General features: G+C 37.4%; 4 protein-coding genes, 1 long non-coding RNA gene, 1 other non-coding gene and 1 pseudogene across 6 annotated transcripts; 3 read left to right on the forward strand and 4 right to left on the reverse strand.

Annotated features, from left to right (window-relative positions):
- Positions 1 to 13,374: 13,374 nt before the first annotated feature.
- On the reverse strand, positions 13,375 to 20,557 carry LOC131772412 (uncharacterized). The gene is made up of 6 exons (XM_066167469.1): positions 20,399 to 20,557; positions 18,637 to 18,699; positions 18,164 to 18,257; positions 16,746 to 16,779; positions 15,892 to 15,962; positions 13,375 to 15,054 (listed from the first exon to the last, which is right to left on the reverse strand). Exons 2-6 carry the CDS (start codon positions 18,694 to 18,696, stop codon positions 14,861 to 14,863), a joined length of 453 nt encoding a protein of 150 aa, XP_066023566.1. The 5' UTR covers positions 18,697 to 18,699; positions 20,399 to 20,557; the 3' UTR covers positions 13,375 to 14,860.
- Trnas-aga (transfer RNA serine (anticodon AGA)) lies at positions 16,521 to 16,593 on the forward strand. The gene has a single exon. It is a non-coding gene; the product is annotated as a tRNA-Ser (tRNA).
- Positions 20,558 to 20,612: 55 nt separating the features above from the next.
- On the forward strand, positions 20,613 to 26,613 carry LOC136280648 (diacylglycerol kinase theta-like). Its single transcript, XM_066166280.1, has 10 exons — positions 20,613 to 20,863; positions 21,584 to 21,620; positions 22,131 to 22,976; positions 23,498 to 23,646; positions 24,244 to 24,553; positions 24,877 to 24,967; positions 25,393 to 25,454; positions 25,865 to 25,907; positions 26,261 to 26,329; positions 26,554 to 26,613. The coding sequence occupies exons 3-10, from the start codon at positions 22,903 to 22,905 to the stop codon at positions 26,611 to 26,613; spliced, it is 858 nt and encodes a 285-aa protein (XP_066022377.1). The 5' UTR covers positions 20,613 to 20,863; positions 21,584 to 21,620; positions 22,131 to 22,902.
- Positions 26,614 to 26,930: 317 nt separating this feature from the next.
- Positions 26,931 to 28,427, forward strand: LOC136281334 (uncharacterized). Its single transcript, XR_010717686.1, has 2 exons — positions 26,931 to 27,023; positions 27,314 to 28,427. It is a non-coding gene; the product is annotated as an uncharacterized lncRNA (long non-coding RNA).
- Positions 28,428 to 32,509: 4,082 nt separating this feature from the next.
- Positions 32,510 to 33,270, reverse strand: LOC136280649 (uncharacterized; annotated as a pseudogene).
- A 317-nt stretch (positions 33,271 to 33,587) lies between these two features.
- LOC136280650 (G-protein coupled receptor GRL101-like) lies at positions 33,588 to 38,956 on the reverse strand. The gene is made up of 12 exons (XM_066166281.1): positions 38,904 to 38,956; positions 37,753 to 38,749; positions 37,416 to 37,497; positions 37,245 to 37,271; positions 36,701 to 36,763; positions 36,487 to 36,567; positions 35,911 to 35,955; positions 35,458 to 35,508; positions 34,636 to 34,683; positions 34,409 to 34,465; positions 34,137 to 34,199; positions 33,588 to 33,622 (listed from the first exon to the last, which is right to left on the reverse strand). The coding sequence occupies exons 1-12, from the start codon at positions 38,954 to 38,956 to the stop codon at positions 33,588 to 33,590; spliced, it is 1,602 nt and encodes a 533-aa protein (XP_066022378.1).
- A 59-nt stretch (positions 38,957 to 39,015) lies between these two features.
- On the reverse strand, positions 39,016 to 46,967 carry LOC136280651 (carboxypeptidase N subunit 2-like). The gene is made up of 9 exons (XM_066166282.1): positions 46,843 to 46,967; positions 45,413 to 45,484; positions 44,012 to 44,083; positions 42,127 to 42,198; positions 41,829 to 41,900; positions 40,658 to 40,729; positions 40,132 to 40,203; positions 39,888 to 39,959; positions 39,016 to 39,031 (listed from the first exon to the last, which is right to left on the reverse strand). The coding sequence occupies exons 1-9, from the start codon at positions 46,965 to 46,967 to the stop codon at positions 39,016 to 39,018; spliced, it is 645 nt and encodes a 214-aa protein (XP_066022379.1).
- Positions 46,968 to 71,622: the final 24,655 nt, after the last annotated feature.

A 71,622-nucleotide genomic window follows, 5' to 3' on the forward strand; every position in this document is an offset into this window, starting at 1 on the left:
CCAGGTAGAGTCATGATTTAAAATAAAAACTACGTTTAAAATAATTTGCTTCGGACTTCAAAAGAGATGATTAAAAGAAAACCGGCATGTTCGTCTCCTGATTAGGCTTCGTGAAGCAAAATTTGCATGCCTTACAGTCAGTGATATGTACTCTGTGGCTATGAACTCTTAAGCGGTAGATGGGTGGGGTTGGTGGTCTATAGTCAGCATAGTCCTGCAAGTAACTTGACGGCTTTGACAACCGTCCAGATCTAATGGTCTGGTCTCCATTGCTTGGAGCTTGTCAGGTGTTACAGATAGTGACTGGCCAGTTCTTGGTTTTGCCGCTGTGGCTTTGTCTAGTTGTTAGGTCATATTGTAGCGTCTGCTAACGGAGGTGCTTGAGGCTCGTCTAGAGTGGCTCGGATGGATGACTGCTGGAAGATCATCTTTTGTTTCAGGAAAGCCATCCAAGGTTGTGTTTTTTAGCCTCTGTAGAGTTGGCTCACAAATTTCTCTCTCTGACTTTCATTGAGTTGGTGATCTGGAACGGAAAGGAAATGGTTGGTATGAATGCGATCGACCACTTGTTCTGCGCGGGTAAGCTCCCAGTCCTTCAGGAAAGCTCTCGATAGATAGCCGGCCGGCAGCATCCTTTTCCTACGCTTGTAGCTTATCTCGTAGTCATACTGCTGAAGTGGTAACAAGGCACTCTAGCTTCTTGGGTGCTGATGCTAAGGGCTTCTGCATAATAAAGACCAGGGCTTTTTGATCAGTCCGCAGGATGACTTTCTTAACGAACACATATTGGTGGTTATGCTCCATGCCAAGGCCGTGAACAAAAATTACTTGTCGATCTTAGAGTACTTCCTCTTTGCCAACGGAAGTGTCACTGGTTCACCATGCCGCATTAGTAAAAAGTCAAGTCTATTCTTGGACGTATCTCCTTGGCCCTCTGTTGGGTCGCCCTTTCTGAAGTACTTGAGTTCTGCCGCTTTTTTTTAACAGCGTCTTTGATCTCTTCGAAGGCATCTCTCTGGTCATGAGTCCAGATCCACTTACATTCTTACATGTCAGTCCGCTCTACTAAGACTGAAATTTGTTTAGCGCTCGAAAATCGTGTTCGTCTTGCCAAACAGTAATTATTCCACATCTGGAAGACTGTATCGATCCTACCTTTCTCTTCCTTGGAGGTAAAGGTTAAACCAGAGTGTATATATCGAGGGCTTCTGACGCGATGTATGTGGTGGGAGACACTACTTGATAGATGTCCAGCTTCGAATGTAAATCGAGGGTAAATTCCATGTTTGACAGGTTTGATGGCCTACTAGCCTAAAAACACATGATTCTACAAGGTCATGATATTTTGCACCACAGTCCTATCATTACAAGACCCTCCTACAATTTGGGAGGAAAAACAACAAAACATGCATAATTTTATGCAAGTCGAGGTTCATACTCTACATTGGATGTTTTTCGGTTATAGCATATTATAAAAATCCTATTCGGATTTTCTTAACTGAGAAATTGAAACTTGCGACCGGTATCTACACTTGATTACAAGCAGATGTATTGAAAATGAAGAAGATGCGACTAATGGGTACATCCCTCGACAGCTTCGCATAATCAGCATTCCAGTATAAATAAAGTTTACCTTGTTTTATACAGATTGTCTTTTTATCGCAGAATTGAAACTTGCAACCCGCATTCAAAAGTGATGGTCACATCCTCTGGACCAAAATCAATGCACAATGAATAAGACTCTTAGAGAGCCTTAATGAGCGACTCGAATAAATGGTATCGTGCCTGAGTTTTCTTTTCATCCATCGAAATCAAGGACGATTGAACGACACAACGAGATGCACTTCCCTTTGGATAGTAAAAATAGGCCTCTAAGGGCTATTCCCCCACTTCCCCCTTTTCCCAACTTAACGCTCCAAAGGGAATAAGGCTGAGAAGTGCTTGAATGGATGACTGTATAAATTATTAACGATTAATTTGATTATATTGGGGTGAATAATCACCAAGTAATTAAAAACTACATCCTCCCTGCATGTAAGATGGATTCCGAGCTCAGCTTTTTATAGCGGGGGCTGACGGGTCTATCAAGACTAATGTATCAAGCAATAATACAAATCTGTCACTTTAGCGACACAGTCTAATTATTATAAAGCCTTGAATGCCACTAATTGTCCCTGAAATTATCTGTTTACGTCCTATTGTCTTCCTTTTAAAATGTCAACAGGATTAAAACTAAGAAGAATAGTCCTTGCTTTTTACTTTACATATATTTTAGTCTGATATTGGGGACGTATGAAACAGGTCTATAAAAAGTCAGAAGACAAACTATGTGCCTCCACTTATGAAAGTTAAGTGCAGGAACTGTGTATGCTAGAAATTTCTTATTTTTTAATGTTCTAATCCCCTAACAAAGTTATATTCTACAAGAACCGATGTCTTCTTTTCCGTTTTTTTACATATAGAAACCTAAGGTAGCACTACGAATTATAATATGGCTCAAAACTAATTGAAACTTGTTGGTTTTTAAATTTTTAAGCACTGAGAACAACTAAGTGCTTTACACATTTTGTTGTAAAGCTGGAAAAGTGAGATAACATCACTTCGCCACAAGGTTCAACTTGAATGTTAGAATAAATTTGTGACTTGCATACGTTAAATTCGACCTGACCAGTTGTCTTATTTTGTGTTGCTTCATTGATGGTCTATTGTTTATTTTTCTTTACCAAAGAAACGTATACTTTATAGTAGATTTAAAATCAAGCGCAACAAGAAGAAACTTTCTCCTCTAGAGGCATTCTCTACAAAAAGGAGAAAGAGTCCGAACTTACAGGTAGTACAGCTTGGTATTGTTACTGAATATGCTTGATGGTAATTCCTTCAACTGGTTGTTGCCTATATTCCTGCCAAAAATTGATAGAGGGTGGTGTTACGATATATTCAACAATTACGTTGAATTGAAGGGTGTATCCATTAATGCTGTATTTCCTTGCATGCTTTGATATGATATCTATCTTGCCCTGTGCGAGATGGATCTTAGGAATTCTTTACAAAAAGAAGAAAGGGTCCTAACTTACAGGGCGGACAGCTTGGTATTGTTACTGAATATGCCTGATGGTAATTCCTTCAACTGGTTGTTGCTAATATGCCTGCCAAGAATTGATAGAGGGTGGTGTTCATTACCATGTATTCGATAATTACATTAAGTCAAAGGGTGCATCCGGTAATGCTGTACTTTCGTGTGAGCTTTGATAGGGGGGCTCAAACAAATCTATGTAATCATTTCTTTTCTATCAGCCATGAATATAGCCTATTTTGTGCTTAACCAGAACTGTAAGTGAGCTCGTTCCATTTTCACGTTAAATATTTTTTCTTTATTTTTGGAGACTGTGCCTTAATTCTTAGATTTGGGAGCTCTATGTAAACCCAGAGCCTGAAGGAGGGGGAGGGGGCATTGGTTAAATATCCACTTACACTAAAAAAGCAGGGGTGGGGGGGGGGGGATTTCGCAATCTCTAGCGGGGAGCCTCCCCAAATTAAGAAGAATTTATCGGGTAATTATTATTGTCCGGGTGAAAGTGGTGCTTCGAAGGATTGTGTTCGGAACCAATTCCAACGTTTCGATAAGTCCAGTGGAGGTTATCCTAAGGGTCGAGTAAATAAATATTGTCAGTCGACAACAATCCTTCGCAGGAATACCCCCATCCGGACGATCAGGCCACAAGATCACACGTCAGTCCGTGTCACTGACACAGTGACTGAAGTAATGAGTTCAGGTACACATCAGGTGTTCATGTAAAGGTTGGGCGAAGCTAGTCATGATTTTTGGGAGCTAGAGAGACTCAACATTACAACCGCAGATTACTCGGTGAGGAGTCCTTTAGTTCACTGTTACTCAAATTCCTATCAAGAATCATTACAAATGTGTCTGGCACAAATAACAAATAGTCCTGGCTTACAGCCACTCCAGCTGGGTATAATTACTGAAGATTCCTCGGGGCAAGTCCTTCAGCTTGTTGTTGCTTAAGTGCCTATCAAGATAACGTTAGAACGTGTAAAGTACATGCTGAGTACAACAACAAGAATGACACCTGAACGTCTAATCTCTTCATCGTCAAAACTATAAGGAAATTTATAAAGAAAACAACTAATAAATGACTAATATCTTGTCTTGAATCATAGGTTACTCTTGTCAGCCTAATGATCCATCACCGCCTGATATTTTGTCACTTTCTGAAGAGTAGGGATATTGAAAGTGATGATACTCTATTTGAGTGGAACGATAGCCCATCGCCGGGAACTTCATCAATAGTTTTCGTAGTTTCTTAGTTTCACTGTATCTATTTTTGATCTCTGGCTAGAGAGAATGTCTTTCCCCAAAACAAAATACATTGATCTGGCCAGGGCTTAAATCCGAACCTGTCAATCTGGAGTCAAACACTCTCACCAGTTGGTCACTGAACCTTGCAATGTTAAGAGCAGTGTTAGCAATTGGCCCATGCGGTGCTTCTTATGATTGGCCTTCTTTTACTTCCTTTGGTATTAAGAAACTGTTTTATGGTTCAAATCTCATTGATCGAATAATTTATTCCTTATCTTTAGCCTTGGCATCAAGATAGTTACATTGATTTCTGTCTAGTTATTACACCAGTGAAAGTGAAAAAGTAGCACAAACTAAATTTGTCACAACGTCAACAGATAAACCAAACTGAGCTGATAAGTTTTTTTATTATAGAACGTTTACAGCTCTGCGTGCTGCAACCTTTGTTGAAATTGAGAGTTAAAACTTAAAATGAGTTTAGATTCTTCGTTAGCGTGGCTTGAGAACTAATTGCACTCTTTGATCAACCCGATAAAGGAAATCCTTCATTTCCCACTTTTTTATTAAACTACACGCTGAGTGTTAAATTCGCACGGTTCAGGACGTACGCGTTACTAGTTTTAAGAGAGGATCAAGTAAAGAGACTGAATCCCACATGTAAGCCTTATTCTTGAACTTATCTCTCTTAAATTATTTTAGGATCAAACCCTTCCTTGTAGATCCTAGGAGGATATAGCCAATCCAGCATAGAAAATTGTGCACATTAAGAATTTCCACGACTCGACTACCTGTTATGGTACATTTTACGTTGTCCTGGGGTTATCCTAATCGATTTGAGTCTTGCCATAATATGAAAGTAATTCCTTTGAGAATAAGGTCCAAGATAACATGAGAGGAATTCCTCTAAGAATAGGGCTTTTGGTGGAGAAGCAGTCCTCTGGGTCAACCTTTTCTTGGTGTTTATAACTGTTTAATTACACTCACAATTTTGACATGACAAGCGGAAATTTCCATGAAATTGAGTTAAAGCTTTTTCCATTACAATTCACACTAACAATAGTTTTGTGGAAGACGCCACATTCGCAAGGGTCTGGGCACTCTAAAATGAGGCAAGAAATGATTGGCCGTTAAAATTCGTTAACAAAGGCTTCAAATTTGAAAGAGTTAAGTCAGTTGTTCTGGCAACGAAGAATATTTCATTTTGTTAGAACATTACTGTAAAATCACAATTACCAAGATTACATGAACACTTCAGAGTTACGATGTAAATTAACTGATCATGAATCAAAGATGAAAACTGGATTGAAAACACGCACTTCAGGTACACTGTAGGCAGGCGCCAAAATCGACAAACTGTGGCATAGTAACTTCACTTGAAATAGAAACAAGTCTAAGCGTACAAATGTGAATTTCCTTTGGTTATCATCATATACGCCTTTCCCTTCACCAGATAACTATCATACCAATAATTAAAATTCAAACCTAAAAACAAGATACAAGTTAAATTAAAGGGATATAGAAAAATTAATTTTGAAAGGGTATATAAGATCCAACTACCAAAATTACTTTAAACGTTTTTTGGGTGGTTAGAATTTTAAGCAAATGAAAAAGTACAGGTTTAGATAATCCAATTATGTAAAGTACTGATATACTTCAACAAAACAATAATACCTCACCTTCAATTCTGAGGCTGATGTCTCTTCTTAATACCTCTCCATCTCTTCTTACCTCGCAGCTGTAATTCACGTTGTTTTCTGAAGTTACTTTAAGCTGAAATGTTATGCTGGTACTATTTTGAACAGCGACACCATCTTTTCTCCACACAATGTATGGAGCCGGCGCGCCTTTCACTGGGCACCACAGGTAAGAGGTTCTGTTCAAAAATACATACTGCGTCTTTGGAGCTTGATCCAACGTAGGATTGACTGTATTAGATTTCAAAGAAAAAAGGAAAGTAATTGTTGGAATTATTATGGTGCATGTATGCAGAAAATCTTAGAGACAGTTCGGGAGAATAACTCATTATACATGCACGTCAGAAAATATTCTGATTCTGACACAATTCAGTGTTCAGGCCAAAGTAACATACGGATTCTATTTGTATTCTTCCCCTTCCTCTGTCTCCGCCTGTCTGTTTGCGGATTTAAGGATATGATAGACCTTCGAGTGCCAACTTTTTATTTTGTTATGTTTTAAATTTTTTTTCATGTCAAACTAAGCATTATTGATTTCACTATAATTTCCAAGAACATTATGGTGAAATACTGGAATGCGGGCGAAAATCTCTGTTATCGGTCTGCGTTTAAAACTAGCATGTGAATGGAGAAAGATTAAAAAGGAAAAGAGTCCATAGGTGAAAGTAAAAAAGAAGCCTGGCTTCCAGCAAAAGACGTAAAGAAATTCGTTGCGAAATGGCGAAATAATCCACCAAAATGGATAAAGCCTTGTAGTTTTGGCAATTTTCGCTGCTCGCACTCGATCAGCAACCGTTCATTTTTGCTGCGGCGTGCTTAGGTCGCTTTTTGAGTTGAAAAAAAAAGAAAAAAATTAAATCAAAATTGCTGTTCAGCAGAATTGAACTTAAGGCCTGTAACGGGTTACTGTTAAGTAGTTACCGCAAATCCTGTTTTTGCTAGGAACCTCCTAAGGCTCTGCAGGACGTTTCTATGATTTTATAAGGGGTTGGCATTTTAAGTTTTTCCGAGTTTTGACATAACTTGACATGCGGTCATCCAATGGCGTGAATTGCTGTAAAAACCTGAGAAGCATAAATTAATCTACGTCGTTTGCACGTGAAGGTGCATTTTTTTGAAGAGTTAATAGGGTATTTAAACTTTACTCATTGCCTTGTAATTTATGAAGAGTCCCAAGATATCAACCTAAACGACCGTGTGTGGGAATTGCGTCTTTCAAAATGGATCTCCGCGATGGCCTCTGACGTAATGTAGATCGGTGAAGTTTTGATCGGTAAACTTGACAGTAATAGACCGCGGAGGTCTACCGTATCATTAACTTGGTAGTTATTAGGCGAGGTAACAATTGCTCAATACAATTTGATCCACAATTTGACCTACAAATAACGACCGTGTGTGGGAATTGCGTCTTTCAAAATGGATCTCCGCGATGGCCTCTGACGTAATGTAGATCGGTGAAGTTTTGATCGGTAAACTTGACAGTAATAGACCGCGGAGGTCTACCGTATCATTAACTTGGTAGTTATTAGGCGAGGTAACAATTGCTCAATACAATTTGATCCACAATTTGACCTACAAATATGACGCTATCGACGTTGTTCATCCTAGCAGTATGCAGGACGCGTGTCATATGAACTTTATAATAGACCTCGCTCACGGTAGAGTCTCTGTGGCTCAGTGGTAGAGCATCGAAGCCTAGGGTCTGAGGTTTGATTCCTCATGGAGACTCAGAGTTTTTTCTTCGTCCTACGCTCGAGACCAGACAAAAAACGTATTTTTCTACCTCTTTACCAAACTCAAAACTCACCAACTCTCTTACTCCATTAACGAAAAATCTAGTTGTTTCTGGAATTTACAATTAGTAATATATATATATATATATATATATAGGTATATATTGATTTATTGAAAGAAACATCATGCCTGTTTCATTGATGGATCTGGCAGTATAGAATACGTCGAAGTTATAGAGATCTGTCCGGATAAATTTCAACCACATGTATCGGCCACTGGATCGCACTACTCCAGTTCCGTAATCTCCACAGAATTCACCAAGAAGATTGGTTGACTGATTACTGCCATCACGAATTTCAAGATTAAATCCCCATATGCATAGTCCTGGAATCTTGCTGCGTATTGTAAAGTTTAGTTCCACATAATTTCCCCGTGGAACTGAGAGGAATTTTTTTCCGTCAAACTCGTGGACTCGTTGCCAATCTTGTGCTCGTGCTTGCTTATCATACTTAAACAAACCTGCAATAACTGTAACGAGTCAATTAGTCTGGTTGCAACAAAAACAATTGGTAGTTATTATGAAGAAATTGTAAATGGTACATTAAGACCAAGAAAAAGACAGTGGCTTGCAAAAAAACTGACCTCTGTCTTGCAAGCACAATTACTCTATATATTAGATTTTAAAACATTCAGCAAATCCTAAATAAAAATATACTTTTATACTCCGCACAGGAGAGAGTGAAGTAGTACCGAAAAGTCGACCTCTGCTCCAGCTGGGACAAAACGAATGACAATTTTAAACATTCGAGTTAAATTAAATCTTAAAAAATCCATATATTGCCCCGCAGAGGTTATCCTAGCTTGACAGAAACAAAAACTAAATGAAGAAATAAGCACAGACGTTCTGTGAAGTAACTAGCTCAATAACACAACATAAATTGCCGGTCGGGGCTAGGGCTCACCAAGTTTGAAAGTTTTTTTATAGCCACTGCACCAAAGAGTCTCCGATTCCAAATGGAAAACGTGCTGGCGATTTAGAATTAAGACTGTAAATCTAGTTTCCTTGTGAAAAAAAGTGTATCGAGGATAGAGAAAAGTTGGTTTATTACTGGTTTTGAAATACATTTCATTGCAATTATTTTATTGAATTTTAACATGAGTTAATTTTATCGAGCTTGAAGAAATTGAAATCTCATAAAAATTAGTGCACCAGCAGAATATGCAGGAAATCCTTATATCAACTTGAGATGGGACAATCTTGGATAGTTTGTAACAAAGAATGCGCCCCATTTCACGTGATTAGTTTTTAAACTTAAAATTTGCATGATATACTCATATTCAGGAGATAAGGATCTCTTGCTCATCTTTCACCAGATGCCATCTTCGTTCATCCTCTAACTCTTCAGTACCCTCCTTCGACGAATATCCCACTCATTACCTCTATTCCCTTCCCAGTGGCGCCCATCCCACCCATGGGGCCCCTCCCTCTAAATTAGAAAAAAAAAATTAAAAAGCTGAAAATTTTTAGATAATGGTTGTAAACAGCTAGGGCGCTTACAGAAAACAAGGATGAAACTCCACTTGGCCATTGAAGATACCATTACAATGTTGTGTGCTCTAGAAGTAAAGTTGATATGCTTAATTTTTCCTTATTCACTGAGTAAGCCAACATAGATTTAATAAAGTAAATGGTTTGAACCCAGGAGTATCAGTAGTTCGTATAGTGTGATCGTCCGGGTGAGTGTAACTACACTCACCCGAACGATCACACTATACGAACTACAACATAGATTTGTAAACAAAATCCATGTAGACGCAGTGAAATGCAATAATTGTTTTCAAATAGAAAATTATGTTTATGTATGCTGTTATCTTCGACGAAATTGATTGACGATTTTTTAAAAAACCATTATTTCACCTGAGTTTTGGAAATCATTTCTAGTTTGAGAACCAACTCTAGAAAAAAAGGTTACTGAAAAGAAGCCGAATCTCTCGTTCGGTTCATTACGTAGTTTGGGACCAAGATTGAAAACAACAGCTTATTCTGGATAGTCCATAAACGATGAATCTTGTTTTTCTCGACATCTGTTTTCTGAAAAAAATATGTTGATATGGTGAGAGAATTAACTCTTCTTTAAATCTGAAATTGGCATAATGTACTTTAGTTACCGAGGCCGATGTCATCTAGTATCAGCATAAAAATAAATATTAATTCTTGGAACCCTTATGGCTGATGGATGACTTTTTCTGCTTTCAGAATCTAAATAGAAATTGAATTCGAATCCTGTCTTTTATTAAGCTTTCAATATTTTATGGTAAAGGAGGAAAAAGCCACTGTCCATGGTCAGCAAAAGCCAACAAGAAAGATTAAAAAAGCGGTTCTAAAATATTTTGTTGGACTAAGAATTCAAAAATAGGAACACGAAATAAAAAGAAAAAATAATTGAAGGAGCAGCTTTGTGAATGTAATTTTTCGTCTCGTTTTAACATGTGGAGTAATATATGTACCAAAGGAAGCCATATGTGAATTAATTTAAGCGCTTTTATTCACCTTATAAGAAAGCAATTTTTATATTAACTTCATCTACACAGAGTCGGCAATTTTCGAATAAAAATCGTTCTTTACCTTTTATTTTGATCATAGACAGGTAGTAATAATAATTCTTTATTCACTGTAATTACTAAAAATATTTACAAATAAAATCCATAAAAATCAAAAACTACATTAAATGTCTTATAAAAATCTAAGGAATACTAACAGATACACGCTTCGTTTACGTTTACTTCTTGAACTTTAAAGAAGGAGAAGATAATTGGAAAAGAAGTAATAAAAGTAATGTGAAGAATATTAAAAGTTTTAATCCTAAAAAATCTTGGTAGTTCGCTACCGATTCCAAAGCCCCTACTAATCCTAAATGTGAGGAATAGTAAAAGGTAGTAAAAGCTAGTTCCACTTTGATTCCTTATCATAATTCTTGTCTTTTATTTTTTTAATAACCTTAAATACACGTGCGAAATTTTGTAGAGCGGATAATCATTCTTCTTTTCCTTCCTTAACCAAACTATCTCAGAAAAGAGGCCATTCAAAAAATCTCGATAAGTTCATATTATTAGGTTTAAATTACGCAGTCCATCAACATGCACCCAAAATGGATCAGTCTCTCAATTCTCGCTTACAGACCACTTAACAACCCAATCAAATAAGAAATAGGAACTCTAATGTGATCACTGAGCTTAGTTAGAATTCAGTTACGAGATGAATCATTGATAAACTTATTGCTAATTCATGGCGACCGATAAAAATATTCCATACTATATTTGGCGCTTTTCATCCTCTAAACAAGAAATAGGTGATTTTTATTCCTTTGGAAAAGCTGAACAAGATCCCGACCGTTGCGCAAAGTAAATATTATGTTCATGCATTTTTAATGTAAGGAAGAAAGAATGTACAAATTTTTTGGAATTTTCCTTCCTACAAAGAAAGTGCTTCTCTTTTCCCTTGTGGTGTTCTCCAACCTCTTCGGCAAGAATATTGATGACGCATTTAAAGTTTTGGAGGAAATAAATTGAAATCCTCGCGCTGTAAATAGTTATCCTTTTATCCGTCACTCAACTGATAATTTTACAAGCTTCCTGCTTCCTGTTTGTGCTCTGATGTCATTTGAATTTTTCATTTGATCGAGTTGATCGTTTTCCAAAATTCTCTACACTAATTTTCTTGACAATATAACGATGTTGGTAGAGGGAAATGAGATTTCGTTGAATTGAATAAAGTGTTATCATGAATTGATTAAAGTTTTACTCATTTTGTCGTGCACTGGTTTTGACAGGGCGTAAAATGCACATCTATAGCATAACTCACAGATACTATGGTTATAAACTGAAAGGAATCGAGTTGATTTTGGAATGGAAAAATAATTTAGACATATTAGAAACTATATTGTGGTAAAGTACGTAGCATATTCATCAACAGGATCGACATCTGTACTGACTGTGTACATGTAGTTATCTTGCAAATAAAAAAAGGAAGGCTCGCCACCTTTAGATAAAAAGAGCTCGTAATAGAATAACTAGGTTCTTCATTGTGTTAAAATTTATCTTGAATTCGAAAAACGTCATTATTCGTTCTTTTTGGCAAGAGAAAGGCTATTGCCCTTTAAACAACAGATGTTTCAATATCTATATAAATATACTAGTTATATTTTGCATAATTTATGGTGCGAACGTCGCGAGGAACTATTTAAAAGTGTTTTTTAATCATTGGATGAAGAAAAGCCGCAGAAATGTTGGGTTTGCGATTTTGTGGTTTAACCGGTCTCGTTCTTCTCAAAGTAAATCTGCTTAATATCATCATATATTGAAGATAGAAAGAGAAATTGCAGTTTGTCACTCTACTGCAATAATCGTTAGACAGCACATCATCAAAGAACTGACAGAAAAAAAGATCTGTATGCGTTGCGCGCTTTCCATATCACGTAAAAGAATAATTAATTCAGCAATTTTTCAATTTCTCATTAGGACATAGATTTTTGAACAAGGCTTCTGGAAAGACTCCACAAAATCGAAGAGTTGTAAACTTTTTTTTTCAAAGATTGTGTCCGTTACTCTGTGAATATAACTGTTTATCGTTCACAAACTGACTTTTTTTTGCCTTTTTTCTCAGGTGCTATTTGACTTTCAAATTAACGTTTGAACAACTTACAAGGAATATGATTCCCTTAAGTAAAATTCGCATCTCTATTGTAAAATACCATTACAAAACATACACTTTTGTTTATTATTTCGGGGATAATACTACTATTTGTGTTTCTTGAAGAATTTAGACTCTTTTCTATGTCGATCAATTGGTTGATTAATATGTTTAACTTTTTTCGTGTGCTTTGTTTCTCAAAAAAGGCGGAAAATACACCTAACGATAATATAAAAGTCACAACACAGTGAGGAAAAAAACTAAAATGATCGCATTACAGAACTTCAGAAGCTAGAATAGTTTAAGATAAATATTGTGGTAACAAACAGAACAAAAATGATTTCATCGAAAGGATCGCCATCTGTCAACATCTAGGAAGCTAATTTCCTATCAACAAAAAATTCTCTACTTTCAAATCTAACTTTTGTACCGTATAGTGAGCGAGAGAGATGAATTAAACTATTATGAAATAAGAACAGAAAGAAACAAAGCTCTTATGTTTAGTACCTGAATGTTGATTGTCCCTTTACTCTGTAAGAATCTGATCGCATTTGTCCGCATAAGCAGAAGACAATTAATTCACACAGGGGTAAAGGGTTTTACAGCTGTTTAACTGTTGTTTTTAATAAATTGAGAGTTTAAGATAGACAAAAATTTCCATCACGTAATTTCCTAAGTCCACGTCTACCTCAAAAGAGAACTGAAATAAGTTTTATTTCTTTTTGTTTTTTTTCTTTTCCCTTTTCTCTTTGAGCAGTTTTAATAACTAATTTATATAATGTTGCAATGAACTGAATAAACTGACTAAATTATATGACTAACGTGACTATTCTTCGGCAACCAACGCTTTTTTTTATTTCAGTCATAACAGTATTTGACTTTCAAATCCAAATTATGCCGAATTTTCTTTACCCTGAATACATTTTTTTTATCTTCCTGAACACTGACTTACTTTTTTGAGCCGAGAATCCAAAACTACGGATCTCACCTCAAAAGCATTATCATTTCCTTCTTTTATCAACTTCTCGAAAACGAAACTTATTTCCGCGGTGTAATGTCCCTGGATTGAAAATGGCCTGTCAGTGGAAAGATTAATACGTTATTTACCGACTGGCAGGTCCTTAGGGTTTTAATCTCCTCTCCTATAGAACTGAGCTAAAGCTGTCACGCCATCTGCCAAAGTGTATTATGTTCGACCTTTTCCGGGACTTCTTTTTAGCTTTTTTCCGATAATTGAAAATGAAATTTCGGAACAAGCGAGCCGGCAAGTAGCAACAGAAGAACCAAAGAAAGGTTTGTAAACATACCAGGCGCCGTAATTTACGTTATTAAAACGTAAGCAGATACGAAAATCCTCAAAGGAAAAAAGAAATAGACACTCCGATAAAGATTCTCACGCTCAGTTAGATTGCAAGCTTACGTAAGGAAATAAAAATCAAACACATCCAACACTCGTATATTATATAAAGTTCAGAGTTCAAAAACAAAACAGAAATGATGAAAAGTATAACCAAACTGGCATAACTGTTAAAATTCATACTAATCATGACGGTGTCTGAGTAAATATGATCATGCTGAAGTCCATCGCGGTTCGCTTATATCATGGCGATCTCCGATCATCACAGTAAAGCAAGAAGTGGGAAGAAACTCTCGACTACGTCTCGTGTTTCTCCCTACACTTCTTTCGTGCTCTAGCCGCTTCCTGCGTGCTTTATAACAGAACAGAGCACAGTCAAGGCTTCTCTATTTGTTAAATCGTTAATAGAGGCGGATAATACTTTCCGATAGATTATTTGACTGGTTCTTAAGAAAATATCGATGTAGAGTAATCTTTCGGTGTCTAAAGTAAGTGTGAAGTGTCAAAAGCAAGCCAAGTTCGTTTTGGGTTTGCTTTACTGCACTCTGTGATTGGTCCAGAAAACTCGCACCATCCTGTAAACCAATCAAATCTAAATTAAAAGCTAATCGCGACTTGGTCAGTCGCGTTTGCCCGCGCTTTAGGCAATTTTCTTTAACCCTTTAACTCCCTGAAGTGATTACCAATTAACTTCTCCCTGTAGTATCCATATATTATACAGCAAACACGTAATGAGAACGCTCAGACTCATCAGGTACAATTTATTTCCTTGATTGAACACCTAATTCTCGTAATCAATTAACAAGGAAATGTGTAGTAGCTAGAGGGGAGAATTCACAATCAGATCTTGGGAGTTAAAGGGTTAATTGTCACCTTTCTCAATCACTAACCGAGTTCTGGTTTCTACGCTGATTGCTCCAGAGTGGTCAACGAACTTCAAGCGTTGCGCATGGAAAGTTTCAAAAATTAGGGTACAAAATCGTGTCGTAGTCAACTGATGCCGAGTAAGAGGCATACTCTGATATCATTTACGAATAACCTCATAAATAAAAAGGTTCACAGTTTTATTACTTCCTTTTATTTTTCTTGCTCGACTTTGTTTCAGGCTTTCCAGATTTCTTAGATGCCTTTCTATACAGATAGTACAAAATCACTCCAGCCAGGAACGGCCAAAATCCTATTTGCAGCAGTAACTTTGGATCGAAAAGCGACTTCCTCTTAATGGACATGAGCTCGGTGGTAAAAATAAGTACAGAGTCGGCTATGTGTGAATAAAGCAAAAATAAGAAAATGTTAGGATTTGCTGCTTATTCAGTAACGTAGAATGATATTAATATCCCGATTAGCAGAAAGATTTCTTTATAGCCCCATACTATTGTAAAACAAATCAAAGTTGTAGTCCTAAAGGCAAAATATTGTTTCTGCCATTATTTTCTTTATCCATAAACTATCTGCATAATGAAGAATGGGGCTGTGCAGAAATCTTGCAAAGGGAGCGAAAAGGAAAGGCTTCTTGACCATTCCCATTCCCATTCCGTGTTATAACAAGAAATTTAAAAGGAATTTTTTCCCTATTTGGCTATTACCACATCCAACAGATATCTCATTCATGACTGGTCAATGACTCATGCTCAATAAAATAAGTTATAGATTGTAACACAGGATTTACGTATTGCATGTTTTCAGAATTAAAGACAAACAAGAAATGCTAAGTTCTAAATATTTCAAAAAACTTTAAACTTGGTTGAAATGTCATAATTATTTTATCAAATTGCCATTACAAAGAAAATATGAGCATTTTCCAACTTGCTGGAAATTTCTTATTTTAAGTAATGTGTGCTGAGGACAAACAAAGAGATTTGAAAAATGAATTTTTTGATAATATAGTAAGTCAGCAACTCATACAAACCAATTCTGCATTTAATATAATTATATTAATGAAATGTTTTGGTCATCCAAGTTCAATTAAGAAAACTTCCCAAATATCACCTGTGTCATAAATTAGGACTTGCACTTGCGTTCAGACCATTTTCTGTACTTATACATGTAGGCCCCCTTAGTTCCTCCATGGTCATTGTTACAATCAATATTTACTTACGAGGAATAACATTCTGAATTCCACGAGCTCCGTACCCTAGGTGAGGAGGGATGATCAATTTTCTTTTTTCACTGCAAAAGAGAAAAAGCAGAATCATAGACTATTGAAAAATATCAGCCTGAGCACCACTTCTGTAAACTTGTTTGAGGGAGCCACAAAAATGATCAACCAAAAGGGTTTTTAACATATTTGTAGAGAATAAACAATGCGAAAAGGGGGATGAGAAAGGCAGTTAAGACAGTAAGGGGCTTTGAAGTCCAGAGGGAGTTTTACTTTTAAGTAACTCTTAAAAGAGTTGCCATGCCAATGTTGTTGTCAGTTATGCTTGCAAATAGCTTATTTAAAATGAATAGAACTTGGAAAATAGTATCCATCCATGGGCACAATTTTTTGCACCCCAACTTGTCACTTAGAAGTAAAATTTTAAGCAGGTATTTTTTTTTTCAGTTGAGGAAATCCTGCTAAGCTAAGCCCCACTTTAGAAGAAGTACCCTCCTCGATAGCACTAATTGCTGATTACAAAAATCTGCTCATGATGAAAATATTTGACCTCGTTGTTGTTTTTTATCATATACTGTAGTATATATAGATGGTATATTTGGACCCAACATATTGACCAGCTCCCAGTTGGCTTGTTAGCTCAGTTGGTAGAGTGCTACACCAGAGTCGCAGAGGTCATGGGTTCAAATCCCATATGGGCCTGAAATTTTTTTCAGGTCCTATTTTTAACTACTCGTTTCAGTAGTGTTCTTAGCTGCGAGGATCTCTTACATTCGTTTCTTCACCACAGTGCAAATAAATGAATTTCACATATCTAAAATCATTATACATACTGTAGTATTTCTAAAACTTACCCTATGCACATTCCTTTTATACCCATCTCCCAACCTGTAAAAAAAAATTACAGAAATAAGTGAAAAAGTTAAGGTGGCTATTACTTGTAAAGTGGTGAACTTTCTGTCGCTGCAGTTCACATAAAATCACAATTCACAATTTGGGAAATCTTAACATCTCTAAAAGGGCTTTAACTGAGAGCTTTTAAAAAAAGTATTACCAACCAGGCAAAAGAAGAACTCATGTTGGAAGTCATTATTATTCATCACCTGGATGGTTTATTTGGACCCAACATATTGACCAGCTCCCAGTTGCCTTGTTAGCTCAGTTGGTAGAGCACTGCACTGGTATCACAGAGGTCATGGGTTCAAATCCCATACAGGCCTGAATTTTTCTCAGGTCCCATTTTCAACTACTAGTTCAGTAGTGTTCTTAGCTGCAAGAATCTCCTAAATTTGTTTCTTCATCGCAGTGCAAATATATCAATTTCATATATCTAAAATCACTATACAGTAATTATACTTTGGTTTTTATTTTCATTGATGCTCAATCTACATTAGATATCACAAAAGGTAACCTCATATAATCAAATTCACCAGAACACTTGACTGAGGACACAGTGGTTCCTTTCTAGTCTAGCTTTTAATGTTTCCTCCTTATAATTTTCATACGTCACTATGTATGTATACATGACCAACAAAATGTCACAAAGTTGTAAGCAAAACTATAGTACCTAAATAATTCCCAAATCATAAGTCAAGAGAATACTTCATTCACATGAAATGAAGAATTGGGATATCTTAGCATCTCTAAAATTGTTTTAACCCTTTAACTCCCAAGATTTCTTTAGCAATTCTCCTTACAGTCTGCCAAATGATTCTCATTATGCCAGTTTGGAGAATTTGGTATTGGATCAATTAGTAATCCCATAATTGATATTTTTCTTAATTCTCATCACTTGTATGGTACAGATATAGTAAGGAGAAATTCTGTCTTGGTCACTCATGGGAGTGAAAAGGTTAACTAGGAACTTTTAGAAAAGAGTCAGAAACCAGATAGTAAAAGAAGTCAAAATCTTGCAATTAGAACAATTTTTATTTGACTTTGTATAAGTATTGACAGTAACCATGTTTGATTTTATGGTTTAATACTTCATGTTTCTATGTGATTGGCCAAGAACACTTGCTCCATATTCTCAACATATCAGATTAAAAAATAAAACCAATTGCCAGTCAAGTGCTCACTTGAGTTTTCTCATGCTTTATGCAATTTAATTGTTGCCAAACTGTGTTCTCGTCAGCTCATGATTTTAAAATGTTTTACCTTTTTGGCTCTAGAGAGCAGTTGACTGATAACTTTGGCTTAATGGCTTTATGAATCCGAAAATAAATCATCCTGATAGTATAGCAAAATAATCAGAGGTCCTGATGCAAGTTACCTTTGATAACCTTCCCTTCGCCCAACTGGAACTCAAGTGGCTCCCTTCCTTTTGCCAGGGATGAGTCGAACATTTGTCCATTCACCAGTGTACCCTATAAGAGTTCATTGAAAAATTAAGGAAATTCAAACATTTGCAATAGCTACATTTTTAATAAGAATTGAGAACAGGTTTTTACTTTTTGTTGTTGTTTACTTTGTGCTATTGTTAGTTTTTTTTTATTTTTTATTTTGACGGTTTATTTTTGTCTTTTTGTTTAGGCAGTCTAATTTAAAATGATAACAGAAAGCTAAAGGGAGAGGATGCCAAATTCTATTTACTTATAACAGCTTGGCACCCAGGTGGTTAAAACAATTTTGGTTCAAATTTCTGGCTTGAAAAATGTAAGGATGTGAGCACATCCTTTCCTTAGGAATTCACTGTAATGCTTTCAAGTAAGAAGCAGACAACATGAAAGTCATATATGTACATACTGTATAGTGAACAGACACAATGTCGCCATTATCTGCTTTGTCCTCACAGGTAGCAGGCATGTACTGAAATAGAAAGATCATATGATTTTATATAGAATACTTCATGGAAAGTCTGTCCATATGGTAATTACACACAAGTCAGCAGTTAAAATATTCAAGGACTGAGATTTCTGATATAAAACCAACAAGTGCAGAAAGATAATGATAACATATTTACTAGCTCTACTAGAAGCTTCTAAACTAGAAAAAGAATTGAAAACTCAAAATTTCATCTGGACTAATAAGTCTTCATTTTTGCATTCTTTCCTGATTAGTGTGAAAATTTCTATAATTTAAGAAATTAAATAACTGCATTCTGTGCAAACCCTAGAGGGAATTTAAGTAATGTCTTTAATACCTTGGATGTGATTTTGCCCCCTCACTTAATTATATTTACAATACTCATCTAATTTAACACAATCTACTTGATTATGTCCATTGCCCTCCAGTTTCCAAATTTGGCAATAAAATAGTTCATTGAAAAGAACACCAAAAGCCATCAGAGATCAGAGGATATTCAGATTAGTGTGCAGACCATCTCTTCTAATGCTAAAATTATAGTGGCCCAAGTTTTTTTTTGTTTACAACTATTTTGAGAATATTCCTAACAAAATTGTTGTGCCACTCATATTCTACTGAGTTTCAACACCATACTTTTAATGAAAAATCTAGTGAATGTTTTTTAGTGAGACTGTAGGAACTTCCCCTCTCAACTCCATTTTGTTTGTCTTAATTCAACAATATATACACAGTCAGGTATTTGAACTACTCTTCAGAAATGCACAAATCATACTATTTCTCTGATACATATTACAATTAAAATCTTGTGCTTATTAGATTGGTATATGTATGAATACAATTCATTGTTACATTGTATGAGTTACGTTGTATGAATCACATGTGAACCATTGAGATCTATGCTTTTAAGTCCTTACAAATTATAATTCATGTAAACTAGAAGATCAAAGCCATGATATTAACCTAATCACTGCTGCCAGGAGACGAGATTTGTGATAAATTATTAATTTCTAGCATCACTTTAGACCACCTGTCGTGACACTCCTTCTCAAATAGCCCAGACTATTATGTAGTGTGCATGTATTTGAACAAAAAAAGCAAAAATGTTCTTAGTTATTTAATTTTCCACTTTTTCTCCATGTGGAGCGCTTGAAAAAATATTATTTTAAATATCGATGAAACAAATACCGCGATAAAAGGACAAAAAAAAATATCGCGTGATATTTTAGTATCTTTCGCCTGCGAAGGACTAATCCTCTCGTTCACATTTACCACAGAAGTGTTATCAACTGGCATACACAATACATATCAACAGTTTAATCGATATTTCAACAACAACCTTTAGCTTACCCACTTTTGGCTGACAAACGAATATCGATTTTTTTTCAGTATAACATATTTTGCCATAAAGTTCACCCAAACTCCTCCCGTACGTACCGTACGTATGCAAAATTAAAAACATAAGCTTCTAATTTTCTCGACTGCATAACAAAATCCGCGCGGGTAGGTTATCGCGACAAATTTCGTGAATTTTCCCTCAAATAATATCGATTTCACAGACTTAATAAATGCTCGCTTTTTTTTTCGAAGGAAGATAAAATCCAAATTCAAAATTGCAGAAATTAGCACCCGATCGATCACAAAGAAATACTATCAGTAATTTAAGCACAAGAAGCTTGTCTGAGATTTCAATCTCTTCACATACCTCAACATTAGTTTATAGATCCTTCTTCTTTTTAGCTCCAGTAGCATACCCACATGAAAAAAAAAAGTACCACAGAACAACAATCTTAAGTTGTTCTTCATTGGAGATCATCATCCAATTTACGCGATCTTTGAGTGTACTGAAATGTCGGCTGTAATCTAATCGTGGCAATTCGAGAAAGCCTGGGAATGAACCTCAACTCGGCGGACGAAGAGAGCCCAGAAGAATCGGAGAAAAAGATTGACTCTCTATCGCATCCAGAAGTGATGGTTCTCTTTGGTGAAAAAATTTGGGGAACATAGTGGAAGATTCACTCCATATATATATATAATTTTATATGCCTTTTAATAAACTTTCAGCTGTAGTTGTCATCCAAAATGCGACAGTGCATCACTTAAAGAAGGCAATATAAAGACAAATCTCACTTAAACTCTTCAGGGAAGGAGGTCTGCATATTGTCTCTTGGTAAGTGGATAAGGAATCAAATGATGTCAAGTTTACATAGTATGGTTTTACATAGTTTTATATTTCTGATTGATGTAATCAGATGGCCTCTATACACTGTACTTGTAAAATCAACATATCAGTCCACTGCATTGTGTGATTGATACATATTTATGTTTTCAGCCATGAAAATTTGATACTGAATCAAACAATATAACCTAATATTGATTTATTCGACCATTAGCCGACCATTAAGGACCTGTCTTCTCATTAGCTTTCTGCTTGAAAACTTGTCAATATTCATAGTACAACACTCAAGGTGGTAGAGGGTTAGATATTAACTTTAACTGTTCAACTTATACACAAATCTAATACGTCAATAAAGATGATGGAATTGAAATGCTTACTATCAAAAAGCACAACAGCTGATCAGTAACAAAGTAGACCTTTAAGGGAATAATTAATGAGTATCGAAATACTCCAATGACAGCAAGCTATAATCCACCAATAATTACAAACCAAGTTGCTACAAATAGTGACATATCAACTTTCAACCTCAACACCTGATGAAGGTGTTGATGGATTAAATGAATGTTGATCTCTCAATTAGCCTGACTCTGACATCATGAGACAAACAGTTTAATGTTTGTTTACCAATACACAAATCATAATGTAATATAATTTTGTAATTAAAAACTAATAGGAAGTACAATTGGAAAATCTATTGGTTTTCATTTGAAGGACAGAAGCTAACAGAGAATCATCAACCTCTCACATAGTAAGTCAACAGTAGATGTAGTTAATATGTAGTATTAAACAGTATAATAGTTTGACCCTTTTACCCCTTAGACTGACCAACATCTAATTTCTCCTTACAGTATCACCCCTGAATCAAACATTAAGGTCATGAGAATTAAATAATGATCAACAAATACCAGAGCTCTTGATTGTTAAGCAAAATCTCCATGTCAGCACAGTAGGAAATGTATAGAAAACAGCACGGAGAATATGCACACTGATCTTTGGGTGTAAAGGGTTAATTATCTGGGTAAGGGGCTCCTCTGCCTTTTTACCTTCCACTTTTCTTATTTTTAAGTTACAGTCATTGAATATATGGTGGTAAGGTGGTGACAACTTTGCTTTCCATAGTTTCATGTCTTTGCACCCATTTTCTTATTAACTTCCTTTGATAACTGCAAGGTGATTTTTAATGATAAATAATAGATCTTATATTTATCTGAAGGTGTTAGACTCCTTATAAAAATTAATGTACTTCTTTTCTTTGCAGAAGTCTGTAAGGAAAATGAAACTCACAAGATTCTACCAGAGGCAAAACATAGAACCCTTGGGTAGTTTATGCATATGCATTGGTAGTCTCCCAGTTGGCCTTGACACAAGCAAATACAAAATTTTGATTGGCAACATTCTAGGAGAAAGTAAGTTCTGTTTTGTTTGTTTTTTAGATGCTTCTAAACAAGTATCTTTGTTTTACGAGGGGCTAATGTACGTTTCCTTAGTCCTTGTTCCCCTGACCATCTGCCATGTCCATTCAGCTATTTAAGAGTGACAGAGACCCTGGTAACAAGATTGACGACACCTTGGCGACCTAATATTTTACGCATTAAAATACTCAAAGGGAGGCTTTTGGTTGTTGTCATCTTTTTTCTTGTAATTGTTTTGTAGCCATGGAATTTTGTGAGGTGAAAAGTGTGTTTTCAAGTTGTGGTGAGTTACTAGTAATCCTAGAGCTCAGTTCATGTATCTAATAATTAAGACACATTATTATATCACTGGCAGTGCCCATGGGAAGTATAAAGCGAATTCTGTGTTCTTTCTGTAGAGCATTTCCTAGAAGTACTTTAAAAAACAGATGAACTGAAAAAGACTGACTGGAATTAAGATTTCTGTTTCTTGCATATCGGTATTCTCTTCCTACAGTTAAGGAGTTATGCCTATTTTGATTTTTTTGTTATTCCCTATAGCCTGGACTGTTCCCCCCTGGAAGCCAACCCCTTCTAGTACTGGTAAACTCCAAAAGTGGTGGCGGTCAGGGGGCAGACATGTTCACAGCTTTCCAGAGACTGCTCAACCCTAATCAAGTGTACAGCCTCTTAGAGGGAGGCCCATTATCAGGGTATTTTAAACTCGCTCCCCCTCCATATCGAGACGAATTCCCATCCGAATTTGTTGAGGTTACACGGAAGTTGTTTACTTAGTAAGAACTATCTCCTTAGACTCTTGTGTCCACGAGAATTGACCGAGGCCGAGCTAATCAAGCCATAGTGCAGATATGGGTGGGTGCAGAATCTTTCCAGTGCAGATTGCACCCTTTAAAGGGCGATACCCATATTTACATGAGATAACCCAATGTCTTCCCCCAAGCCTCGCTTTCAAGGTGGAACAAGCAAGGAAGTGGTAAAGATTGATGTAAAATTTTTAGTCCAAAAAAGGCATGGCGGTTAGTTTTCCTTATATGACGTCGTCCTGCAGAAGAGCGATATATATATTTTGTTGTATAGGTTGCTTCCCAAATTAATCATTTACAGCTATTCTATACTCAAAACTATAAGCCTTGTCTTCTTCTGTCAGCTTTGTCCCATCGTCTTTAAATCTCTGAATATCTAAAATATGAATCGATTTTTATCTTTGTTTCAGAGTTTATGCTTTCAGATCTATTTCTGATTTTCGTGTCTTGATCTGTGGTGGTGATGGCACAATTGGCTGGGTGCTGTCATGTTTGGATGATGGTGTTCAAAAGATAAAGTGTAAGCTACCTGCATCAGCAGTTCTTCCTCTTGGCATTGGTAAGTGGATTTTTTCCAAAGTATTCGTGTTCCCCACGATTAAAGAAAATTAATTTCCAGAGTCAAAAGTACCTTTGTACGTTTTTTTTTCTGCGATATGTCATAAATTTCAAGACTCGTTCGACAAACTTGGTCAATGGGATGGAAATCTGAAACTATTCCTGACTTAGTCATTCCTGTTTTCTAAGCGATAGAGACCATGGAAAGTCATGCAGATTTTCCCTTTTTAGGCCTGAAAAGTTCGTAGTATTTGAAAGTAAATCAAGTAATATTGATTACTGAAAGTCTGGAACTCTATCCGGTAATTATATGCATTTTCAAGTTACGATTAATCGCAGAGGTCTAAATTAGTAGAAAAACCGTTATAGCGTATTTTGAAAAGCTGCCGTTTCGAGTGGTATAGCAAAGTGAAATGAGAATGGGTGGAAAATTGAATGAGACTCTCGTATGAATGAATCTCTCTCGTGATTTCTATAGTAGCAAGGTAATGAGTGGGAAATTGAATGAGATTCCCTGCTAACATGTATTCATCTCTCTCGTGATTTCTATAGCAGCTAGAAAATGAGTGGGAAATTGAACGAGATTCTCAATTTACAGGTAACGATCTCTCTCGTGTTCTCCATTGGGGAGGTGGTTACTCTGGTGGCGAGAGTCCTGTATCGCTTCTCATGGCCATTGATCAGGCACACGAAGTGTTTCTTGATAGATGGTGTGTCATGTTTGATTCAGCGGACACTAATGTTCCAGAAACAATGTCAAACGACAGCGCGCTTGGCTCGATGGGAGGAAGAGAAGACGATCCTAGTATTTTTACCATGAATAATTACTTTGGCATCGGAATTGGAGCTGAGCTTTGTTTAGATTTTCATCTTCAGAGGGAGGAAGCACCTGATAAATTCCATAGCAGGTGAGGATACAAAGGAGTAAATTTACAGGTTACAAAATTAGTCGTAGTCACTATGCGGCATTCGATTGAAGAAAAAGAGTGTTGATTGCGAAAGCCATTGGATGGTAACAAAGGTTCCATAGTCTTCTGAGATGTACTGTTGTTTCATCTTTACTGCGTTTAATGTGCTCAAACTCCGGATAAATATTAACCTCCGTTGAAAGCTCTTTTGAAAAGGGATAGGTTGAAAAACCCCCGACTTTGTATTTTGCAATTTACTGTTAGTGCGACTGTGTTTAATCTCTAGTTCCCCCCTTTTTTTTTTTGGTTTCTTTTTGTTTCAGGCTTCATAACAAAGGAGTTTACTTTAGAGCAGGTATAAAGAAAATGGTCAAAGGCTACTCGCGGACATTTACTCAAGAGGTCGAAATCGAGGTGATTAATCTGTAGAACGATGGTATTGAATGGCTGATCACAATAAAAGGGGTGTACCGCTGACTATAAGACCTCTTATTGCCTTTTGTTTACCCTGCAAGCGGGCTCATGTTTGGGTTTCACCATACTGCCCCTTTTCGGGCACAGCCGCCTATTTTACCATCGACAGCTGCCTATAGAAAAAGGTTATTGAAACCCCTGTATCAGAATTAACTTTCTTAGCATCGAGTGTTGGTCCAAATCATCATCGTCTGTCAGTTGTATTCAACTCTTAATGATTGCATGTATATCAGTTGCACAATTTTTTATTTCATGCCCCAATCACACCTGAGCGTTTTGTTTTGGCGTTTTGCGGTGCTTGTTTGCCTTTCGTCCTCTTTAACTTTCTAGAGACCAGTATCTTATTTACTTCCTTTTCGCTGCAGATTGATGGCAAAAAACTTGACTTACCAACACTAGAAGGAATTGTAATTCTGAACATAGGCAGGTAAGAATTGAGGTCAATCTAATTAATTCGAATTAATTTTTCAGTGGTTAGATTTTCAATTTAATTGTAGGAAAATCGCTGCACATCGGCTTCAACAAGTAATTTTAAGCTGCACAGTTTTTATGCCCGGTGAAAGTATGATTCGTGTAGGTCAACATTATTTGTTTCATATAATCATGATCTGATTCCTTTACGGGAACTCACATCACGTGGCTTCGCAGCAGTCCCCAACTGTTATCTGGGAGGCCCGGGTTCGATTCTAGTCGAAGTCTGAATTTTTAAGGCTTCTTTTCTGAGATTGCTTTGATAGCAGCTGACCTGCGATTATCACTTCGTTACTTGTAAAGTCTTTTATTCTTTTGTATAAATTTTGCGCTTTAACTTTTTTTTAAAATTTGTTTTCCGGCCAGTTGGGGAGCAGGCACAGATGCATGGGGACCAGACAAAGAAGATGTATGTAGTACTTCATGAATTTAGTGGGATATCTGCTCATATTCTTAGCACCAAACAACTGATAAAATAACCATGACATTTTGTCCCTAGAAGATGAAGTCTGGAAAAGACTCAAAGATTCAGCGCATTAGCTATAAAGAAGCCAATAAGTGCGAAGAGTAGAATTGTCCAAACCGCCAATAGCGCGGGAAGTAGCAAATGACCAAACCACTGTTGGTTTTAGTTATGCACGTGATTGGTTCGGAGAGTGGCTTGAATTATCTGGACCAATCGCAAAGCGAAGTTAAACGAAATAAATGCAATCCCGGATTCCTTTTCCACACACAATTGAAATTGCTTGAATTTTTTTGCAGGGTCATGCCTCAGCTTGTCACTGTGACGGTCTTGTCGAGGTGGTTGGACTTCAGGGAGTAATGCACCTGGTGAGTCAGAATCACCACCATCTTTACCCTTCACGCCCTAACATGAGTAGGCATATGCACCATACTGTTCTCTCCAATCTGCTCCGCGTATTTTTTTCTACAACTGCCACAATTTTTGTATCCTGCCTTTTCCGTTCTTCTTAAATATTTGCATAAGAAACGTTTTTATTTAGCGATAGAAATGGTGCCTTAGTTCTTAATTGAAATGAATTCTTTATTGAAAGGGTCAAATTCAAAGTGGAATCAGGACTGGTATTCGGCTAGCACAGGGAGCCCAGGTATAGATGTTTGGTTGTAATCCAGTAAATAACATAATGAAGCCATAAGTTGATTATCCTCGTACTATTCTCTTGTAATTTCTGTTTTTCACGTTACTATGTTCCCACCAGTGGCGTAGCGTCATTTTTTTCTGCATATTTACTTTATAAAATCAGTTGATAAAAAAACTATCATGTAATACCACCCCTTCCCTTCTCCCCTCCCCCCCCCACACACCGACGGAGAACCACAGTTTCTTTAGAAATTTACCCTCTTCATTCATCCGCTTCAATGTTTTTTTTCTTAATTGATGAAAATTATTATTACTTCATTACAGATCAACATCAAATTAAAATCAGAGATGCCCGTACAAATAGATGGTGAACCTTGGATGCAGCCTCCTGGAAATGTGATTGTACGGCCCATACTAACACAGGTATTTACTGTGTAACGACGCTGTAAAAGATTACCGTTTGGGGAAAATGAAAGGCTTGTGATTGGACTCGCATATCTCAGTGTTAAAAATGCACCTAGAACATTTCGAAAAATCAATTTAGTTTTATCTTTTTACCTGATTATTTTTGCCAACATTTACATCCAAGAATTCAATAAAACGTTTATAACCGGACGACTTTGGTTCAGAATTAAGAATATTTTGCTAGAACCCAAACGGCCATCGAACACTTCTAGAAATTTCATCGTAAGTTCACTTATTTTTTTCTTTAGGCGCTGATGCTATCGAAGAGGAAGGTTAAAATAAAAAACAAAAGAAGACCCACAAGTTCGTCTCGCCCTCCTGCAAGCCCCAGCGCAACAAGAACTATTTTTTATGACGATTAAACACTTAACCCGGGCTTATGGCAGCTTAATTAGAAACCATACTGGATATTTTTTCCAGCTCTGATTTATACTTAACTTGGTAATCTTGTAAAGTTTCATCTAGTTAAGTATTGCTTTAGCCGAGAAAATGTAATTCGAAATTGTAAAGGAAATTACTGTCATTTGTATCGCTTTGGGTATACGCTGTATTGTAAACAGTGCAGACTAAAATTCCATCTTTATAGTGCGTTAAATTGAACCAATTGTGAAACTCTACCAGCACGAAATGCATGCTGGTTGAGAAATCACACGAACATCACGTGCTCGTCATATAGGCTGAAACAAGGAGAGCGGCTCAGTCCTCACCATTCGAACCTCTTCAGTGTACATTACCATTCGTGCTATTGGAGTCAATTTCTTTCACCGGCCATTATTTGTTTATCGAAGTGGTATAAAATGATTCTGAACTAGTCTCGGCCACATTCTGTCTTTCCCCGTTCCGCCCGTAAATGCGCAAAGGCGTTGTAGTAGACGCTACGCGCTAACGAACCAAACTCGTAACCTGGTATTCCATAGTCGTATGTAGGAAAAAAAAGGGTGGCGCGAGATTTCTAGACGAATCACAGTTTATTAAAGATTTCATGCTTAAGAAAAAAGTGAGAAGAATACGATTAACTAACGCAATTTCAGATAGGAATGAAAACACTTGAGAGTCGACAATACGTTTACCCTGGTGTTCCACAATCGTATATCAAAGGTGCGAACTAAAATGTTGAAATCTCTGTCTCGAGGTGGAGTTGAAAGCTTACCTTGTCCCGTCAATGGAATTTTTACAGAAGACACCGGTGAATTTGAAGATAATATAAGTTCGAGTATATTACAAAAGAATGTTGTATTTGTAACTATATGTAAAAAGTGCTTTAACTGTAGAAGTATTCATTAACAAGCTAATATGCATGAATGCCTTCTATTGATTTACCTTTTCTCCATGTTACATTTTATAAAATGATCAGTTCATGTAGATGTGTTCTGAGTGAATTGAATTAGTGAGAAAACTTTTTTTTGTTTGTTTGTTTTTTTTGTCGTTAAAGGCATAGCTGGTGATAGGCTCGCGGTAAGAGGAGAGAAGAGTAAAAGAGAGCGAGCAAAAATCGGCGAGGTTCTGGGAAGGCATGTCACCTTCCTTCATTCTAATTAGATTTTTCTCTCACTTACCCCACGTTTATGCTCGTCTTCACTGTGTCAGGCTTCCAGAGGCAAGGTTAGCTGTGTAGCATGAGGAAGAGTGTAGAATGGAAGGGAAGATTTTCCGGTTTTCTTCTAGTGAGTTGTACAGACGTTAAGTTAGTTAAGTTAAGTTAGTTTTACTCAGGTTTTTGGCTCGATTTACTCAGGTTTAGCTGAAGGTCTCTTTCAAGTTTGGTCATCATAGCTGTGTAGCTCTACATGTTACACCTTCGAGTCCTTCACTGGAAGTGTAAATTTGGAGTGTAAATTCTATTCCCCTAGTAAATTAAACCGCAATGGCAAATTATTGAGTTTCTTAAGTTATCTCAGCGGTTGACAAGAAGGAAATATCACAAGCAGTCACTAAGGACAAAAATTCATGAAGAGTCAACACCCTAAAAGGCAGAACAAAGGGTAGTGGGAAACTTCTAAACCAATCACAGTGCAGTAAAGATTTGATATCTGAGGGTTTTTTAAATACTAACCGTCACTCCCACCCACCCTTGGTGGAAGTCTTAGGATAGAAAATGAAAAGCTTAAAAATGTTTCCTAACCTCCCGGAAATATATATTTGTTACGCCTTATTTTACATGGGGGGTAACCAAAAACCCTCAAGAGAGTCGCGTCAAAGAGATACATTATGGTGTCAAAAGAAAACAGCTCAGTTTTTGGGAAAAACTCAAACTGAATAATTCATTAAAAAACAAAAAGTTCAACATTATGAGAGATACAGAAAGCAATTTTGTATCAGTTTACTTGTCACAGGTCATTGAGGCACATGATCCACACTGTGGATGAACCTGAAGCGTGACTTAGAAACCTTTATAGGGTAAACTGAGAACGGACTCATGTGTAAGGTCTTAAAGATGTTTTATTGAAGTCTTCGTTAATGTTTTACAGTAGATCTTGAACCCCTGTTCGTAACTCTGTGTGACTTCCCTCAAAAAGCCACTTACACCTTCAAATTTTTCCTACTGTAGAAGCCATGTTGATGATCCCGTTTTAACAAAGATTTAAAAGAATACCACGTACTAAAATGAACTAGAATTCTCGTTGTGAGTTAAAAAATCTAGAAATGGGCTACAAAATTAGACTTAAAAACACTACTAAATATCTAAGTTAGTGGTATTCTAAGACCTTTATTCTTTTTTTCCTTTTTTTGATTTTCAGGTTAATGTTAATAATAATGACGAATTCTGTAAAGAAGCAGGCTTCAGCCGTGACAGAGATCACTGATGCTCGCAAACGAGTTATAAAAACTCTAAGACATGACCTATTTAAATCATTTTCATTCTATAAAAACCTCTAACAAACGAGTTCTGACCTTGATTATTTTCTTCTAACAATTCTAAACTCAGTTTGCATGGAAAGCACTTACAAGCTTGTTGTGGAAGTAAACTATTCAAACTGTTGTTGTACCAATTAATATCCTATATCTGACTTGTTACTCGTTACCACAACATCTTTCTAATTTCTTTTTTAAGGAATTTGCGTTCATAAAGAACGTAGTAACATAGCGAAAATAGACGTCACTCTACCTTTTAGTTATCATTATGCTCTCATACGAGTTATAAAAATTATAGAAATGAGCTAGTTAGGTCATTCAATATATTGTTAAATCTCTAATGCGTGACGTCTTATCCAGTAACTGTTTCTCTTTTTTGTGTCACATTTTTACCTTTTTTTTTCAGCTAGAGATACTAACGAAATTAAACAACTCGACACGTACTCTGAATACTCGCTGGACGAGTTGTGGTAATGTTCTAACTATTCAGATTATTGTTGTACCGCCTAATGTCTACTAACTGTGGAAATCGTAACTGCAAGTCTAAGTTCTTTGATACAATATACAACCCAAAATTACCGTCACTTTAACTCCTTATGACTAATGCTCGCGGATGAGTTCTAACATGTTAAGAAATGAACTATTTAGTTTACCAGCGTATCATCAAATATCTATTAAGTGGACGTGTTCGACCCATGCATTTGTCTAAGTTTTTCAGATGATTTTTCGTGTTTAAACAAAACTTAGAAATGAGCTATCTAAATAGTTGTTATACAGATAAATCTCTGATAATTCTTATTCAAGCCCCTTAGTGTTCTATTATGATCACATTATTTGCTCTTTACTATATTAGGAACTCTAAAAGAAAGTTCTTCAGGGACATCAAATCCCCTCTAAACTAAGAGTAAACTCCGAATAATCCCAACAATTTCCATGGAAATTAACTTACACATTACTTTTAAAACCAGAGGCATTCCTAATCAAAACATTTACTCAGCTATATTGTAATTAATGATGGAAAGATCAGCATGCAGAATAGAATATCTTATCACACTTGGAGCATAGCCAGCTTTTCGAATTGTCGTGGGCCTATACCCTAAGAAAGTTCAATTTTTGTTTCAAAATTTGCATGAGTGATGTGATAAAAGTTAAGAGGTACAGGACTCAAGGCTGGCTACACCCCTGATATTGTTGTGTTCCATCTTGAGCTATCCGACTTAACTGTGATGTAGCAATCATGGTCTTTAGAAATACGCTAAAACTAACAGGCTAAAAGTGTCAGGTAGATGTACATGTTACAAAAAGAAACAAACAAGCAAACTAAAAACGGTCAAAACAAAACAAAGATGGACTGATAGATAGAGTGCAAGGTATACAATGATAAGTTCAGACAACAAAGCTACTGAGTATTGTTAACATTAAATCTAAGAAAAAGAAATTACACGCCCACTCAGATCCATCTTGAGCTATCCGACTTAACTGTGGTGTAGCAATCATGGTCTTTAGAAATACGCTAAAACTAACAGGCTAAAAGTGTCAGGTAGTTACAAAAAGAAACAAACAAGCAAACTAAAAACGGTTAAAACAAAACAAAGATGGACTGATAGATAGAGTGCAAGGTATACAATGATAAGTTCAGACAACAAAGCTACTGAGTATTGTTAACATTAAATCTAAGAAAAAGAAATTACACGCCCACTCAGATATAGCGCAATATGTTCCACTCCAACTATATCTTGTTACCATACAATGATAAGTTCAGAAAGCAAAGTTACTGAGTATTGATAACATTAAATCTAAGAAAAAGAAATTAAAGACTAAGATGTTACCATTGACAGTATGTATTGATTACGAGAATTATTTTTCTCCTTTTCCTTGAAATAATTCAGTTTTTCTCTAGCCCTCGCGGTCTCCATACAAATGGCAATGTATTTGGCTCTTGGAAACTGTCAGAGGCAAAGGAAAAAAGCACGCTTATCAATGAACGCAAAATTAACTTATCGATTAGTTGTTTGTTTGATCTACGGACCCGAAATTCAGTCAGTCAAGCGTTGAATGTTTGCATGTCTGTATGAAGTGTTTTGCAGCCATAATCTAATTCAGTTAGTTATAACCATGCCCACTGGCCAGGTGGAGAGTCCAGCAGACAGTCGGGCAGACAATCAGCCCATCTGTGAGTCAGCCAGTGGTCATAGCTCAGGTAGTCAATTCAATTTGACGGCTTATCGGCCAGTTGCACAGATAGTCAGGTGACCAGACTGTCAATCAGGAAGCTGGTCAGTGCATTAAGGACAGAAGGCAAGTTTGAATATACAAGCATAACCAAAGAGAGCACTCATCAGTGCAGCGTATTAGCCACCCAGAAGTTTTTTTTTTTTTTGAAGTTATACTTTTCCAAATCGTAATCAAGCAGAGAAAAAATTGATTAGTTTGAAAATGTTTTGGTAGCCTTACTGCCAACAATGAATGGGCTGCCTGAAAAAATTTGCAAGTGACTTTGAAAGAGACGAGCAGTATATTATAGCTACAACAAATCAGACTTCATCTCCTTCATTTCCGATAACTTTAACTTCATAGTAAAAACAACAAAGCTATAAAATTGCAAAGGGATTACAAAGATACAAAAAATGCACAAAATTTAAAAATAAGTATAAGTAAAAATTAAACGTAAGTAGCTTTATTAAAAACTTAAAAACATGACGTTTAAAACTATTTACATTCCTTGAGTCTTTGATCGTCTGACTGAGGGAGTTAAAATCGGAAACGGCATATTGTGTTCTTTGTTTCCCCCAATTTCTTTTGACACGTGGTAATCTAAAATTGCCTTTGTTACGTGTATTATGCCTATGAAGTACGTCTTGTCTAATCAAGTCTATATCGTGATTAATTAAGCCATTGATGCATTTGTATACGTGTACACACCTTCTTTGAAATCGCCTTTTCTCTAGAGGCAGCCACTTGAGAACGGCTAATGCCTCAGTGGAGGATGAGTACAATGGTCTATTTCAAATAACTTTAGCGACCTTATTTTGCAAAACTTGCAAGCTAGACATAAGGGTAATATTATGTTTATCGCCCCATACAAGATCAGCATATTCAAAAAGGGGCATAACAAGACTTTTATAGAAAAGTAGACGCGCCCTGAAAGGCAATAAATGCTTTATACACTTGAGAAGCCCAAGCCTCTGATTGATTTTCCCAGTTAGGTGTTCAATAGATCAGTCCATGTGAAATCCGGAGATATATGTATACCGAAGTATTTAAAGCTGGGAACATTACTTATACTATGATCTAAAATTGAGACAGTCAAATCAACTTTGCTTTCGCGTTTCCTATTACTACCGATAAGCATGCATTTAGTTTTGTCCAAATTTAAAGTCAGTTTGTGATCATGAAGCCATTTCGCCACACCCAGTAAATCAGAATATAGATCGTGTTCAACAAACTGATAGTTTGAGTAATCATGAGTCAACTATACATGTATACACACCGTAACGCATCAAAGATTTTCACTCTACATCTCAAATATTACACTTATTCTGATTGGATACATGTAACCAAAAAATACTACCTTCTTTAAAGGGATTTGTTTTCCGTACCCCTTTAGTCAGCGGTATTCAGTATTTAAGCAGACGTAATAAGCATTTACCTTGATTCGAAAACAAAATACTAAAGCGGGCTGGTATCAAACACGTCTTCTTCCCCTGGACGGAACACGAAAAGAGATAGAAATGCAACGCGCTCATTTTTTCTCGAGCGATGCAGTACCAAATTGCACAAGTACAGAAAACAGAGCTGCCACTTAATTACAGCTCATTTAATTTTGCTTGTGTTTTGGAACCTGAGGTACACAACATCAAAGTCACTATTTCCATTCAATGAGTTGTGGTAAGTGGCGGTTCTGTTTTCTGTATCTGGGCAAATTATTACTGTATCACTTAAAAAACAAACAAACATGTAAAACGGCTCAATAAATTCATAAATGTAGGATTTTAGCATTGTATAAAAAGTTATGGCTCTTCGTTACGAGGAGGTATAATAATACTCAAGTGGTGTGTTTTTTTCCTCAATGTAATCAACTCCCGATGTGAATCGCGACCCTTCGACAGAGCACTTCAAGTGATCTTCAGTCAATTGAGTGGACTGATTATGCGTCACCTTATAAAGCATGTGTGGACCAATCTGAGTTTATCTCTTCTGATTTATGAAAAATGTTACCTTCCTCTACGACATCCATGTCAGGCTCATGCATCTCCTCTTCTTTTTCAGCTTTTCTAGCTTCTTTAAAAAAAAGATTTATTTGATACAATGTAAGTTAGTATACAGTCATTAAATTTTGTTTTTGTACTTAGGAATTAAAATCATAAATGTTTCACCAATTTCAACACTAGAATTTTTCCAGTGACTACCAAGGAAAAACAGATGTTCTAATTACTCATAAAATGCCTTACTCTCTCGAGTGACCAATCAAAAACCATTATCTCCTTTACCTTTGTTACTGGGTACTGAAATCTCTTCAATTTCCACCTGCTCCTCAGATTCAACAGCTGTGTGAAATCAGATTCATTGTTAAAATTCATAAGGTTAGACAACGCAGCCCATTGCCCGCTATCAAGTCAGAAACTTAGCCTTGTTGCTACTTACACTGTACGCTGGAATAAATGAGACCCATGTGGGACAAATGTTCTGTTCCTAAAAAGCAATTCATTGTTTTTACCTCCCTCAGTTGTCTTTTTAGGTTCATGCTTACTTCCTCCTTCTTCACCTGCACACAAATATTAAAGATATCTTGACGTTATAGAAAGTAAAGTATTGTGCTCACTGAAATCCGCAACAATCGCCTTATTCTTCAGCTATTATCAGAAGCTATAAGTAACACTGAAGATGAGTGTCCATCATTAAAAAGGTTCTTGTAAGTAGCTTAACCTTCGATCACTTCTGATAACTTTTTTAAAACCTTCCATAGGGTTAATTGCAATTGGAACTAGTGGTTCCTTAAAACTGGGCGATTCTCAACATCAAAAACTTCTGTTAGTGTGTAGAGACACTCCTACTTACAGAAAATGTCAACTATTACCTTCTCTTTATGTTCTTCGTCGATACTGGCTCTCGCGATGATGAACAGTGATTGCATTAAATAATACCATCCATTTAAATAAACCGCGAGTTATTCCGGAAAGGCTCAAACGTTAATAACGCAAATATGTCTTGAATCTTTGACAACAGCAAACTTTCCGACAGGACTTTTTTGATTGCATAGACCCGTTAGGTTTAGTAACTGAGGAAGGGTTTTGTGCCTTACGGGAAATAGTGGCCAAAAAGCTGCTCTCGTTAATTTTTTCATGAGACAGACTTAGAATCTGTGATTTGATTGGTGATTACGTGTTAATATGATAACCCAAATCTTATTGGTTTGACATAAAAAACCATGCAATCAAGTATACCAAGTGCGCCAGCTTGTTAGCACCAGCCACCTTTCGCTGTTTTGTAGAGTTATGACATTTCTTTAAAAAAAAATGAAAATTGAAAAGGTGTTTACCTTCCACAGTCTTTGCAGAGGCTGGTCTGATGTCGAAATCATCCTCATAATCTGTTTTAAGGAACAAGTAGAGTAAAACATGACATAATGCTCGTGGTTCATGTTTTATTCTGAAATAAATTTCTTTACAAATGTATTTTACGTACGTTAGATTTTCATATATTTATTCAAGTATTCATTGATTGATGAAATATCACTGAGTTACAAAGCTCAAATTTAAATCTGCAAGTTAATTAGTGCGCATGAAAATGGTAGCCGGAATAATACCTCTGCCAAAGACAGTCGGTTAAGACGCATTACCTTTCTTCATTTTGGCGATTCTTATGATCGGTTGTAAGGTGCAATATGCAGTTGAAGTCACCTTGTATAACTGTGATTTTTGCAGCACTACTTTTGTAAATAGAGCGGTTGTCTATGCCTTCTTTTGATATTTCTTTCATAAATAATTTTTACCTGAGGAAGATGGATTCGCATCCCCCTCACAGGCTTGTTCAATCTCTGCCAACAGAGCAAAGAATTATCTTTAAGTTATTTTTCATATAATATAACTGAAAACTGGAAACAACGAATAATCATTGTCAATATATACGTATCATTCATTTACAACAACCACATCATATGGGGGACGATGGTATCTTCCTTCCATACTGGAATACTACATACTTTGGCACATTACAGTTTACTAATGTAAAGGAATGGTGATATCATGAGTGGAGGTGTTAAAAGTGCATAAGGCAATTTATCACCAGAATATCTGGAGGTAACTTATCAATCAAAAGTAATCCAACCTAATTTCATTACATTTGTGTCATACGAGAAACCCTTCCTTGATCTCTCCTTTCTCGAAGTGCACCTACAGCAACTATCAGAGTAGAAAAAGAATACTGTGGTTTCTGGGTATCTTATTTGAAAGAGCTCATATTTGATAGATTAATTAATTAGACTATACACACCTGGCAAGAGAGTTGAGTTACAAAGTCCATTACAACATTGTCTTTGGCATAAAAAATTCTACACTTATTTACTGACCTGGTTGGGGAGCAGGCAATTCAGGGGCTTCCACTTCTGGGATTTCTATCTGTGCTATTAATTGCATTTCAATCTGTTCTCCTAGGGGGGGAGAAAAATGAAAAAAAGGGAATTAAGTACAGAAAAGAGAAAGGAAAGAAAAGTATCGCACATAGAACCCTACAGAGGTGTAGAGAAGATATGTGATTAGATTGAGAAGCACTATATTTTTTACCTTCCTCGACGTTAGCATGTTCATCCCCATTTCCAATCTGTCCCTGCTGATCATTTTCTGCTTCTTTGATATAAAAAGGAACACCAATAAAAAAATAATGGTCATTGTCAGGTTTATCCAAAGGGGAAAAAAAAACGCTCAGACAAACAATTCAGAATGGATCGTCATCTAATAATTTCAGACAGAAGTATAGCGATTCATATTTTGAGAATTGTTTGTAGAATGAGGTTTTGCTAGCACCTTATTTTAAAAATTTGTCGCAAACGGCACCTATGCGTCTCAATGTTCCTGATGGTTAGTATCTCTAAAGCTGTGTATTAAAGAAAATCGAACTGAAATCATGATTTCTAAACGTGTCGTTGCCTTCATTAAACTTGATGATTTATTCCATTCATCGCCTCTCTACTTAGAATCATTCTGGTTTTCTCCTCTACGTCTGCTACAACTTTACATATTGCCAGTTGCACCTTTGTGGTTTCAATAATTTGCTCAGTTTCTTATTCGAAAAAATTAGAAAATACATGAGTTTTCTACGATTTCATACCAGTTCCATCCTCTCCCCCTTGAAAGCCTTATGAGTAAAAATGACATATGTTACTTAAAGAAAACTGGGTTGCTAATACTCAATTTGGTGAAACTTAAAGTTTGTTCATTTCAAGGTTTGGAATACAATTATTGTTATCATGGTATTTTTCAATGGAGCTTAAAACTGTACCTTCTTGATTTTGTCCTCTGCTGAAAATAGATCGAACATTGGACCACAGCTTCCTCAGTTTTGCTTTCAACACAGGCTGAACCTAGACATTCAAAATATATTGAATAGTTTACGTAAAGACTTTCAAGTAACGTATTTAGAAGTCACGTTGGTCTCTATGGTTAAAGTTAACGATGGAGAAGCTAAAAAAATCTGTCCGATCATTTACTTTTTCATGCTTGTTTTGTATGTCAATCGTTACAATTACAAAATTAAGTTGCCAGCCTGCTCTGACACGAAACCAAATTTGAACATAACGGTAGGTGCTATTCCAAAGTAACCAAAGAAGAAACGTTACCTGTGGAGTAGAAAGCGTATACAGCAATGGGTTGATAGCTGAATTGATCGGCAGAGCGAACACTGCAATCCACACTGCCAGATCACCAGGAGGATCAAATGTTTTCTCGACGTGGGACCGGATGCCGATAGCAATGATTGGCATCCAACACAAGAAATCGGTCAGAATAATGAAGAAGACTCTTTTGGCAAGTGCTCTTTCTCTTTTAGCTTGTGCACTTTGTGCTCTTGCTCGTATTTCACGAACAGTTCCATGTGCACCAAGCCGTCGGCTTGACGACCATGATTTCCACAAGATGGCAACGTAAGCAACCGTGATGAAGATGAATAGGGAAAAATTCAAAACGATAAAAATGGAAGTGGAGTATTCCCAGCCTTCTTGTAATTCAGGGGAAAGCTGCAGGGGCAGGCACACTACATTATTGCCATAGTACCACTCGCTGAAATAGTGCATTCCAGACAAGGGAAGGAATGCCATAACGCCTCCCACCAGCCAGATAACTACGCACATTAGACAGGTCTGCCTTGGGGTAATTTTTGCAAAGGTGTAAGGAAACACGATGTTCTTGAGTCTGTCCAATGCGATCAGAGAAATCATCATCACTGACACTTCACTTGAAAAGACAGACATGGCACCATTGAAATGGCAAAACCAACCGGTGCGCCACTCATAGTCATGCAGGTAGTATTCCCCTGACCATTGCAGGTCTTTTATGCCTATAATGATTAGGTATATACCCATGATACCGTCAGATACACCCAGATTCACCAACATGATAGACTGGACCACATTGTTATCAGGGTAGAAATACTGCCACCCAACTACGAATAAAGACCCTAGCAACGAGAGAAGACCGACAATCCAAAGAGTTCTCCTTGGAGCATGGTGGCGGAACATGGAGTGGCAGCTTGCGAAATTGTCATTGAAGGAGTATTCGCAATCAGCATCCTGCCTGAAAAGATCGAGATGGCAGCACATCAGGTTGGTGTCCAAAGTTCTGAAATTCGAAAAAAAGAAGAAAAAAACAAGAAATAACGCTATTATTGCATCGTTGAAATCCATTGAAAATAATTAATTGATTAATAAGAGACTATTGTTAAAATGATTGTTTGAAGGGGTGAGTGAAGGAAAGGATCGTTATGGAATCTTACACTCTGATGATGTGCGTCAAATGCTTGAAAAAGCCTTTGGGGAGCTCAGCCATCAGGTTGTAATGCATGAACCTGTAATTTCAAATAATCATAATGTGAACATTAATTTGGTTTATGTGATAAGTAACCTAAAAAAAATGAATTTCAATAATAAGATTCATTAAGCTAATGTTAACGTTCAAATAGACTGTCCAAAAAGACAAAATCAGGAACCCTGGCTGAGGATTTTCAGTACGGACCTTAGTTTGAAATTTTCTCAAATATTTTTTTCAAAATGTATCATTAAGCCTAAGATAAGTCTCGTCTTGCTTTCTTGGAAATTCTTGATGGCTACTGATTTTATGGATGTGGCAGCCCATTCGGTTGCGTTCGTTGGCTGCATAAAAGCCTCTGTCCGGACTCATCTAAGGAAACATCGCTTTAGTATATCTATGTCATTTTCCAAAATTACTTTGCACGAGTCTTTTCTTTGACAAAACGAAATCAAAAGGATGTTATCTGATTTCAGTATATGCAACTAAGTTTAGGTGCCTGGATAAACATCTGTTATTTGCAGTGCACTCACAAATATCGCAATTCGTGGGCATAGCTGAAAATCGTGCTGGTAACGTTTTGTATCCTATTGCCAAAGATATTGCTGAAACGAAGAACGTAACTATTTACAATTAACACCTTAACGGGGACTTGCAGTAGTCATATTCCTCTTTCTAATAGCTTCATACGCTACATATATCTCCATAATGTTTGTTTCCGTTTTTTTATAATATCAATCTTGGTGCACCTGAAGTGTGTTCAAAGGTACATTTTTAGTGCAATATAAATTAAAAAAAACATTCCTTTTTTGAGCAAGATAACTTGTACCACGACTGTTCTACATCGTGTTAAATTTGTAGACTAAAATCTCAGATTTTGAACGCTGATATCATATTCGTTCTATCACTTCAAATATTCTAGAAAGTTTTGTATGTGATTAACTATACTTACAGGGATCTGAGCTTTTTAACGCCCTTGAAAATTTTATCAGGCAGAGCCTCGATTTTGTTCTCCGTGAGATATCTTAAACAGGTGAAACGGATAATGAAATAAATTAGAGTACAGTAACATAATATGATTGGGTAAGGCAAATTTTATTTGATTAATAACGGAGTTAACAGTAAAATAATATTACTGTATACGGTTTGAGATTCAGATCATCATGGAAAACGGTTTAAACTCTAAATGCACTTACAAATCTAATAGCTCCACCAAGCCCTGGAACTGATCTTCATGAAGCTTCTCAATTTTGTTGTACTCCAGTTTCCTGGAGAAAGCATCATGGGAATTTTAGACTGAAATATGCTCATGTGGTAGTGATATCTTTAGCTCTACTTTTTTTAAAGTAAAATTTGTGGATAAGGCAGGGAATGGCAACGTTTTCCAGTAAAATAGCTCCCAATCTTTGTATCGTAATGATCAAAGAACACACTAGACATATTTATGATGATCTCAAGATTAAGCGCGAAAACTCTCAAGTTCACTCTCTGTTACAAATTACAAAATTAGTGCCAGGGTAGTTTGATCTGGCAATATAACAAATTCTGAGATATTGTCAACTCGGATAAAAAGGAAACTAAAAAACCTTTGCCTTCAAGGAGTAAATTACGATGTAAGTTGTCTTTTACTAAGAAGCTGTTATAGTCACCAAGTGCTGTTATTTTCAAGAAAATTCTTTAAAACAATTTTTAATATTTTGGGCCGATATCAATCTTACTTACAGAAATTTTACCGCTACAATGTTTCTGAAAGCATACGCTGGCAGATTTTCAAGTTCATTGTTTGCTAAATCCCTGAAAACAATTATTACACAGTTACAAAGATTTCGCTTATGTTAGAGCTACCAACTGAAAGCTGGGAATCGTTAAGGTTGCTATTTAAACAGAAGCTATTAAATTCTTACACCACAAATTAACTTAACATTACTAAGCAAAGCACAAGAAATACATAAGATAGCATCGTCTACTTCAATTAAGATTTGCAAATACGAGCTGGAAAACTTCATGATGTTTCAACTATGATGGCTGTCCTTTTAAAAAATATATTTTAAGAATGATCGTTTGGTTCTGTCCAATTATCTCCTTAATTAAATAGCTAACTCACTCACAGATATGTCAGCTTGCAAAGGCTGTTAAAAAGTCCGTCTGGTAGACTCTTCAACTTGTTATTTGACAGATAGCTGATAGGAATGACGAGACAAGAAAATGCATTTTCATTAAGTCTGCAAACTGAAATTTACAGGTAAAAATACCTGTATATTCTGGTCATCAGAAACAACCAAAGAACAAAGAGCAGTACGTAGTGATACGCATGCAATGTTTTGTCTTATAGTACAGAGAATATTCAAGATTCACTTCATTCATTTAGTTCGGTCAATATTATGACGAAAAGCAATTGAAGGCCGCTGAAAACTTGAGATCTGCGTGCACACTGAATTCTTTTCCCCAACACTGGCAATGGCTGCCTCTCTTGGATCAACAAGGAAATCATTAAGCTCGTAATCTAAGAAAATATGCCAACACGGTTCAACACAGGGAAAGATAACCCATAAAAACAACTCTGATATTCATAACATGCATGAATTTCATTGTTGTATGTATGATCGTTGTCACTCAAATGTCAGTTCAGCAGCAAACACAAAATTCCAGATGGTTCAATTTTAAAACGTGTTACAAGTGCAGATGGGAAGGTTTTATAATCTGCAACTGGAAAAAATTTTCTTTCTATATGCTCTAATTAGTGAAAGGGACGAAAAGTATGATACTACCAGAATCTGTGTTAAAATACACTAGCAGTGATTTAACAAAAGAAAGGAAATTTTTACTAAGTGTTGGAACACTTTATGTAGTCATTGAGTTAAAACAAGGGAAAGCTTGGAATGAAAAAACTTACAGTTCTTTCAAGTTTTTTAGATCTTGGAATAAATTAGGAGGAAATTCAATGAAGTTGTTGTCTTGCAACCATCTGTGTTGAATTAAAAAAAAATATGTGACCTGTATGTAAATATATTTAGTTTCATTAAAACAGTTATTTACCGAATCGTCTTTTGATCACTGAGTGGAAGGGAAGAAAAGAGAAAGGAAAAAAGTTAATTCGAAAAACAAATATAGACAAGGCGGTAAGAGAGGGGAATGCTGCTGCGTTACAAAAACAGTTTTCCCTCCAAAACAGTCTTGATACATTAACTTACAGTTCCTCTAGCATTGTCAAGTCTTTGAAGGCACTTCCATTCAACCCTTTCATGTCGTTGTCATTCAGGCGTCTACGTTATTTACCATATAAAACTGACGATTAGTTTAAAGATCCAACAGAAGTTTATCTACTTAGATAGGGGTACTACTGAAACCTGTACGGTTGTTTTGACTCGTGAGCAATAGTCGGCATCACTGTCATTGAGCGAAGAGTTGTTTGTGCTAACTTCATCTTTTACTCATTTTACAACATAAGATTATAATCAAATTTGACATAGATATGGAAAGTTGTTAATGATGAAAATTGGAATGATCTTTTTAATGAAGGCACTTCTTGATGCCTTTGATACAGACACAGAATCTCAGGACAAAGATCCAGAATGCAACAGTCGATATGTGATCTTCATGATATTTCATATTAATTCTTGATTTACGAAGCGAAACGAATAATCTGATAAATTTAATAAAACAACGACAACAACAAAAAGCAGTTGGAGTCCTGTAGAACTGTTGTGCAGCTGGTCTGAGATTAGAGTTCTTATTCTGCAGGTGCGAAAGTTGACCAGAAGTTAATTAAAGGTAAATTTATTTGTATTTAAATAGCTACATATTATGAATGAAATATTTGCAAATTTTGTCAATCTTATTAACGCTTACATTGCATCACTAAGAATCTAGGAGCGCGGATCAGACAGAAAAAGATGAGGTTACTTACAGAAACCTTAGCTGTGTGTTCTTGTCAAAGATTCCTGGAGGTAGGTGGTGCAATTGTATTTCAGACAGGTACCTATAGATTTGACCAAAATTTGGTATAGCATTTTACAAAGCTTGGACGCTTATAAAGTAATAAAGCAGATGACTAGCCGAATAAACTCAATTTTGAAATACAGGATTGTGTAGATAACTCAAACGGGTAATTATTGATACATTATTTTTTACCGTGAAACAATTTCGCTCAAAATCAAAATGGCGCAGCTGTTCTCACTTGTCAATATGAGCAAGATATTTCCTGTCATGCTTATCCTAACATAATTGTGCTCTTTGACGGAGGAAAAAGGTATTCGTGAGGCCTCCAAGGCAATTCGCTAGCTACACCGGTCTCGCTGCTACCTCTCGGACCCTATCCCATGACAGATGTACTTAAGTAGGCTTCATTTTTTTTCGGTGGTTCTTCTTACGATATTCGTAGTTTCCCCGTTTCCTTTGGAAATTTTTGCTCCGAATACATATTTTCTAATTCTCGAATACGTCATCGAAGTATCGAAGTTTCCTCCTCATATTCTAAGCGTTCTTGCGATATCTTGTCCACATTATTGTGAATTTTGATCTTATTTTCTTAAGAAATAAGTTATATTTTGACCTGCAGATGAAAATCAAGTACAAAACTGATCTTTGCAAGCGCAATTGTGCATTGCACCTTACCTGCAGGATCACTGACTCGCTTTGCTCGATTTTCATCAACAACATTTATTTCGTTACAAATCATGATAAGATTCTCCCATGGAAAAGAAGAACCCTCTAAAATGTGCCTAGTCTCAACGAGTAGCCTCTAGGCTCAGTTGATAGAAGGACCCTACCAAGTTCGGGGAGGCTTGGGCTCGAACCCGTTGAAGCCTGAATTTTTTCTTCAGGCTTCTCAATTTCTTCAATTGTGTAAATTCTAACCACGAGGATCATTGTTCAATTACTTTATAGCATACTATTTTCTCAAAGGCTTCCTAATGTCACCACATGATGTACAGAGAATATTCAAGAGTCACAATCTTTTTTGTTTTTCAAGCTAAAAGTGGAACCCAAACAGGTCACGTAATAGTGAGTAAGTGAGTTTTAAACTATAAAGACAAATATTTTGTGATGTCCCTGATAGAGGAAAAATCTACTTACAGAAAATCCAATTTAGTATTTGTGGCGAAAATGTCAGATGGCAAATTCTTCAACGGGTTATTAGACAAGTCTCTAAAAAATAAAAACAAGAATTATTAGAAATGCAACTAGGAACTTTTTAATATTGACCTTTTTTATGCCGTTAGTTTGGGATTGTCAAGTAAAATATCTCTATGTATAAAGGATTTGTCATATTCAAACCATACTCAATAGATGAATTAATAGAGGAATGCAGAAATGAATATTTATCCTATTAAACGCTTTAACATAATTCGCCTCCTTTACATGTCCCAATGTGACACTTAATTTACGTGAAAGACCTACACTTTACGTTTACCCACGGTTAATCCCTTAGGAATTACAGGATTATAATTACAAAATATAGATACTGACTCTGAGTCTACCAAATAAAACGCCGTACTTCTTGAAATCATCACTTAAACGGCCTCCAAATTGTACCACCTAAGTGCTATGATAAAAATTCATCGCGAACATCTCTGCTGATATTCGGATGTCCTAATAAAAATTTAGACAACATACGTTCAAAATGGAATCTCATCTCGTTGGCTTAAAACGAGATAACTTTGGACTTCGAATTCCTATAGTAACTACATGCCTAATATGAACGAATGACTAAACGGTGCGGAACAAACTAAATACTCCAGAACGTTTTTGATTCCCTTCCTTTGAAAGGTAAACATCGTGTGTGATGAGCGAGTACTTCTGCCTATCATACCACAAAGATACAGCAATAGCCAAATAAAAGAGTGTCCCACTGATTATTGACCTGACCCTGTTTCAATGTGTTGCATGGAGTTTAGAGATCGACGCTGTGTAATGTTTTTTATTGTATAGATATCTTTATCTTATTTAGTGGATTTTCTGTAAAATGAACTATGCCAGTTTGTGACCAAGGAAGCTTATCATGAGAAAACTTGTAAAAGGCCAAAGTTAGGAGTGTAGGATTTGACTAGGAGATTATCTAATAAAATAAATAAATAAATAAACAAATAAAACGAATAGAAAGGAAATTCTAGTTCATATCAGTATCTTCAGAACACACCAACTTCGGAATACACTTCACAAGTTTTCTTAGATAATTTGTATTCCGAGCAAAATTTAAAGATTTTATAAATGGGAATGGCATGTAGTGTTCTGCAGAAGTGAGGACAGGAAGCTATCACAGGGGTAGGCGGGTGGAGTCCATGAGTGCATTTGCCCTACATTCTTACCCCGTTGTACTTTCAGGAGAAATAAAGTCTAAGTTTACGAAAATATTATCGTGGCTGATTTCCTTTGGAGCCAAGACATCGCTGTTCGTATCTCCTTGTATTTTTTACCTATGCGCGATGGATTTGTGACACGTTCCTTACACAGAAATAAGACTGACTTCATACTTACAGATTTCTCAGCTGGGTATTGTTACTGAAAATGCCTGATGGTAAATTCTTCAACTGGTTGTTGTCCAAAGTCCTACCAAAAGTAACAGAAAAAGGTGTTGATTACAATAGGAAGAAACTATGTATTCTTGAAAATGTCGTATTTTTTTCATGCTCTGATCTGCTAACAAAGTCATATTGTCCACGAAGCAATGCCTTCTTTTCAGTTATAGATAAGGAGACCTAAGGTAGCATTACGAATTATAACCTAGCTCAAAACTAATTGAGACTTCTTAGTTTCTTTTTGTTAAGCACTGAAAAATTCTCTACAAATGCCTTTTCTCCCTCTTTTCATCACCCATTGTTGTAATACAAAAGGCTTGACATTACACACTGTCATTCAGAATAGTCTTCATCATGAGCCAGGCGACATTGATTGGAGGGAGGGGAGGGTGAGATAACAAGCCACAAAATATCTGGATAGTTTTGTTAAGTTTACATACACAGTGTCTTCACTTGTACCAGCACAAATGATGACCCCATGTTCAAAATTATTTCGCTGATCAAAGTATAGATGCAAATTCCATTTCTGTTTAAGTTGGCTTGTTTAAAGTAAATCCCTTAGATTGTTGTGGTTTAGACTTCTAACACAAGAGAACAAATTAAGGCATTGACTAACTGAAAGCGTCTACTTGTAAATGTGAGAATGCATAATATGTGTTACGATTGAAGAAGGATTGTTGTTGTTCGCAGCGGACTGTTGTAGATAAGAGAGATGGAGAAATCTTTTTCAGTCACTTAAAGCCAAATATTTGTCACTTCATCTATTTGTCGTCCGAACGTCAACAGATCGTAGCACTGTTATTTTTACCGAAATATCCGTTTTAGTTGAAATTGCTTTGTTTTAGGAGTTGATAAAACTTTCTTCAGTAATGTTCGGTCGCATCTGTTTTGATATAATCCTGCGTTAAGCAAAAGGCATTTGAACGGCATAGAAACATGCTTCATAAGGTTTGAAGATAAGCTCGTTTTGTATTCCGAATTAATTTATGTCATCATTTTAAGGCACTGGAAAGCAAAAATGTGGGTAAGTACTGGGGATGTTGCATTCTCCAGTGGCTCTAGCAGATCCTGGATGTCTGGCAGTGTTCTTAGAAAGTAAGTTCAACTATGTTTTGAGCTGTACTGAGGTGAGAGTGGCCTCTGACTGTATCTGAGGAACTCCGCCAATTGACCGAAGCAGACACCTTCTCACTGACGAATTCCTCTTGATATTCTCGTGAGCCTATCGCCGCTCTTCAATGGTTCTTCCCTTCCATTGTTATAATAATATCTGTTTTCTTAAATACTTCTTTCACACTTTCTTTCTTACCCGGCTTAGCGATAATTTATCACTTCTTGTCGTTTGGGGAGAAGCCAAAATCTGGACCCAGAGTACTCAAAATGTCTCACCATTTCTTGATTTCTGTAGTGGAGCCTGTCCCACCTGCATCATCGGCAAACGAGCACTGCTTTGCGGTGGACACCACCTGTAGACTCGTGATCAGAGGCCGGATATTAGGAACACAAAGAGCCATAGCGATTGAATCGCCCTGTGGGGTTCCTTTCCGCTCTGTGACAGGATCCCTTAAGCGCTGATGATAAGTTAATACTTGTCTCTAAATCTTGGTCACGAAAGTAGTTACAATGTTTACCTGGTCCTTTGAGCATCACCACGCGCATATAAAAGCCGAGTAAGCATCCTTTTAGAGTCGTTTTGCCTTTGACTTCGAGAGACCTTTATAGAGTGAGGTTTCTTGACTCTTAACTCTTGGCTGAAGCGAAACGTACCGTAAACGGGCCAGAATCAGGAATTCGGTTCGGTTTTTCCTCCGCAGGAAACTGCACAATAGGCGTTACGTAGCAGTTTTTAATTGGCGTAAAGCGATGTGGTGGGAACGAGGATGAGTTGTGGCATCGAGTGTATTCAGGCTTAAAGTGCCGCGCATAAACGAGAACCAAGCTTGTTACAGTTTACACTTATCTTTCGAATAAACCTCAAAACATTTATTTGAAACACAAACCTAATACCGTGAATCATTTTAATTGTTAACGTAATGATGAAAAACAACAACCGTGAGAACATTTTAAGTTGATTAATTTAACTCGATTAATTAATTCAATTATCTTATGTAAACATTGGCGATGGGATCGATCAGTAAGTTACTTTAGCGGACGAAAAAACATACTTTTCTGACTTAAAAAAAAAAAAAAACTTTCGAAAGTCACTGCCACACATCTTTAATTTAAATCAGTCGAAAAACTTGCGGTCCATAGAATGTCTTCTGTGGTGTATCGTTCTGGGGCAGAAATATTCAGAGGTTTGTTATCAAGTTTAAGCGACAGAAAACCTTGTAAAACAAAGATCATCGCGTTCATCGGTCGTTCATGTAAACTCTTGGCTGAGTGTCGGCTAATAGCATACCCTTCCCAGGCTTGTAGCGTATCTCGTCCCATACGGTTGAAGTCGCGACAAAAGGGCGCTCTAGCTTCTTGGGAGGTGATGCAGGGGACTTCTGCATAAGAAATGTCTGGGGTTTTTTATCAGTCCGCAGGAACGAATACTGGTGGTTAGATATGTATCTCACTAACCCTATGAATCTCTGCACAGCTGGCACATCTTCTTCATTACATGTTCGATGAATGGCACTTCGCTTTATTTGAGTTCGAACTTCTCCTTGTTCAGTCTTATCTGTTTGGTCCTGTCTATGCAGTACTTATTCCTTATCTCCAAGATTTTATCGATCCTATTTTTACTTTGGGGAAAAATTCTAATTGTTTTAAAGCTTTACCTGTTACAATTATCTCTGAAATGATCTGTTTATCTCTTCTTGTCTTCCTTTTTCAAAGTCATTAGGCCTGGAGTAAAACCTTTATACCCTTTACTTTTGTACTTACAGGGTTATTAGTTTGATATTGTTATTGAATATGGCTTTTGGCAAGTTCACCAACTCGTTGTTGTCCAAATACCTGTCAGAAAATAACGACAGTTAGTGTGTGTAACAAGTATTCAGCTGCTCTACAATCTAAACACATCATCAATATCCTCGATACTTTAAGGCACCTAGAGATTTTTTGGGTAAGAACCAATCAAATCCATTTCTAAATGTCACTCTTTGCTTGCTGATGTCTATTAAAACATCCATCTATGATTTCTCCAAATATATCCTTCTTATCAGAGATCGCCATATATTTATTTGATTCCCTTTTTACCATTTACGACTAATTCGTATTGCAGGACTGCTTAGGAAAAAGGTAATTTCTAGTGGTCACAAATATCTCAAGCATTCTTCATCCATTCTTCCGATTGTGGTAAATATTAAAGGTGTGAATGTTTCGTGTTCAACGTAGAGAACTCTTCTTGAGTATCGGCGATTGGGGTCTTGTTCCTACAGGATTTAACATTTGGAGGCAGTCCCTTACATCAAAGAATGCCGATCGTTGAGGTTCGCAGGATCCACTTGTAAGAATGACCAAATTTACGCTTTGTGCTTTGTTAGCTCCCATTTTCAGTTGTTCTCTGCTGATGTCTTGAGGGACGGTTTCGCCTTCAACATCGCTGCACATCGTACTTGAGAGTTCAGCCTCCTGGTCTCTCAGTTCATTATGTCGTTCATTGTCTTGTATGACAAATCCACCTTCTGTAGAAATAATGGCGTGTCGAACGTAGGGACTTCCTCGCATACACAAGTGGAGGGAATGTCGTTGACCAGCCAGTCGTTTTTGTTAAGTTTACATACACAGTGTCTTCACTTGTACCAGCACAAATGTTAACCCCATGTTCAAACTTATTTTGCTAGTCAAAGTATAGATGTAAAGTCCATTTCTGTTTAGAGTAGCTTGTTTAAAGTTTCAAATTCCCTTAGGTAAATCCCTTAGATTCTTGTGGTTTAGACCTCTAATACAAGAAAACAAATCAAGGCATTGATTAAGTGTAAGCGTCTACATGTAAATAAATAATGTGTGTTACGAGTGACGAAGAACTGTTGTCGGTCGCGGCGGACTGTTGTAGAAAAGAGAGATGGAGAAATCTTTGTCAGTCACCCAAAGCCAAATGTTTGTCATCTCACCTATTTATCGACCGAACACCGACAGATCGCAGCACGGTTATTTGTATCGAAATATCTGTTTCAATAAAAATTGTTTTGTTTTAGGTGTTGATAAAACTTTCTTAAGTACTGTCCGGTCATATCTGTTTTGATATAATCCTACGTGTCGCAAAAACATTTGAACAGCATCACATAAGAGGCTTCATGAGGTTTGAAGATACGCTCGTTTTGTACCCCAAAATTAAGTCATTTCACCATATTAGGGCACTGGGAAGCAAAACGTAAATAAGCACTAGAAATATTGCGTTCTCCAGTGGCTCTAATAGATCCTGGGTGTCGGGCAGTGTTCTTAGAAAGTAAGTCCAGCGATGTTTAAGCCGAAGGTGAAAGGCGAGGCATGCCTTTGGTTATATCTGAGGAAACTCTACGAATTGAACTATTTCACTGACCAAATCAGACACCTTCTCATTGACGAATTCCTCTCGTGAGCCGATCGCCGCTCTTTAATGGTTCTTCCCTTCCATTGTCATATTAATGTCTGTGTCCTTAGATATTTCTTTCACACTTTCTTTCTTGTCCCGCTTTGCGATAATCCAGCACTTCTTGGCGTTTAAGAAGTAGCCAAAATCTGGACCCAGGGTACTCAACATTTTCAGCCATCTCTTGATTTCTGTAGTGGAGCCTGCCCCACCCACATCATTGGCGAACCAGCACTGCTTTGCTGTGGACCTCATCTGTAGACTCGTGGATAGAGGCTGGATGCTAAGAGCACAAAGGACCGTAGCGATGGGATCTCCCTTTGTGGTCCCTTCTTCTCAGTGGTGGGATCTCTTAACCGCCAGCGATAAGTTAGTAATTGTCACTACGTATTAGTCTCGAACGTACTTATAATGTTTACTTATGTTTTTATTGATTTTGGAATGGGTCCTTAGAGCATCACCATGCGTATATAAAAGCTGAGTTAGCATCCTTTTAGAGAAGTTTTCTTTTTGATCTCGAGTGGCCTTTTTTGAGTGACGTTTTTTGACTCTTAACCCTTGGCCCACCTTCGTTATTTTGTTGAGGTTACGTTTGATAGTTATGGGCAAAAAATACAAGAGAACATATATTTTCTCATGTTCTACCTGAGGTCCTGGAACATACCGGCTAACAAACTTTTTGTGCTAATGTTACTTTTTAAAGGGTGGGATAATTTAAAATAATAACACAAAATGTCTCAACTGTTTTATTTGAAATAATGCCCGTAAGACACAGCGACAAAATGACTGCGCATGCTTCATTACTCGTGCCTTTTGAGCATTTAGGGCTACCATTCTTATTCCTTTGCGAACAAAGCTGATTCTGGTTTTCCACCAAAAAAACAAACTTTTTCGCCAGGGATTTAACCACCGAGGAGGCGATGACGTAAAGAAGCGCTAAAGCCGGTGACACACCTGGCGATTTTATACGCCGATCACGGTGATCGGCGAAAATCGCCAATTGTGCTCGGTGCGGCGATTGCGATATTCGCCAATCCCCGCGATCGGGGTATAAAATCGCCGATATCTGGCATATCAGATATCGGCGATTTAATTCGCCGGCATTCGCTAAGTCTGCCCGTTCCCGCGATTTTCTCGCCTTTTTACTCTGGTAGTCGGCAGTAAAATTAACCAATCAAGTTGGGCGATATTATCACATGATTTTTCAAATTGAGAAAGGCATCGAAAATTGTTTCTGAACCGAAGAAAAAGAGGTAAATTTGACCACACTGTGGTCAGAAAAGCCATGCTTATTTGGTGTAACGTCGAGCGACTACGATAATCGTCTCAAGAAAGACTCTGCGTTTCAATAAATCGATGTCTTTGACCATACTTTCCCATTGTCCCACTTTTAAGAACGCTTCCTGAAGCGCTTTGGGTGCAAAATTATGGCAGCAGCCAACAATTTTTTCGCTTCGCTGTCGCCATTCTGTTTGTTTATATTGGTTCGCGCAATTTTTAAACGTCACCCTATGGAACCTGGGATGAAGTGCCACATTGTCGCGATCGGCAAAAAAAATCGCCAAGTGTGTCAGCAGCTATATGTGGCGGTCTAATTGGCTGCAATTGGCGCATAAAATCCCAAAGTGTGTCGCCAGCTTAAGGCAAAAGGTGCTACGAACTTTGTAGCCATATTAAGGATGCTCTACTTCTGTTGATAAATCCACACCTGCTTCTGCAACATATTTTTTTTTTGTGACCTAGAAGGTTTTAAGGTTTTAGAAGGTTTTAGTGACGTAGACGGAAACTTTCCTGAAAACGTTAGTCTTGTCTGTTTTGGTTCGGGTTTCTCCTCGTGAAAGGAAAACAGACAATGGGAATTTAAAAAATGCCGCCATTTTGCCTCGATAGTTATACTATGTAAATATTGTCGTTCCTATTCCTTTACGCGCGTAAAATTTCTCGTGTGTTACAAGCATGTACACTCATTTATCCGCTTTGTCTACATCATGTGTTCATTTGAGCATGCGCAAATTAAAACGCTATGCTTTGGTTTAACAGGTAATTTGGTGTTATCAACTGACTTCAAACATAAGCCGGCCCCCGTAGAGGGTAAAGCCTTTACACTCTTTACGGTGGCCAATTTACGTGTTCAACTCAGTTGTTAACACTAAATTACCCTGTTATACTTTCCCGCCAACGCAGCACCACAGTTTCTTTAGAAACTTACCCCCTTTATTCGTGTTTAGGTTTATATTGCCAGCTATTGTCATGATAACTATAAAATATGTATCCTGTTTAAAAAAATTTGTCTGAGACTTTAAAAAGAGGTGATTAAAAGGGAACCGGCATGTTATTCTTCCTTTCAGGCTTTATGAAGCATAATTTGCATGCTTTATAGTCAGTGATATAAACTCTGTGGTTTTGAACTCTCGAGTGATGGATAGGTGAGGACTAGGCACATTATTTCCTCTTGGTGACGAATAACGTCAAAGATAGTGGTCCACAGTGAAGAAAACATGTTGAATATAGCTGGTTCTATATTATTTTTCAAAATATTTGAAATGAAAATACCCGAGGTTGTTTAACCACAAAATCTCCACAAAACATTCTCTCGGTATTAATTTTTTACACCTTTCTAATCCTGTTAGTACCCAAGAAGCCCTCACATATTGAAGAAACTTCTCGGAAAAAAAAGCTCAGTAGAGGGACGTATGGCATCTTATTTTTCATTAAGTGTGGTCGCTTCGTAGGTTTAAAGCTGCCCGTATCCCAAAGTTTACTTGATCAGAAATACAATTGGTAGTGGGCCTGAACCTTCAAAGGAAACAGGAAAAGAAAAAACCCTTGAAAGTCTTCACGTGTAAACACTGTCGTGATGAGTGTATATAGGCATTATAACTACTAAGCCCTTAGCCCTCGGAAAAAAAGACGCTTTAAACCTTTAACTCCCATGAATGACCAAGACAGAATTTCTCTTCAAAATATCCTTACAATATCAAGTACACATGTGATGAGAATAGAGAAAAAGATGATTTAGTAGATTATTAGTCGATCCAATGCCAAATTCTCCGCACTAACATCTTAAGGATTTATGGCAGACAGTAGAGAGAGTTAATGACGAGATCTTGCGAGCGAAAGGGATAAAAACACTTGAAAGCTAGGGATTGGTGATAAGATCTTTCTTACTTCATAAAAAAAATATCTCATGATTGATTGTGGGCCGCTTACAAAATCTATCATTAACGGAAAAATAGTATGGGCTTTCTCATATTTCAAGGAGACGTCGAATGCGAGAACTTAAACATAGTTTGAATTCTGTTGAACGGTAAGTAACATCAGGGTCATTATGTCATTAGTTAAAGCATGATGGTCGTTTCAATTTAGTTTTCATCTCAGGAAACTAACGAATAAAAACGTTTCGCGCCTCAGCCAGCACAAGAGGCTCGCAGAATCTCTGTGTGCTGATAGTATGTGCTGTGAGAGCTCTTCTAGTGCCCCTTGTTGTAACGTCACGGAATCTTCGTCTCGGTGTCAAATTTCGTAGGGAAAATAATGAAATATATTAGCAATGTTAGCAGTCCAAAATGTCAGAGGGGACATGGTAAACACGGCTTTGATCAGGTTTCCTGGCCTGCCAGTTCAAACCAATAGGGTCTACTAGGCCACCTGACCTCACACCACAGGCTTACAATTACATCCATATTCTCACAGAAAATGGTAAAAAGACACAATTTTTTGAAGAAGCGTAAATTAAAAAAAACTTACTGTGAATCTTTCGTACGAGTAAAGTCAGGCTCTATGTGTTCAATGTTTCCCTTTTTTCATATTTTGGGTGGTCTACAGGCAGCCATTCGATTATACTTATGCATAGTCCTGCGAGTAACTTGATGGCTTTTACAACCGTCGAGATTTAGTGTCTCCGGCTTCCACTACTTGGGTCTTGCCAGGTGTTGCAGCTTAGGAAAAGGTTAATTTCTCACGGTCACAGCAGAATAAAAGAGCCGCAAATAGATGTTTCATTTTATTACATTGGAACCGCAACGAATATCACTGTATGACCAACACTGATGAAGAACAACCGTAGCTGCAGTTCAAGTTGTCTCATGAGTACCGTAATCACAAACACAGAACTTTAGCTCACAGAGGATCTTACTTGAAGGGCTAATGTTCTTTCGGGACATATGAAACAGCTCTACAAAAATGTGAATAACATTTTTTAACTCAAAATCGAGTGCTTCCACCTTTTTCTACAGTATTTTCTCGTATTTTGCCGAATGGTTTCATTCAAACTTGGTTCATCATCCATTTACACCTCGCAAGCGTAGAGCGGTAAACTCTCATAGTTGTTTATTTGATGTCGGTGCGCATAGAATTTACTTTAACTCTTTATCTTTCCCTAGCGTTGCATATAATCTTTTCTAGCCTTATAAATCATATAAAATCAAACATTGATCGCATTTCAATGACAGGAAGCTGGTGAAGAGTCTCAGGGTTAAGGATACCAAACAAAGGATACAACAAAGTGTCAAATAAATCCTGCAACCCCAGCAATAACTACATTTGGTAAGGATAACAATGACATTTATAATAACAATTATGATACTACTATTATGTAGGTATTATATTTTAATACTAATGTTCATGAAAAATCCATGTTTAAATGGCTACTTTTAAAAAGTCAATCAAAAGCTGATAAAATCTTAAATTTCACGGTCGTATTCTTTCCCTCTGTTGTCTGGACAGAGCAATAGGTAAATTAAGGTGTGTCCCAGTGATTATTGACCTGACTCTGTTTCGATTTGTTGCATGGAGATCGACGCGGTGTGATGTTCCTTCATTGTATAGATTTCTTTCTCTGGTTTACTAGATTTTCTTTTCGACGAGCTATGCCACTGTTTGACCAAAGAAGCTTATCATGGGAAAACTTTTAAAAGGCGAAACTTGGGAGTGCAGTCTTTGACAAAGAGATTATACAATATACTAAACTACGATAAGAAAGGAAATTCTTTTTGAAAACACCAACTTCAGAACACATAAACTTCGGAATGCACTTCACAAGTTTTCTTTGATAATTTATATAGTGAGCAAAATTTGAAGATATATACATGGGAATGGTATGTAGTGTTCAGCAGAAGTGAGGATAGGGATGTAGCACAGGGGGCAGGAATGTGGAGTCAAAGGGTGCATTTGACCTACACTACTACTCCATTGTACTTGCAGGGGAATAAATTTCCATGTTCACAAAAATAAAACATTCCTGCTTCGTATCTGATTTCATTTGGAGCTAAGACATCGCTGCTCGTATCTGTTGTTATTTATATCAATGCGCGATGGATTTAACGCGTTCCTTACATAAATAAGACAGACTCCAAACTTACAGCGATCTCAGCTTGGTGTTGTTACTGAAAATACCTGATGGTAATTTCTTCAACTGGTTGTTGTTCAACAACCTACCAAAAGTAACAGAAAGGGGTTTTAATTACATTGTGCTTATCAACATGGTGGGGGCACCGTGTATGCTCGAAAATGACGTATAATTTAGTTATAATCTTCTATTAAAGTCATATTGTCTGATAACCGATGTCTTCTGTCCAGTTTTACATATAGAGGCCTAAGATTGCACACTGTCATTTAGAGCAGTCCTCATTATAATCCAGGCGACATTGATTGCAGGGAGGGGGAGTTTAAGAAATACCAAGACACGAATTGCCTGAATAGTTTTTTTCAACTTTACATACACAGTGTCTTCACTTGTACCAGCACAAATGATAACGCCATGTTTAAACCATTTTTCGCTAATCAAACTCTAGATTGACGCTGTATGATGTTCCTTCATTGTACAGACTTCTTTCTCTGGTTTACTAGATTTTCTTTTCGACGAGCTATGCCACTGTTTGACCAAAGAAGCTTATCATGGGAAAATTTTTAAAAGCCGAAACTTGGGAGTGCAGTCTTTGACAAAGAGATTATGCAATATAATAAACTACGATAAGAAAGGAAATTCTTTTTGAAAACACTAACTTCAGAACACATTCACTTCGGAATACACTTCACAAGTTTTCTTTGATAATTAATATAGCAAGCAAAATATGAAGATATATAAATGGGAATGGTATGTGGTGTTGAGCAGAAGTAAGGGGAGAGTGCAGCACAGGGGATAGGAGGGTGGAGTCAAAGGGTGCATTTGACCTACACCACTGATCCATTGTACGTGCAGGGTAAAATAATTGAAATTGGTAAAAAAAAAAACTGGTTGATGTCCAAAAGCCTACCAAAAGTAATAGGGAGGGGTTTTGATTACATTGTGCTAGTCAACATGGTGCAGGCCCCGTGAATGCTCGAAAATGACATTTTTTTTTAATTATAATCTGCGGACAAAGTCACATTGTCTAAAAACCAATGTCTTCTGCCCAGTTTTACATATTGAGATCTAAGGTTACACACTGTCATTTAGAGCATTCTTACAAGCTAGGTGACGTTGATTGCAGGGAGCGGGAGTTTAACATACCAAGACACAAATTGTCTGAATAATTTTTTTTTTAAACTTTAGATACACAGTGTCCTCCCTGTGATTTTTATATCTCGAAGGATGGATTTGTTATTGGAAGACTCCAAAAAATGATGTTATGCCTGAGTTTTCTTCTTGTCTCTCTAGGCCTCCCGCACTTATCGAAATAAGCACCTTTCTCCACTTTGCAGTGAACATTTAGTTCTTTCACTGGTGTGTACTTGGGACTCTTAGATCCTCATGAACTTGTCAGATTGAATCAACTCTTGGGCGCAACAAGGTGCAACTGGGATGCTAGGATAAATTAGTAACCTGCGTACTTTAAATATAACAGGACTTTTTTTTTTATATGTCACATAGAGGTTAGAGACTTTGTGATGTCACTCCATTGATGGTCTATCGTTTATCTACGGCGTAACTAACAAACTCATCCTTGTCAGCAGATTCAAAAACAAAGTACAATTGAACGACACAACAAAGCGCCCTTCTCTTCGGGTGGCAAAAAATAGGCCTCAAGTAGTGACCATCTCCTCCCCCCCCCCCCTCCCCCTTCTCTCCCCTTTTCATAGAATGTTCATTAACTCTTTTTCTTTCCCTGGCGTTGCATTTTATTTTTTTTTGCGTCATTAAATCCTATCAAATCGAAATTTATCGCATTTCAATGACAAGGCAGCCGGTGTTAAGGTTACCAAACAAGGGCCCATTTTGTGGAAAAAAAGCAACCATAGCAATAATAACAATGATAATGATGACAAAGATACAATTATGGTACTACTTTCGAGTACTATCATATTTGTCTCGTGTTAAATGTCGAGAACTGTCCTTAAGTAGTGGTGCTTCTTCTTATTCTCATGCATATCTGTGGGTTTTTTGTGGCTCTAGGCTCTTATAGGACTTCGCATTTGGGTGGCAAACCCTGACATCAAAGAATTCCGATCATTGGTGCTCGTAGAGTCCGCGTGCATGAATGACCAGCCTTTTGACTGCGTTTCAATAAATCGATGTCTTTGACCATACTTTCCCATTGTCCCACTTTTAAGAACGCTTCCTGAAGCGCTTTGGGTGCAAAATTATGGCAGCAGCCAACAATTTTTTCGCTTCGCTGTCGCCATTCTGTTTGTTTATATTGGTTCGCGCAATTTTTAAACGTCACCCTATGGAACCTGGGATGAAGTGCCACATTGTCGCGATCGGCAAAAAAAATCGCCAAGTGTGTCAGCAGCTATATGTGGCGGTCTAATTGGCTGCAATTGGCGCATAAAATCCCAAAGTGTGTCGCCAGCTTAAGGCAAAAGGTGTTACGAACTTTGTAGCCATATTAAGGATGCTCTACTTCTGTTGATAAATCCACACCTGCTTCTGCAACATATTTTTTTTTTGTGACCTAGAAGGTTTTAAGGTTTTAGAAGGTTTTAGTGACGTAGACGGAAACTTTCCTGAAAACGTTAGTCTTGTCTGTTTTGGTTCGGGTTTCTCCTCGTGAAAGGAAAACAGACAATGGGAATTTAAAAAATGCCGCCATTTTGCCTCGATAGTTATACTATGTAAATATTGTCGTTCCTATTCCTTTACGCGCGTAAAATTTCTCGTGTGTTACAAGCATGTACACTCATTTATCCGCTTTGTGTTCATTTGAGCATGCGCAAATTAAAACGCTATGCTTTGGTTTAACAGGTAATTTGGTGTTATCAACTGACTTCAAACATAAGCCGGCCCCCGTAGAGGGTAAAGCCTTTACACTCTTTACGGTGGCCAATTTACGTGTTCAACTCAGTTGTTAACACTAAATTACCCTGTTATACTTTCCCGCCAACGCAGCACCACAGTTTCTTTAGAAACTTACCCCCTTTATTCGTGTTTAGGTTTATATTGCCAGCTATTGTCATGATAACTATAAAATATGTATCCTGTTTAAAAAAATTTGTCTGAGACTTTAAAAAGAGGTGATTAAAAGGGAACCGGCATGTTATTCTTCCTTTCAGGCTTTATGAAGCATAATTTGCATGCTTTATAGTCAGTGATATATACTCTGTGGTTTTGAACTCTCGAGTGATGGATAGGTGAGGACTAGGCACATTATTTCCTCTTGGTGACGAATAACGTCAAAGATAGTTGTCCACAGTGAAGAAAACATGTTGAATATAGCTGGTTCTATATTATTTTTCAAAATATTTGAAATGAAAATACCCGAGGTTGTTTAACCACAAAATCTCCACAAAACATTCTCTCGGTATTAATTTTTTACACCTTTCTAATCCTGTTAGTACCCAAGAAGCCCTCACATATTGAAGAAACTTCTCGGAAAAAAAAGCTCAGTAGAGGGACGTATGGCATCTTATTTTTCATTAAGTGTGGTCGCTTCGTAGGTTTAAAGCTGCCCGTATCCCAAAGTTTACTTGATCAGAAATACAATTGGTAGTGGGCCTGAACCTTCAAAGGAAACAGGAAAAGAAAAAACCCTTGAAAGTCTTCACGTGTAAACACTGTCGTGATGAGTGTATATAGGCATTATAACTACTAAGCCCTTAGCCCTCGGAAAAAAAGACGCTTTAAACCTTTAACTCCCATGAATGACCAAGACAGAATTTCTCTTCAAAATATCCTTACAATATCAAGTACACATGTGATGAGAATAGAGAAAAAGATGATTTAGTAGATTATTAGTCGATCCAATGCCAAATTCTCCGCACTAACATCTTAAGGATTTATGGCAGACAGTAGAGAGAGTTAATGACGAGATCTTGCGAGCGAAAGGGATAAAAACACTTGAAAGCTAGGGATTGGTGATAAGATCTTTCTTACTTCATAAAAAAAATATCTCATGATTGATTGTGGGCCGCTTACAAAATCTATCATTAACGGAAAAATAGTATGGGCTTTCTCATATTTCAAGGAGACGTCGAATGCGAGAACTTAAACATAGTTTGAATTCTGTTGAACGGTAAGTAATATCAGGGTCATTATGTCATTAGTTAAAGCATGATGGTCGTTTCAATTTAGTTTTCATCTCAGGAAACTAACGAATAAAAACGTTTCGCGCCTCAGCCAGCACAAGAGGCTCGCAGAATCTCTGTGTGCTGATAGTATGTGCTGTGAGAGCTCTTCTAGTGCCCCTTGTTGTAACGTCACGGAATCTTCGTCTCGGTGTCAAATTTCGTAGGGAAAATAATGAAATATATTAGCAATGTTAGCAGTCCAAAATGTCAGAGGGGACATGGTAAACACGGCTTTGATCAGGTTTCCTGGCCTGCCAGTTCAAACCAATAGGGTCTACTAGGCCACCTGACCTCACACCACAGGCTTACAATTACATCCATATTCTCACAGAAAATGGTAAAAAGACACAATTTTTTGAAGAAGCGTAAATTAAAAAAAACTTACTGTGAATCTTTCGTACGAGTAAAGTCAGGCTCTATGTGTCCAATGTTTCCCTTTTTTCATATTTTGGGTGGTCTACAGGCAGCCATTCGATTATACTTATGCATAGTCCTGCGAGTAACTTGATGGCTTTTACAACCGTCGAGATTTAGTGTCTCCGGCTTCCACTACTTGGGTCTTGCCAGGTGTTGCAGCTTAGGAAAAGGTTAATTTCTCACGGTCACAGCAGAATAAAAGAGCCGCAAATAGATGTTTCATTTTATTACATTGGAACCGCAACGAATATCACTGTATGACCAACACTGATGAAGAACAACCGTAGCTGCAGTTCAAGTTGTCTCATGAGTACCGTAATCACAAACACAGAACTTTAGCTCACAGAGGATCTTACTTGAAGGGCTAATGTTCTTTCGGGACATATGAAACAGCTCTACAAAAATGTGAATAACATTTTTTAACTCAAAATCGAGTGCTTCCACCTTTTTCTACAGTATTTTCTCGTATTTTGCCGAATGGTTTCATTCAAACTTGGTTCATCATCCATTTACACCTCGCAAGCGTAGAGCGGTAAACTCTCATAGTTGTTTATTTGATGTCGGTGCGCATAGAATTTACTTTAACTCTTTATCTTTCCCTAGCGTTGCATATAATCTTTTCTAGCCTTATAAATCATATAAAATCAAACATTGATCGCATTTCAATGACAGGAAGCTGGTGAAGAGTCTCAGGGTTAAGGATACCAAACAAAGGATACAACAAAGTGTCAAATAAATCCTGCAACCCCAGCAATAACTACATTTGGTAAGGATAACAATGACATTTATAATAACAATTATGATACTACTATTATGTAGGTATTATATTTTAATACTAATGTTCATGAAAAATCCATGTTTAAATGGCTACTTTTAAAAAGTCAATCAAAAGCTGATAAAATCTTAAATTTCACGGTCGTATTCTTTCCCTCTGTTGTCTGGACAGAGCAATAGGTAAATTAAGGTGTGTCCCAGTGATTATTGACCTGACTCTGTTTCGATTTGTTGCATGGAGATCGACGCGGTGTGATGTTCCTTCATTGTATAGATTTCTTTCTCTGGTTTACTAGATTTTCTTTTCGACGAGCTATGCCACTGTTTGACCAAAGAAGCTTATCATGGGAAAACTTTTAAAAGGCGAAACTTGGGAGTGCAGTCTTTGACAAAGAGATTATACAATATACTAAACTACGATAAGAAAGGAAATTCTTTTTGAAAACACCAACTTCAGAACACATAAACTTCGGAATGCACTTCACAAGTTTTCTTTGATAATTTATATAGTGAGCAAAATTTGAAGATATATACATGGGAATGGTATGTAGTGTTCAGCAGAAGTGAGGATAGGGATGTAGCACAGGGGGCAGGAATGTGGAGTCAAAGGGTGCATTTGACCTACACTACTACTCCATTGTACTTGCAGGGGAATAAATTTCCATGTTCACAAAAATAAAACATTCCTGCTTCGTATCTGATTTCATTTGGAGCTAAGACATCGCTGCTCGTATCTGTTGTTATTTATATCAATGCGCGATGGATTTAACGCGTTCCTTACATAAATAAGACAGACTCCAAACTTACAGCGATCTCAGCTTGGTGTTGTTACTGAAAATACCTGATGGTAATTTCTTCAACTGGTTGTTGTTCAACAACCTACCAAAAGTAACAGAAAGGGGTTTTAATTACATTGTGCTTATCAACATGGTGGGGGCACCGTGTATGCTCGAAAATGACGTATAATTTAGTTATAATCTTCTATTAAAGTCATATTGTCTGATAACCGATGTCTTCTGTCCAGTTTTACATATAGAGGCCTAAGATTGCACACTGTCATTTAGAGCAGTCCTCATTATAATCCAGGCGACATTGATTGCAGGGAGGGGGAGTTTAAGAAATACCAAGACACGAATTGCCTGAATAGTTTTTTTCAACTTTACATACACAGTGTCTTCACTTGTACCAGCACAAATGATAACGCCATGTTTAAACCATTTTTCGCTAATCAAACTCTAGATTGACGCTGTATGATGTTCCTTCATTGTACAGACTTCTTTCTCTGGTTTACTAGATTTTCTTTTCGACGAGCTATGCCACTGTTTGACCAAAGAAGCTTATCATGGGAAAATTTTTAAAAGCCGAAACTTGGGAGTGCAGTCTTTGACAAAGAGATTATGCAATATAATAAACTACGATAAGAAAGGAAATTCTTTTTGAAAACACTAACTTCAGAACACATTCACTTCGGAATGCACTTCACAAGTTTTCTTTGATAATTAATATAGCAAGCAAAATATGAAGATATATAAATGGGAATGGTATGTGGTGTTGAGCAGAAGTAAGGGGAGAGTGCAGCACAGGGGATAGGAGGGTGGAGTCAAAGGGTGCATTTGACCTACACCACTGATCCATTGTACGTGCAGGGTAAAATAATTGAAATTGGTAAAAAAAAAAACTGGTTGATGTCCAAAAGCCTACCAAAAGTAATAGGGAGGGGTTTTGATTACATTGTGCTAGTCAACATGGTGCAGGCCCCGTGAATGCTCGAAAATGACATTTTTTAGAATTATAATCTGCGGACAAAGTCACATTGTCTAAAAACCGATGTCTTCTGCCCAGTTTTACATATTGAGATCTAAGGTTACACACTGTCATTTAGAGCATTCTTACAAGCTAGGTGACGTTGATTGCAGGGAGGGGGAGTTTAACATACCAAGACACAAATTGTCTGAATAATTTTTTTTTTAAACTTTAGATACACAGTGTCCTCCCTGTGATTTTTATATCTCGAAGGATGGATTTGTTATTGGAAGACTCCAAAAAATGATGTTATGCCTGAGTTTTCTTCTTGTCTCTCTAGGCCTCCCGCACTTATCGAAATAAGCACCTTTCTCCACTTTGCAGTGAACATTTAGTTCTTTCACTGGTGTGTACTTGGGACTCTTAGATCCTCATGAACTTGTCAGATTGAATCAACTCTTGGGCGCAACAAGGTGCAACTGGGATGCTAGGATAAATTAGTAACCTGCGTACTTTAAATATAACAGGACTTTTTTTTTTATATGTCACATAGAGGTTAGAGACTTTGTGATGTCACTCCATTGATGGTCTATCGTTTATCTACGGCGTAACTAACAAACTCATCCTTGTCAGCAGATTCAAAAACAAAGTACAATTGAACGACACAACAAAGCGCCCTTCTCTTCGGGTGGCAAAAAATAGGCCTCAAGTAGTGACCATCTCCTCCCCCCCCCCCCCTCCCCCTTCTCCCCCCTTTTCATAGAATGTTCATTAACTCTTTTTCTTTCCCTGGCGTTGCATTTTATTTTTTTTTGCGTCATTAAATCCTATCAAATCGAAATTTATCGCATTTCAATGACAAGGCAGCCGGTGTTAAGGTTACCAAACAAGGGCCCATTTTGTGGAAAAAAAGCAACCATAGCAATAATAACAATGATAATGATGACAAAGATACAATTATGGTACTACTTTCGAGTACTATCATATTTGTCTCGTGTTAAATGTCGAGAACTGTCCTTAAGTAGTGGTGCTTCTTCTTATTCTCATGCATATCTGTGGGTTTTTTGTGGCTCTAGGCTCTTATAGGACTTCGCATTTGGGTGGCAAACCCTGACATCAAAGAATTCCGATCATTGGTGCTCGTAGAGTCCGCGTGCATGAATGACCAGCCTTGTGCTTTCTTAGATCCTCTAGGTACTTGGTCAAGCACTCTCTCGATCTTTTGTGGTTCTCCTGGTCTTTCGAAAGGGACTACGTTCTGTTCCGACTTACTAAGAGATTCGCCTGTTAGCTGTTGTGATTGAAATGTTTGAGATACTTAACGAGGTGCGTTGACACTTTGACTGATGAAGCGTACTTCCGGCTTGAATTTGCAAGGCACAGGCGCCTCCAAGGCGAACATTAGAGCTAGCATGGTCGTAGCCAGCTGATTACACTTGCGTTTCGATATTCCAGGAATAAATCTCAGAGTTCTTGCTTTCTCCAGTGGCTCTTGTAGATCCTAATGTCTCGGGCAGTGTTACCAGAAAGTGTGTCCACCGATTTTTTAAGCCCGAGATGGAAACAGCATAGCATGACTGTGACTGTGGCTGCGTCTGAGCGAACTCCGCCAATTACCCTACTTCACTGACCCAATCAGACACCTTCTCACTGACGAAATCCTCTTGCTACTTTCGTAAGCCTATGGCCGCGCCTCGTTGTGCCTTCCATTCTATTCATTTCTGTAGTATAACCTGTCCCACCAGCATCATTGGGGAACTACGTCTGCTTTGCCGCAGACGCCACCTGTAGACACGTGATCATAGGCTGGACGGTAAGAACAAAAAGAGCCACAGCGATCAGATCTCCCTACGTGGTCCCTTCTTCTCAATGACAGGATCTTTTTACCGCCAATAATAATTTAATAATTGTCTTCACGTCTTAGCCACGAACGTACCTCTAACGTTTAATTCTAGTTTTTTTTTGTTTTTGTTTTTGTCATCGGTCCTTTGAGCATCGCCACGCGCACATAAAAGTTGATTCAGCATCCCTTTCAAGTAATTTTCCCTTTGATTTCGAGTGGCCTTGACAACCTGGACCTCTTGATGTTTTTTGACTCTTGACCCTTGGCTCAAGCGAGACCGATATGTTAGTACCTTTGTAAGTTTGTTTTTAGGTCTTTACAAAGGAACATATCTCCTTCACGTTCTACATGAGGCCCTAAAACACACCCGCTAACAGACTGATTAGTTCAAGATGCGTTGTTTTCTCTTCGTGTTTCATATTAATGCCTTAAATAGATTATAAAGCTGCCCAAAAATGCAGAACTTGAACATTAGGAGTGAAGATTTGCTGCTATGATTGTGGCTTGGAACTGATGTATTTCTGGTGCTATCTGCTCTCATTTGTCTAGATTCTGTCGCTGTGTCTAGGCCTAAAGTCAGCTTAAATTCGACTGAAACAGAGGTTTAACTAGAACTTCACTTCAAAAATTCTGTGTGGAGAAGTGCAATTATGATCCCAGTATTTCTCAGATTATATGAAGGAAGTCGTTCCTTTCAGTTAAATTGGACTTTAAATATTCTAAACTATTTATATTTTGACGTCTCTTCTTGTGCAAGTTAAACACCATAAGTGTCGCTAGCAAGTACTTATGACTCTCATATCACAAAGATAAAGAAATAAGTAAATTAAGGAGTGCTCCACTGAACATTGACCTGACCCTGTTTCGATTTGTTGCATGGAGCTTAGAGATCGACGCTGTGTAATGATGCTTCATTGAATAGATTTCTTTCTCTGGTCTACTTGGTTGTCTTTAAAATGAGCTATGCCATTTTTTTGACCGAGGAAGCTTACCATTAGAAAACTTGTAAAAGGCGAAACTTAGAAGTGAAGTATTTGACAAGGAGATTGTGTAAAAACAAAAAAAAACCCAGAGATAGAAAGGAATTTTCGTTCAGAGCACTAACTTCAGAACATACTAACTATAAAATAGACGTCATAAGTTTCCTTTTATAATTTGCGGAACGAGAAAAATTAAAAGATCTAAAAAATTTAAAGATTCGTAAAGTAGTGTTCAGCAGAAGTGAGGACAGGGATGTAACACGGGGGTTGGAGGGTGGTCTCTGAGGATGCACTTGACCCACACCCATACCCCCATTTTACTTGCAGAGGAAATAAATTACATGTTTTTACGAAAATTAAACATTCCTACTTCGTAGTTGATATTTATTTGGAGCCAAGACAACGCTGCTCGTATCTGCTGGTTTTTTTTTTCACCAATGCGCAATGGATTTGACGCGTTCCTTAGACAAAAATAAAACAGAGTCCAAACTTACAAATATACAAGCTCGGTGTTGCTACTAAAAATGCCTGATGGTAATTTCCTCAACTGGTTGCTGTCCAACAACCTACCAAAAGTAATAGAAAGAGGGTGTCAGGTGTTGAAAATGTCGTATTTTTCTTAATTTTCTTATCTTCTAACAAAATCACATGTCCAAGAACCGATGTCTTCTTTTCAGAAATAGATAAGGAGACCTAGGGTAGCGTTACGAATTAAAATCTGGCTCAAAACCAATTGAGACTTCTTGTTTTTTTTTTTTAAGCACTAAAAACAACTGAATGCCTTACATATGCCTTTTCTCCCTCCTTTCATTGCCCAGCGATGCAATACGTAAGGCTTGTGTTTCAGAATAGTCTTCATCATGAACCAGGCGACATCGATTGCAGGGAGGGGAGGGTAATATACCGCGACACAAATTTTCTGGATAGTTTTGTTTAAGTTTACATACACAGTGTCTTCAGCACAAGTGATAACGCCATGTTCAAACTCATTTCAAATTGTTAAAAATTTCAAATTGTTTTCCACTGAGACTCTTACAAACTTTTCTTAGATAATTACAGTTTACAATCTTTATCCACGTGATGCCACGTGAGGAAGCCCGTGAAGAGAGTGGTGTTCAAGGTTAGAAACCAACATTTTAAGCATATTAATGGAAGCGCAAAAATTATGCCTCAGAGAAAGATTGAATAATGTATGTTACGAGTGACGAAGGACTGTTGTCGGTCGCGGCGGACTGTTGTAGAAAAGAGAGATGGAGAAATCTTTGTCAGTCACCCAAAGCCAAATGTTTGTCATCTCACCTATTTATCGACCGAACGCCGACAGATCGCAGCACGGTTATTTGTATCGAAATATCTGTTTCAGTAAAAATTATTTTGTTTTAGGTGTTGATAAAACTTTCTTAGGTACTGTCTGGTCATATCTGTTTTGATATAATCCTACGTGTCGCAAAAACATTTGAACAGCATCACATAAGAGGCTTCATGAGGTTTGAAGATACGCTCGTTTTGTACCCCAAAACTAAGTCATTTCACCATACTAGGGCACTGGGAAGCAAAAGTATAAATAAGCACCAGAAATATTCATTCTCCAGTGGCTCTAATAGATCCTGGATGTCGGGCAGTGTTCTTAGAAAGTAAGTCCAGCGATGTTCAAGCCGAAGGTGAAAGGCGTGGCATGCCTTTGGTTATATCTGAGGAAACTTTACGAATTGAACTATTTCAGTGACCAAATCAGACACCTTCTCATTGACGAATTCCTCTCGTGAGCCGATCGCCGCTCTTTAATGGTTCTTCCCTTCCATAGTCATATTAATGTCTGTGTACTTAAATATTTCTTTCACACTTTCTTTCTTGTCCCAGCATTTCTTGGCGTTTAAGAAGTAGCCAAAATCTGGACCCAGGGTACTCAACATGTTCCACCATCTCTTGATTTCTGTAGTGGAGCCTGCCCCACCCGCATCGTTGGCGAACCAGCAGTGCTTTGCTGTGGACCTCACCTGTAGACTCCTGGATAGAGGCTGGATGCTAAGAGCACAAAGGACCGTAGCGATCGGATCTCCCTTTGTGGTCCCTTCTTCTCAGTGGCGGGATCTCTTAACCGCCAGCGATAAGTTAGTAATTGTCACTACGTATTAGTCTCGAACGTACTTATAATGTTTACTTATGTTTTTATTGATTTTGTCCTTTGGGTCCTTTGAGCATCACCATGCGTATATAAAAGCTGAGTTAGCATCCTTTTAGAGAAGTTTTCTTTTTTATCTCGAGTGGCCTTTTTTGAGTGACGTTTTTTGACTCTTAACCCTTGGCCCACCTTCGTTATTTTGTTGAGGTAACGTTTAATAGTTATAGGCAAAAAATACAAGAGAACATACATTTTTTCATGTTCTACCTGAGGTCCTGGAACATACCCGCTAACAAACTTTTTGTGCTATTGTTACTTTTTAAAGAGTGGGACAATTTAAAATAATAACACAAAATGTCTCAACAGTTTTATTTGAAATAATGCCCGTAAGACACAGCGACAAAATGACTGCGCATGCTTCATTACTTGTGCCTTTTGAGCGTTTAGGGCTACCATTCTTATTCCTTTGCAAACAAAGCTGACGCTGGTTTTCCACCAAAAAAAACAAACTTTTTCGCCAGGGATTTGGCCACCGAACAGGCGATGACGTAAAGAAGCGCTAAAGCCGGTGACACACCCGGCGATTTTATGCGCCGATCACGGTGATCACGTGCGATAACGCCATGTTTAAACTTATTTCGCTAATCAAACTCTAGATAGACGCGGTGTGATGTTCCTTCATTGTATAGGGCAGTGTTGCCAGAAAGTGCGTCCACCGATGTTTTAGGCCCGAGATGGAAACGGCATAGCATGCCTGTGGCTGTGTCTGAGCGAACCCCGCAAATTACCCTACTTCACTCGTCTCACTGACGAAATCCTCTTGCTACTCTCGAAAGCCTATGGCCGCGCCTCGTTGTGCCTTCCATTCTATAATGTTGTTTTGATGTCCTTTTCTCTAAATACTTCCTTCACACTTTCCGTCTTGTTTGGCTTTTCGATAATCCACCACTTCTTTTTGTTTGGGAAGAAGCCAAAATCTGGACCCAGAGTACTCCGCATGCCCTACTATCTCATTTCTGTAGTATAACCTGTCCCACCAGCATCATTGGGGAACTACGTCTGCTTTGCCGCGGACGCCACCTGTAGACACGTGATCATAGGCTGGACGGTAAGAACAAAATGAGCCACAGCGATCGGATCTCCCTGCGTGGTCCCTTCTTCTCAGTGACTAGATCTTTTTACCGCCAATAATAATTTAATAATTGTCTTCACGTCTTAGCCACGAACGTACCTCTAGCGTTTAATTCTAGTTTTTTTTTTGTTTTTGTTTTTGTCATCGGTCCTTTGAGCATCACCACGCGCATATAAAAGTTGAGTCAGCATCCCTTTCAAGTAATTTTCCCTTTGATTTCGAGTGGCCTTGACAACCTGGACCTCTTGATGTTTTTTGACTCTTGACCCTCGGCTCAAGCGATACCGATATGTAAGTACCTTTGTAAGTTTGTTTTTAGGTCTTTTTCTACAGTTATGTGCAAACATTACAAAGGAACATATATCTTTCATGTTCTACATGACGCCCTAAAACACACCCGCTAACAGACTCTTTTGTTTAAGATGCGATGTTTTCTCTTCGTGTTTCATATTAATGCCTTAAATAGATTATAAAGCTTCCCAAAAACTAACGTTACGGGTAAGATTATGTTCGGTCATGTAGTGTTGTCTTCATGTGCCCGAAAACATTGATTGCAAGGGAGGCTAGGGGTTGATTACCGATAAAGGAAAAGAGTGGGAAATTTTAAAATAATTACAAAATGTCTCAACTGTTCCATTTAAAATTATATGAAGCATGTTCAATCCAACAGGTGCGAAGAAGAACGCTACGTTCAGGTTTATACTGCCAGTTATAGTCATGACCTAAAATCAAATTTTTGTGCAAAATAATCTAATTTTTTTTAACAGTTTAAAAGAGCTGATTAAAAGAGAACCGGTGTGTTAGTCTCCTGATCAGGCTTTATGAAGCATAATTGCATGCCTTATGGTCACTGATCAGATCTAGTGGCCTGACGTCCACTATTCAGGGCTTCTCTCGTGTTACAGACATAGACTGGGCCTTGCTGGTATTGCCACTATAACTTTGCTTAGTTGTGAAAATAATATATGAGCGTCTGTTAGCAGAAGTACTTGAGGCTCGTCTGGAGCGCCTGGGATGGATTGCCGCAAGGAGATCATCTTCTGCAGCAAAGAAGCCGTCCATATTGGTGGATACGCTTAATGCCAAGGACCGACGCCAAAAATTACTTGGGAATACTTACTATCTGCCACCGAGAGCGCCCGACTTATATATGTCACTGGTTGACAATTCTGCAACAGTAAAAAGCCAAACCCATCCTTAGACGCATCTTCTTGTCTCCCTGTTGGGTCACTCTTACTAAAGTAATTGAGTACTGGTGCTTTAGAAACAGGGTCTTTGAATTCTTTGAAGGCATCTTTCTGCTCATGAGTCTAGATCCACTAAGCATTCTTGCGTAAAAGGCGGCGTAGTGGCTCTTACATTCTTGAAGGGTTTTATACGCATTTGAAAAAGTACCTCACTAGCCCTAATAATCTCTGCACTTTTGATCGTGTTCGTCTTACTTAGCAGTAATTAATCCATATCTCTAAGACTTTATCGATCCTGCCTTCCTCCTCCTTAGGGGTAAAGGGTAAACCAGGGTGGATATGGAGGGCCTCTGACCCGATACATGTGATGAAAGACGTTACTCGATAGCCGTTCAGCTTCAAATGTAAATGGAGGATAAATTCTGTGTTTCAAGTTATTTATTTCTATATTTTTCTAGATCTCCACGAATTTCTAGCCTCGAAAGAACTTGAACATTAGAAGTGAAGATTTGCTCCGATGTTTGTTGCTTGGAACTGATGCATTGCTGCTGCCATCTGCTAGCCACGTCATATTTGTCTAGATTCTGTCGCTGTGTTTAGGTCCAAAGTCAGCTTAAATTCGACTGAAACACAGGTTAAAAGCTGCTTCCATGTAGCGTTAGCGGCCCGAATTATTAGAAAAAACAAGGTAAACAGGACTTTGAACCGGTTTGATGGCCTACCACCTCAAAAACACTTAAGGTCACTAGCTCACGATATCTCGCACTACAGTCTTACCATTGTAAGACCCTCTTACAATTTTGGAGGGAAAATGATATAACATGCATAGTTTTAAGCAATTCGAGGTTCTTACTCTGCATTGTTTTTCCGTGATAATATATCAAAAACCTTTTTCAGATTTTCTTTACTTGAGAAATTGTAACTTTCGACCAATGTCCTCTCCTGATTATAAACAACTATAATGTAAATGAAGAGAATGTGACTAGTGGGTATACCACTCGACAGCTTCGCATAGTTATTATTCCAACACAAATAACTCATACCTTGTTTAATATAGATTGTCTTTTTATCGTACAATTCAACCTTGCAACCCGCATTCAAAAGCGATAATCACATCCTCTGGAGTAAATTAAATGCACAGTCAATAGGACCCTTAGAGAGCCTTATCGAGAGACTTGAATAAATGATATCGTGCCTGAGTTTTCTTGTTGTCTCTCCAGGCTCATTCGTTGTAAACAAGCACATTTCATGCGCTTTACGTCGTACGCTTAGTACTACAGGTTTCACTGGTAAGTACTTTTGACCAAAATCGGTCTGGAGATAAATTTTTCACGCAATAATTGCAACTTGGCCACTAGGATAAATTAATGGTCTGCGTACTTAGAATGTGACAATAATTTATAACCTCGGCTACAAGGTTTAATCATTGTTATACCTTAAATTGTTCAACTGTCCCTCAAATTATGCGTTTATGTCCTCTTGTCTTCCCTTTACAAATTCAGGAGGCCTGGAGTAAAACTATTGAAAATACTCTTTACTTTTTTACTTACAGCTCCATTAGGTTGATATTGTTACTAAATATGTCTTTTGGCAAGTCCTCCAACTGGTTGTTTTCCAAGTACCTTTCAGCAAAAGACGACAGTTAGTGTTTGCAAGAAGTATTCAGCTGCTTTATCAATCTAAATGCATTATCATTATCATCAATATTTTGACCAGCTAGAGTTTTTTTGGGTGAGCACCGAACAAATCCATTTCTAAATCTTGCTCTTCGTTTGCTGATGCCTATAGCAAAATTCATCTATGATTTCTTCAATTACATCCTTCCTAGGAGGAACCCCGATAAACTTAATTGACTCCCTTTTTACCATTTGCCACTAATTTGTGATAGAACTGCTAAGGAAAAGGCTAATTTCCCATGGTCACGGCAGAATAAAAGAGACGCAAATAGTGTGTAATTTTACAACATTAGAACAGCAGCCAT

The sequence above is a fragment of the Pocillopora verrucosa genome, chromosome 5 (genome assembly GCF_036669915.1).
Source record: "Pocillopora verrucosa isolate sample1 chromosome 5, ASM3666991v2, whole genome shotgun sequence".
Classification (NCBI taxonomy): domain Eukaryota; kingdom Metazoa; phylum Cnidaria; class Anthozoa; order Scleractinia; family Pocilloporidae; genus Pocillopora; species Pocillopora verrucosa.

Coding starts and splice junctions, on each gene's coding strand:
- LOC131772412 (XM_066167469.1), bottom strand. CDS start 18,696: ATGCCTGCTACCTGTGAGGACAAAGCAGATAATGGCGACATTGTGTCT. Junction 18,258..18,636: donor TTGTGTCTGTTCACTATACA/GTATGTACATAT, acceptor GAACTCTTATAG/GGTACACTGGTGAATGGACA. Junction 15,055..15,891: donor AATTCAGAATGTTATTCCTC/GTAAGTAAATAT, acceptor ATTCACACATAG/CCGACTCTGTACTTATTTTT.
- LOC136280648 (XM_066166280.1), top strand. CDS start 22,903: ATGTTCACAGCTTTCCAGAGACTGCTCAACCCTAATCAAGTGTACAGC. Junction 23,647..24,243: donor AGTTCTTCCTCTTGGCATTG/GTAAGTGGATTT, acceptor CTCAATTTACAG/GTAACGATCTCTCTCGTGTT. Junction 24,554..24,876: donor CCTGATAAATTCCATAGCAG/GTGAGGATACAA, acceptor TTTTTGTTTCAG/GCTTCATAACAAAGGAGTTT.
- LOC136280650 (XM_066166281.1), bottom strand. CDS start 38,956: ATGGCTGAGCTCCCCAAAGGCTTTTTCAAGCATTTGACGCACATCATC. Junction 37,272..37,415: donor CAGAGGACAAAATCAAGAAG/GTACAGTTTTAA, acceptor TTTACTCATAAG/GCTTTCAAGGGGGAGAGGAT. Junction 34,466..34,635: donor TAAAAAGACAACTGAGGGAG/GTAAAAACAATG, acceptor GATTTCACACAG/CTGTTGAATCTGAGGAGCAG.
- LOC136280651 (XM_066166282.1), bottom strand. CDS start 46,967: ATGGCTCTTTGTGTTCCTAATATCCGGCCTCTGATCACGAGTCTACAG. Junction 40,204..40,657: donor ATTGTAGCGGTAAAATTTCT/GTAAGTAAGATT, acceptor TGCTTTCTCCAG/GAAACTGGAGTACAACAAAA. Junction 39,960..40,131: donor TTGGTGGAGCTATTAGATTT/GTAAGTGCATTT, acceptor CACCTGTTTAAG/ATATCTCACGGAGAACAAAA.